Here is a 72,089-nt window from a genome sequence, read left to right on the forward strand (position 1 = left end):
AACAGACGAAATTTTAAAATTGGATACACTTTCATATTTGCACTTGATTTAGATTTCTTATGTTTTAATTCAGTTTCATCGGCTAGATTCGCTAGAAGTTCCTTTCTACCTTATGTTTTTACTTTAATTATCTCTCAGATGATATAGTAATTCATCAACCCCCCTCCCCCCTCTTGATTTTTCTTTGCAGGTATTCTCCTACCGCACCTCCTGGTGTATAATTATCACCCCGAGCAATCCAAGCATATAAATTTGGCCTAGGACAATAACTATATTAATTTTTATTTTTGGTTGAAGCAGTGGGAGGCTTCAAAGTCCCTCTCAGAGTCCAATGCATCCTAAAAGTTAGTCTAATCGCTACTGAATCTCTTTATAATACCACCAAAACTTGATCCCTTCACAATACTTGATATATAAACATGAGCAACAACCGACATTAAATCTTAACAGGGTATCAGAACCATATTCATGGCCCCTCAATCTTATCAGTTTAGACCTATCAAACTTAACTGTAAAATTACAGATATCTTGTTTGAATGATCAATGACTAATTGGTAAAAATAGAATTCACAAAATCAGTGCACTCTATGTGTGTTATAATGATAACATTATCAGTAATACATACCTTCCACATATGAAGTAGTTCCATTTGCAAGAAGCTTATTCCTCTAAACCCATCTTTACTGTAGCCTATTGTGTTGGTCAGGCAAAAATTGATCAACTTTTAGTTCCTTATATCTACAAAGAAAAGAAAAAAACTTAATGTCAAATAAGAGAAGAACGAAAAGAACATTTTCCATCTATTGCAATAGATGTAAAGTCTATTGCAATAGATATAGAGTCTATTGCAATAGATGTGGAGTTTGTTGCAACAAATGTGGAGCCTATTGTAATAGACGTAGAGTTTGTTGCAACAGATGTAAAGTCTATTGTAACAGATATGAAGTCTATTGGAATACATCAAACTAGCCTTGCTAGAGGTTTGATTTGTTCTAAAAGTTGCTCCGTCTATTGCAACATCAACAACAGCATAAACTAAAAAAAAACAACAATCAATAATAATAAAATAATATTATTTATTCCAATACCATCAACAACCATATCAATAACAAAAAAGCAACATCCTTCATTCCAACACCATCAACAACACCACACCACAAGTTTCAACAACACCAATCCAACCAACAACATCAATAATAGCATCAACAACAAAGAAACAAATAAAATACATAAAAAAATGATATTGCCAATAAAACTTTTAAAGTTCTCCCAAAAGATGACTTTTTTTGCATATTGTAATAAAAACAACAGTTTGTTCATTCAAGACTTAAAAATTCCTTCAAAGTTTATAAATGAATATGATATGGATAAATGGTAATTAAATAAAAATAAATATAAATAACTTGCAAAGAAGAAAATGAGAATAAAAGAGCAATAGTGAACCATACCTGCAATATCAAAAGTAGAGGGATTAAAACAACAATTTCAGTTGAGAAAAGATATGGATCGGTTTAGATCTGAAAGGATCTTTATGAGAAAGAGAAGAGAAAAAAAGGATACGGCTATGATAACCTTAGAGAGGAGAGAAAGAAAAAGATGAAAGATGAATAAATTTAGGGCTGGAGGAGAGATAATTCTAGACATGGGTTTAAATATTTATTAATATTCATTAATATTCAGTAATATTCATTAATAACTTGAGAGGCACGAGGAAGATGGGTAACATTGAAAAGACAATATAAGACTACTCAATAAGATTCTTGAGTTATCCAAGAAATGCCTTTAGTAGTTCTATTTTATTTATCTTTCTTATTTCGGACAAAAGATTACTTTAGAATTAAAAGAAAAAAAAAAGATTTTCAAATAGATATGTTATCTGTTGCAACAGATATCAATTTCTATTTGAAAATTCCAACAGCTTAGTCATCTGTCACAAAAGATGCAAATGTCTATTTGATAATTAAATCAGATATGTCATATGTTTTTACAATAGATATCAATATCTTTTTGAAAATTTCCAGCAGCTCATTCATCTGTCACAAAAGATACAAATATCTACTTGATAATTAAATCAGATAAGTCATCTGTTGCAACAAATATAAATATCTGTTTGAAAATTTTCAACAACTCAGTCGTCTGTTGAAATAGATTTCTTTGCAATTGATTTAGATAGAACTAGGGATAAGTACATAGGATGAAGTACAACTTCAATTGAGTCTTTGCAATTGCATGATGTTGATATTGCGTTCCTCCCGACCCGAGTCGTTGATCGATCACTCTGAGTTGAAATATTTTGTATCAACTTATAATTGAGATAATACCTAAATTGATATAGATAGTACTAAGGATGAGTAAATAGGGTGAATTACAACTTCAATTGAGTCTTTGCAATTATATGATATTGGTATTGCGTTCTTCTCAACCCGAGTCGTCAATCGATCACTCTGAGTTGAAATATTTTGTATCAACTTATTATTAAGATAATACCAAATTAATTTAGATAGAACTAGGGATTATTACATAGAGTGAAGTACAACTTCAATTGAGTCTTTGCGGTTACACGATATTGGTATTGTGTTCCTTCCGACCTGATTTGTCGATCGATCACTCTGAGTTGAAATGTTTTGTATCTTTTAAAATTTTAAAAAATAATTAAGATCAATTCAGACCAAATTAACATTTTTAAAACTTTTCATTCTTTTTTAAAATACAAATCATCCATTTGGGGAAAAATGTTTCATAATTTTAAATCTCGATTTTCTTGCACTTTTCTCTCTCTCAACAATACAGATAATAACTACTCAACAAATTGCTCAACCCTTCACAACAGATCAATTTTTGACCATATAGGTGTTATTTTTGACTCCATTCCTGCTTGTATTCATCGTTTTCTCTGTCTTCGTAGGTAACAGAGTTCGATAAGAGTTCTATATTTGTTATTTTTTCTAAGAATTAGGGCTTTTTAGTTAATGATGGAAAAAATACTTTTAGTTGTATTATCTTCGAGAATGGGTTAATAATTTTGAGTTTTGATACTAAAAATGTAGGAAGAACCTGAGAAAATCCTTGTTTTTATGCAGTATTTCGTTGACTATCGTGATATTTTTGAATGGTGTTTGTGGTGTTGTTGGTGGATATTATTGGTGGTGTCGGTATTGGTGACTTTGGTGGTGGTGGTGGTGGTTTTGGCGGCCTTGGTGTAGGTATTAGTGGCATTGGTAGTGGTATTGCTGGTGGTCTTGGTGGTTCATCTGTTGCAACAGGTGAAACATCTGTTGGTAGATATTAAATAGGTGTCCAAATAAATTCCCCATCTGATGGGTTATCCGTTGAAGTATTTATTTGTAATGTGGCATATAATAATTTATTAAAACTCATCTTAGCTTTTTCTAAAAAATTATGCAGACATCAAATATACAGACATCAAATTTAATATATATTTTTTGTTTTTCTATTGTTTGTAGTTAAAAGATGTCTCCCAAAAGAAAAAAAAAACTGAAAGTGGATCAACTTCTGACCACCCAACAAAAAAGGCTAGAGTACAAATGTATTCGGAGAAACTTCTTAAACAATCTTAGTAGGGAAAAATGAGGTTGAGAAAAGTTATTAAAATGAATGTGGAGAAGGGTATATAGAGTCTGGTGAGGAAAATAAAAGTGAGGAAGAAGAAGAAGATAAACAAGATGATAATGCCTCTATAATGGGGCATGAAATAGACCAAAATCCCAGTATGAGGATGTCAGTACTATTAGTATTGACAGGTTTCAAATTGTGAAGCTGATAGATGACCCTGCAAAAGTAAGTGGTGATCTTGTACTTAAATGTTAGTTGGGGAAATATTTTGATGAATTTAGGAATATTATAAAGAATGAAAAGACAGACAGACCTTTTAAGTAGAGCTATTTTGGACACTTTCTTCGACTGCCTGTGGATCATTCTGTCTATTTTCAAATGAGCAGGGTATATGGTTTTCTCAAGCGCAGGATCAAGTACGTGAGGGATGATAAAGATTTGAAGGAGGTCAAGAAAAGATGGATGAAATCTGGATCAACTACTTTGGCATGCTAGTTTATTTTGGCTTGAAAAAGTTTGCCATAGTGACGGGCTTGAGATGCAATCATCCAGAAAAACCTCTCATTAAGGAAACACCCACCAAAAGGTCCAAGGAAAGCAGGATAAACGAACCACCACCATTAAAAATATGAAAGGCATTGTCTAAGCAACCACCCACCAAAATGAACAACTAAAAGGAAAAAATAGATGGGTTGTTGGATATTGCTGGACGTAGCGATAAAGTGGCAAATTTGACAGAAGATCTCAAGGATAAAACTATGCCAAAGCAGTACAGGGAGAAATTATGCTTAGTTTGATTTGCTCATGCCGTTATATTGGTAAGAGACTTCAACAAAGTCATAGAAGATGATTTGTTGAAGCTTGCTGATGATTTTGAGAAATTCAACAATTATCCATGGGGATATGAAAGTTACTACTTAACTATCAAATATTCACTGACAAAGCTATCCCCAAAGACGACCACATTATATGTATTTCCTTGGGCTTTCATTGTAAATTAAATCATATTTTTTTACTCATTCATTAATTTATATTGAATAATTATTATGACTTTTTTTGCTTGCTTCTTGTTTACATATTTTAGGCTTGGGCATTTGAAGTCATTCCTCTCCAAATCAGGTCAAGGATTACCCGAATGAGGTTTCCTATCCAAGAATCATTAGGTGTTGGTTGTAAAGAGCAACACAAGAATTAAGGAGGATGATCTCTTTAACCCTCTGAAATATGCAGTACGTCTTCTTTCGAGTAAAATAATTTGACTCAAAGAAAGATATTGAAATAGATGTGCCATCTGTTGTGATAGATGGGTCGTCTGTTGCAATAGATTACCAGTCTACAACAACTGGTGCAACAAATGGGTAATCTATTGTGACTGACGATCCATATTTTGCAACAGATTAACCATATGTTGCTCTATTTCATTGAGCCCAACTCAACAGATTACCCATCTACTTCAAATTATGCAATAAATGAGTAATCTAATGCAATACATTATTAATCTATTATGACATAAAGATCAGCTATTGTGACAAATAGATCATCTATTTCATAAGTTGATTGTGTTAACATGTAGCCCAACTAACTGCAAATTATTATTATATGATTTAAATGTATCTGTCTTTTTATAGGTTGTGCATCCCTGGATCATGCCTACTGTGCAGGAGTTGGGGATGACTTTTTTTATTACTTTAGGTCTTTTTGATACAATAGCAGACCCAACGATGGAGTTAATAAAGAAGGAATTTAGCTAGAGCAACAAACATAAGATGAGCAGTTAAGCAAGGTCAGCCTAATGTTGAAGCTCTTTATGACCAACCTACTGCAATAGATCTGGATGCTTCTTCTAGGGCTGTTGCTGGTGGATTTGTTGATATTGGTGGCAGCCATCCTGATGCTGATGCTGATTCCAGTCGTGATGATGAGCATGTTAATGCTCAATAAAAAATAAAAATATTTGAAATAACCCTTTACATAGGTCCCTATCGCCTATACACCGATCCCTCCCACCCCTAAAGTGGTCTTTCTCACCCCTCTTCACCCTCATGTTCTTGCAATATGTGTATGGACAAAGAGGATAGACTTTTCAAAAAACTAAAAGTTATCTCTAAAGCTACCGAGGAGTTAAAATCCAAGAGGGTATGATACCATCCAAAAAGGTGAGGGAGCCATACACTCCTATAATGGTGGTTAGGAAGAAGAAAAGAAAAATTAGCCAAATACTCTTCAGTTTGAAAATAAAAGAGATTGCAACTCCCCCCTCTCTAAAAATTATTGAAGTTTTGGGATCACTGAAGAAGGTGGACATATACATAACACTTGGCGATGAAGAGATGATAGAACTGTGAAATGCCTAGTATCCTAAGAAGAAGGAACCTGTAAAAGAATACACCATGCATACGTATGACTACAAAGACTTCAGAAGTATGACAACTATGCATAAGTGGTATGTGGATAGGGTATTTTTACTTTTCCTAACCTAGCCTTCTAGTCATCTACGCAACAGATATGTTATCTGTTGCAACAGCTGGGTATTCTGGTACAACTGGTAGTTATTCTATTACAACAGATTCAATATTTATTGCATAAGTTATGGTAGCTTAGTAATCTATGAATTGATATAGAGAACCTTCTGCAACAGATGGACTATCCGTTCCATTTTTCCACTACGTTTTTTTTCTTCATAAATGCTAACCTATTTAAAAATTATTGTCTTATATCACAGTATGTTGATGAAAATCTCTGCCTCATGAGAGGCAGACAATTAGCGTACTCGGATGCTTATGATATTACTGATAGGATAATGAACTTCAGCTTCTACAATAATTTTAAGAATAGGTATAATAGGGTCAAGGATCTAGATAAAACTCCCGGTTGTTCAGGATTTGATTGGTTAGATTCTACATACAAATGGGAGGAAGATATGATTAACTATGTTAGAGGGAAGAGGCCATATCTATACGGCAAGAGTAGGACCAAGACAAAGAGAATTCTTATAGTCATGAACGTGCAAGTCAAATATTTTCTCATTGTTGAGATACTTCTCGAGGAGGGAAATATTAAGGTTTATGACTGCAACTTACCTATCTGCAACATCATTTTTTTTATCCACGTGCAACCACTGTTGGTGTTGCTCTCCAGCTTTGCTGAGGCAGAGTAAGCTGATAGATCATTTGCCAGCGAAAGCCTTGATGAAGAAAGCATAGGATTTTAAAGTTTGAAACAAGGGCATGTAACTTTAAAAAATAAAACCAGTGTCGTGTGCAGGCCATACTCACTTGTATACATCGAATGTTTGCTGACCAACACAAAAATATCTGATCCGTGCAAAGCCGTTGTGGCAAAGATGCAAGAGGTCTGGGCTTATGGGGTACTAACTAAATGCTTGGAGCCTGTGTATAAAGAAGAAGATGTACAAAGACAAATACCATAACAATTATTTATGTTTGACAAATGTTGATTTTTTTATAATGCAACAAATTGTCTATCTGTTCTAATAAATAGTATATCTATTGTGTCATATTGATTATCTGTTGCAATAGGTTGGTCATCTGTTATAATAGGTTGATCATCTGTTGCATTATGCAGCTGCCTCTCAGTGTCTGTCGCAACAGATATACAATCTGTTGTAATATAAGTCTATCTGTTGCATCTGATTGGTAATATGTTAGAAAAAATTTAAAGAGTAGGAAGATCTATTTGATAATTTCCAACAAATGACCTATATATTGCAACATTTGTCTAAATCTATTTGATAATTCCAAAAAATATATCGTCTGTTGTAACATATGTATTATATCTATTGCGATATTTGAATCTAGTAGCCCATTTCAATTAATAAGTTCAAAACTAAGGATTAAATTATATTCACAGAAAACATTTAATAAATTGAAACCTTCAGAAATTACATGAAATAACTCAACAAATAAATAAAATATAAAAAAATTATTATGGGTATAAATGATCAACTCTACAAATAAATCAACAATTTAACCTTTGGTGCCAACAATTATCAAGGAGAGGTTATTACTTTGACAGACTCAAGCTATAAGGATCTACTCAATATGGACAAGTTGTTCTTCATCCGATGCTATGGAATTTGGCTTTGGTCGTCATGGATATTTAATGTCTCATGCGTATGGTTTCTGAGCTTTCGCTTCTCTGTATTTCAATAAAATAACAGCATATCTTTTGCGTAGTAATCCAACATCACATTATTTGGTACTTGTAATTTATCGCTCAAATACTTGGCATAAGCGATAATAAAAAGACCTCAATCCCTGCATTTTAAAAAATAGATAATCCATATCTTACAGTTCGTGTAAGTATTATGAAATTTATGAAATGAAACTAAATAATAATACTTACAGGCTACCATATGAGTTGTTGAGCAATTCCTTTAACATATTCTGCATCAAATGGGTTACCCATTTTATCTCGGTATGCTTCAATCATCGACCAGTCAGTACAAACCTTTTGGTCCAAAAAGTCACTCATATCAAGATAAGTAGGCAATATTTTGGTCAGTTTTTATATCTCCGACGATGGTGCAGAACGTCTTCTTCCCGACATCGAGTCATTAACTCGGATGCGCCTCTGTTTTAGAACGACAACAACCAATAACCAATGGAATTCATCACCGCAATTGATTGAGATGTACACTTCGTCGACCAAATGCCAAGGTAAGCCAACTGAAATGCTAAAATCTTTGATGATGTTGATTAAGCATTCCTCAGTTCGAAAAACTTCCGGCTATTGTTGACAAAACCTATCATAGGCCTTATTGATGTAAACTTTGTACAAATAATTATCTGTCGTGTATTTGTATTGTTCTTGTGTTTGCAACTTGGCCTTCTTTCAGAGGTAGTAAAAAATGACATCGATGTGTTGCACATATTATCAAATATTTCAGATTACGTGATAATAAAATTAATACACAGATGTAATTAAATAAATATTAATTAATAGTAATATATATGAGATTTAAACCTTATCATTCCAGCAAGTTTGGGGCTATGACATCAAATAGAATCAATACTTCATTTCGAGATATGTAGCAACAAAGTCAAACATATTAAAATCAAGACTCGATTCGTTCACTTTTTAGTATTCGTCATTTTGTTTTCTACATGATTTATATGTGTTAATGTCATATTTTTACAACAAGAATTGTATAGATCAGTATCTTTAAAAGCTGATTTATGTACCTACCAAAGTGATGCTTTAACAGCTAATCGATAATCCATTCCAATTATTCATTGATCAACTTTGTTAGCTTTTTTAGAGCCTCAGCCAGATATTGAACCCTTTAAATGGGTAATTCTTTTGTTCTTCCGAACTGACAAGCTCCACTTTTTCTTCTTCTTTGGAAACAATTAATGGATTATCAACTATTATATTATGTTGTTCAGTAGTAGCTTCTACTGTGACATCCACCTAGAAAGCCATAATTGTCAATGCTAATCACAGATATACAATAGATTATCTATTTGTTGCTTTAGATGGATCATATATCCTATCCTATCTATCCTATCCATCCTATCTATCCATACATCCATCCATCCATCTATCCATCCATCCATCCATCCATCCATCCATCCATTCATCCATCCATCCATCGATCCATCCATCCATCTATCTATCTATATAAAGGAGACTCTTAGCTCATTCTATGTGACATATCTTAGAAGCCTCCAATGCTATTTATCTTTTTTTGTGATTTTTTTAAACTTTTTTCTTCATTTTTTCATTAATCAATCAATTTGTTTAATAATCAAAATGAATGGATTAATTACTACTCCTTCATTTATTTTTATTCTTTAATATAAAAAGTTAATATTTCTTTATTTCCATTACTCTCGTGACCTCTGATGATCATAACTCCTAAATTATATTAATAATCATATTTATGATATCTTTGATATTCCATATTGTTGTCTTATAAATAGAAGTATTATAAGTCTTCTTTCCTCCATCATCAAAATTAAGAATATTTCATTCACTATATATTTTTTGAACTTTCATATATTCTTTTAAAAAAATTCATTTGTATACCTTCTAAAATGTCCTCCTTATTCTATTCTTTTGGGCATGCTATTTCTTCTTCTTCTTTTTCTTCTACATGTATTGTTTCTTTGACATCTTAATTGATTTGCTAAACTCATACATGAGATTACATTAAATTTATTGTTATTGTTATTTTATATTGTTTGTAACTTTCAAGTAAGAACATGTATGGTTTAAATCAACTTTTTTATAATTTTTTCATAATATATTAATTTTTCTGATGTATTATTTTTTTACAGGAATAAGAAGAAGAAGATTAAATAATGCATGAATGAAGTAAAGATGAAATGATGACTATATGAAAATTTGATGAGAAGGACAAAGGAATCACTTGACATGAATGTGTTTTGTTGAAATTATATATATTCTTTTTGCTTTTTCTAAATAGTTTAAATTACTATACAATTTTTTCACTTTTATTTGTCGTTATACTAAAATAGATATAAAGAAGAAATAAAGATAAGATGACGTGACATCTTAATTTTTTTATTTTGTTTTACATAATCTATTAAATAAATAGATTATTAAAAGTCTCATAAAATAAAGTCTCATACATGAGATTATATTAAATTTGTTTTTTATTATTATTCTATATTATTTGTAACTTTTAAGCAAGAACATGTATGATTTAAATCTATTTTTTTTAATAGTTTTTTCATAATTTATTAATTTTTGTAATGTATTTTTTTTTTTACAGGAATAAGAAGAAGAACATTAACTAGTGAACGAATGAAGTAAATATAAAATGATGACTGTGTGATGATTTGAGGAGAAGAACAGAGGAATCACTTGATATGAATGTCTTTTTTTTGAAGTTATTTATATTCTTTTTGCTTTCTCTAAATAGTTTAAGTTACTGCATAATTTGTTCATTTTTATTTGTCGTTATACCAAAAATAGATATAAAGAAGAAATATAGATAAAATGATGTGACACCTTAATTTTGTATTTTATTTTACATAATCGATTAAATAAATAGATTATCAAAAGTCTCATAAAATAAAATCAAAATTTTAATTAAAATAGATCTTTTGCAATAGAACCCAATTCACCATTTGATTGAGACAACTAAAATAAGAGAAATTAATATAACATGATCTTAATGATAATTAATTTCTATTTATATATTATGTATTTGTAATTGTAATATTAATTTCAATGAGGAAAATGAGAAAAAAAATGTAAGGCAATAAAGAATAAATAATTATAAAAGTTGATTAGAGTAGTAAAGAGTCATTAGCTTGTAGTTGTCTTTCTCATCGAGATAAATATTTTCTAAAGCTCAAAATTCACATTGTTTGCATCTAGGATCTCTTCGTTACGATGTGGTATGAAAAACAGTTATTGTGGAACATGTTTTTCACTTCAATATTTTAATTTAATCTTTGTAAATTTATAAATAGTCCGATAAGTTGTAGTTTTTAGTTGTTTGCTTGGGTAAAGTCAGGTAAGTTGTAGTGTTTAATTCTTTGTTTTGGCTTTAAATCTATTATATGTGTTATTTTTAGATAGTGTTTTGCTTTTATTTACTGAGATTCTTTTAATTTTTTACTTTCACTGCTTAGTAATTGATGTTAACAAAAAGGTGATCTATGACTTTCACTCCTCACTAATTCATGTCAAGAAATAGGTGATTTATTCTGAAAACATGATGTTGGACATTCAATTACTTTATCTACCTATATTTGATGAACATTTGCTATTCGCATGTATTGATTCTTCTGTTTCAAAGGTGATTTAATGTATATTAATCACGTAATGAATTATTTCAATTTCTATGACTATAATGTTATTTTACGGGTACACAAGAATCTGTATATGAAACCAACAACTTCAACACAAGTTCAAGTATAAAACAAGAACACTTATGAAGTTATGTAACACCCTTAACACAAGATCATAAAAACCTTTCAAAGAAGTGTGTTTTTTCAGAAAATTAGATGAAACAGGAAAAGGCCAAGTCCCCCAACTTTATGGAATGTCCTTAAAAAAATAATTCCCCTCAAGTACCCGAGGTTATAAAATTTTCGTCCAAGATAAAATGGCTTAATAATCCGACTGTAGTGGTACCTCAAACGACCAGATTCTCTTCGAAGTCACTCAATAGTTAGATGATCACACAGAGTACTTTAGAAGATAAGAAATATTGTCAAGTATAGAAAAATTTATACAAAAACTGTGGAAAAATACAGGTTTATATAGCCATTAAGTGCCCTTTCCGAAATGTGGTAATAGTTCATCGGGAAGGTGGCAATGGTTCACTGAAAAAATGTATCCTTTATGAACAATCATGTCTATCCATTTTAAAAAGTGTTTTTTTTTTTAACAACCGCATCCATTCAAGCAGTCATACCTTTTTTTGAAAAAGTGTGTTTTTTACTCGAAGAGTTGTGTCCCTTTCAAGCAACTTTTCATTTTTCATTCACACCAATTGAACCCAACAATCCTCCATATTAATGGGGAATGGATACTCTTTGTAAAAATTTACAAACAAGTATGTGATCATCAAGCAAATATTGATTGTATCTGGATAAGTGGGTTTTCCTTTGAAATTTCCATAGTGAACATGCATTAGATGCACTCGGTCAATCGGTAGATTTAATATCCTTAAACCTTTGAGATTTAATGTACACCTAGACAACACATGTCATACAACCAGCCTTTTACCATTTATGGTTCTCACGATTTTATTCGTTTCAGCCATGAACACGTATCGATCTAATAAGAACTTAGAGAATAGGCCTTTACTAACATTCTCCTTAAAGCGGCTTTCACTTCACCTCACATAGGTGATTTCTAAACATTCAATCCTATAGATTAAACTATTTGGTCAAATCTACCAAATTTAGATAATCATTAAAAGACTTCACACCATAAGTCTTATCCTTATTTACTAAATATTGTCTACATCATGAGAATGGGTTGGGTATATTAACAATGTTGAACCTGTCTGACACAACTTTTTTTGATCTCCTTGAACCTAGCTCTTGGGTTCTCTAGTCTTCTAGGTAGAGTTACCTTCCTGCTGACTTGTCCTAAGCTGTAAACCCATTTTCTTGGATGTCCTCTCAAATCCTTCTCTAGTTAGGCCTTTTGTAAGTGGATCTGACACATTATTCTTTGACTTCACATAGTCAAAAGTGATAATTCCACTAGAGAATATTTCTCTAACGATATTATGTCTCTATCTTATATGATGAGATTTACCATTGTACATTATGTTCCCATCCCTACCTATTGTCGCTGGACTATCACAATGTATACATACTGGTGTCAATGGTTTGGACCAATAAGGAATATCTTCCAAGAAATTTCAGAGCTATTTTGCTTCTTCACCGGCTATATCTAATGCGATAAATTTTGATTCCATTGTAGAGTGAGCAATACATGTCTGTTTGGATGATTTCCAAGAGACTGCTCCTCCACCTATAGTAAATACATATCCACTCGTGGATTTTACTTTATTCGACCTGGTGATCCAATTTTCATCATTATATTCTTCAAGTACTATGGGATATTTATTATAATACTAAGCATAGTCTTGAGTGTATTTAAGATACCCCAAAACTCTTTTAATTGCCATCTAATGAGTTTTATTGAGATTACTCGTGTACCGACTTAACTTACAATAACACATGCTATGTCTGGTCGTGTACAGTTTATGAATACATTAAACATCCCAACACTCTTATGTATTCCAACTGTGAATCACTTTCACCCTCATTCTTTTGAAGAGCAAAGATCACGTCCAATAAAGTCTTGGCAATACCAAATTTCAAATACTTGAATTTGTCAAGTACCTTTTCGATGTAATGAGACTGTGACAATGCCAACCCTTGTGGAGTTCTATGGATTCTTATTCCTAAGATCATATCTATAATTTCAAGGTCTTTCATATCAAACTTGCTCTCGAGCATTTATTTTGTAGAATTTATGTCAGAAATGTCTCTACTGATGATCAACTATCATCCACACACAGACAAACAATGACTTGGTGATTTGAAGTGTCTTTAATGTAAACACATTTATCATATTCATTTATCTTGAACCCATTTGCCTACATGGGTTGGTCAAAATTCGTATGCTATTGTTTAGGTGCTTGTTTTAGTCCATAAAGTAACTTAGCAAGTTTACATACCTTATTTTTTTTTCTGGAATCACAAAACTCTCAGTTTGTTCCATGTAAATTTCTTCCTCTAATTCTTCAATTAGTTGATGGATTTCAAGATCATATACCACCACCAAGGCAATTAACATCTAAATTGATGTCATCCTTATTACAGGTGAGTATGTATCAAAGTAATCAATGCCTTCTTTCTTTTTGAAGATTTTTACTATAAGTATTGCTTTGTATTTGTCAATAGTACCATCCACTTTTATTTTCCTTTTGAAGATCCATTTAGAACCTAAAGGTTTATTTCTCAGAGGAAGATCAACCAATTCCCATGTATGGTTTCTTAACATTGAATCAAGCTCACTATTGTTAGCCTCTTTCCAAAAGGATGAGTCTAATGACGACATCACTTTTTTAAATGCTTGAGGCTTATTTTCTAAGAGAAATGTTACAAAATTTGATCCAAACGAAGTTGACATTCTTTAACGTGTAATACGTCTTGGATTCTCATCGTTATGTACATCTTCAGTTGGTTCATTTCGAGGTCGTTTAGACCCCCCACTAGACTGTTCATGTCTAATTTTATATGGATAAATGTGTTCTTTAGTATTCAAAGAATTAGCATTATCTAATTCAATTACCGTATTTTCATTGATATCCAGATGTTCAAATTTATGAACCAAAAATCGACATGCTTTGCTACTTTTAGCATATCTTATAAACACGCAGTCCACCATCTTAGGTTCTATCTTTATCCTCTTAGGCATAGGAACTTGGACCTTCGCTAGACACCACCACATTTTAAAATATTTCAAGTTGGGTTTTCTTTCTTTCCATTTTTCATATAGAATTGATTGTGTCTTACTATGGGGCACTCTATTGAGTATTCGGTTAGCTGTAAGGATGGCTTTCCCACACAAGTTTTGCGGTAAACCTAAGCTTATAAGTAAGGCATTCATCATTTACTTCAAGGTTTAGTTTTTTCTTTCCGCAATTCCATTAGATTGAGATGAATACGGGGCCATAGTTTGATGAACAATTTCATTCTCTACACATATCTCCGCAAAGGGAGATTCATATTCTCCACCCCTATCACTTCTTATAGCTTTGATTTTTTTTCTAACTAATTTTCAACTTCTGTTTTATATTAACTAAACACATCTATTGCTTCATCTTTACTGTTTAGAAAATAGACATAACAATATATAGTGCAATCGTAAAAAAAAATTATAAAATACTTTTTTCCACCACGAGATGGTGTTGACTTCATATCACAAATATCAATGTGTATTAAGTCTAAGGGATTGAAATTCCTTTCAACATACTTATACGGATGCTTAGCATACTTTGATTCCACACACATTTGACATTTTGATTTATTGCACACAAAGTTTGGCAAAACTTCTAAGTTAATTAGTTTTAGCAATGTTTTATAATTGACATGTCCTAATTGTTCATGCCAAAAATCATTAGACTCAAGAAAGTAAGAAGAAACTAAACTTTTATTGATTTCAACATTCATTACATTCATTTTGAACAGGCCCTCAGTGAGGTAGCCCTTTCCTACGTACACTTCTCCTTTACTAAGTACAATTTTTTCAAAAATAAATACACATTTGAATATGTTTTTCTCTAAAAGTAATATAAAAATCAAGTTCTTTCGTAACTCCGGTACATACAGGACATTGTTCAAAGTCAACACTTTGCCTGATGTCATTTTTAGGCAGACTTTTCTAGTTTCTTTTACTTTTGCAGTAGCAGAGTTTTCCATGAAAATCTTTTCTTCGCCTTGAGCCGAAGCGAACGTAGAAAACAACTCCTTATTTGTACAAACATGGCAGGTGGTACCAAAATTTATCCACCATTCTCGAGGATTTTCCACCAAGTTGCATTCAGACAGTATGGCAGACAGATTGTCCATTTCTTTTTTGGATTCAACCATATTTTCTTGGTCCTTCTTTTTGCCTTTCTTTGAGCACGACAATCCATTGACTTGTGGGCAATCTTGACACAGTTAAAACATTTTTCCTTGAATTTATTCTTAGGTTGATTGCTTTCCTGTCTAGCTTTCTTCCTCGTTTTGGAATTGTTGTGGTTGTCTTCTACAATGTTTGCTCCATTCATTGCAGAATTTTCTCTCAACCTTCTTTCCGTGGCTTTGTTGTCTTTTTCAATGCACAATCTCACTATAAGATCTTTGACTGTCATCTCCTTTCGCTTATGTTTCAAGTAGTTCTTGAAGTCCTTCCACATAGGTGGTAACTTCTCTATTATTTCCGTGACTTGAAACATCTCATTCACGAAAAAACCTATAATAAATTTTATGTTATCATTAAGAACATTTTTTACATGTTCAACTAAAGTATTTACCAAAATTATACCTTCCGCAAGGAGATCATGGATGATAACTTGCAGTTCTTGCACTTGGGATACAACAGACTTGCTGTCAATCATTTTATACTCTAGGAATTTTGTTACGAAGAACTTTTTGGTTCTAGCATCCTTAGTCTTGTATTTTCTTTCTAGCGCACCCCACAACTCTTTTTCCATCTTCGTTCCACTATACACGTTGTATAGATCATCTTGGAGGCCACTTAGAATGTAATTCCTGCATAGGAAATCAAAGTGTTTCCAAGCCTCTTTAACGAGAAATCGTTCCTGGTTAGAAGTTTCCTCGGGCGCCTCTGGAGCTTCTTCAAATGTGAATCTTTGAAGATATAAAGTTGTAAGATAGAAGAACATCTTCTGCTGCCACCTTTTGAAATCAACACCAGTGAATTTTTTGGGTTTCTCTACTGGTGCCATTCCTTGCGGAGCACTCGTACGACTCATTGTGACAACCCTTGTTTCTTCCACAATTGTTGCAGCATCATTCACATGACTATCAGTAGTCATTTTTCTGTCACAACAAGACACTAAATTTTTAGTATATCAAAATACTGCTCTTTAAACACCACTTGTTTCTAATTTAACGATGAAGTTTTTATGACTTCCAATCGTCAACTAAATGATCTCTAACTTATGATGAAGATTTTATTTTTTCAAATCACTTGTTAAGTTCAAACGGAGTAGAAAGTTTAAAGCTTTAATCTCCAGAAACCCAACAATACAGATTATGAAAAAATAATTTAGTGAATAGAAAATTTCACCAAACGAGCAAAAAATATTTTTTTCCAAAATTATTTCCTTAAGATTGTTGCTTTTGGGTACACAAAAATATGTATTTTGGTAAAACAACCTCAACACCGTTTTTATCAAGTATAAAATAAGAACACTTATGAAGTTATGTAACAGCCTCAACACAAGATCAAAAAGACCTTTCAAAGAAGTGTGTTTTTTCAAAAAATTAGATGAAACAGAAAAAGGTCAAGTCCCCGACTTCATGGAGTGTCCTTATGAAAATAATTTCCCTTAAATACCCGAGGTTGCAGAATTTTCCTCCCAGGATAAAATGGCTTAACAATCTAACTGTAGTGGTACCTTAAACGACCGAATTCTCTTCGAACTCACTCACAGTTAGATGATCATGAGGAGTATTTTAGAAGACAAGAAATATTTTCAAGTGTAGAAAAGTTCATACAATACCTGTGAAAAAATGCAGGTTTATATAGCCATTAAGTGTCCCTTTCGAAAGGTGGCAATAGTTCACTGGAAAGGTGTATCCTTTCTAAACAGTCATGTCTATCTGAACAATCATTCTATCCATTCGAAAGAGTGTGTCTTTTCCGAATAGCCACAAACATCAAAACAGTCATACCTTTTTTCGAAATAGTGTGTCTTTTACTTGAAGAATTGTGTCTCTTCCAAGCAACTTTTTATTTTCCATCCACACCAACTGAACTCGACATATAACAAGTCAATAAGAAACTTAATCCATGTGTGTAATATTTTTGCCAGGTTAGTCATGTACATTTTTAAAAAATTGAATGAAATTCTTTTGAAAGCGATATCTGAACATAGCGAAAGTCATATACAATAAAAGAATAATTAATATTTGATATATGATTACATTAAGAAACAATTAGGGTTACGGTTGGGGAATATAAAAACAAAGTTGATTAAAATAAAGACATATTTATTATGAAAGTTTTAATATTATTTAGTCATAATTTAATTTTCTTTAATAACCATGCGAAGTACGGACATATTCACTAGTTACTTAGTAAAGTTATCATGTTTATCTTTTAATTTTCTGATGGTATAAAAAATCTTATACACTCACAAAACTTAAACTCATATGGTAAATGGGCAAAACATATTGAAAACATATTAAAGATGTCAAAAAAATTTATAATTAAGCTCCAAAATTGAAATTTATGGTGTTTACCCGTAATTAAAAAACCTTCGGCACAGTAAGTTATGCTGTTATGCATGCTAACAAACATTCAAAGGAAGGTCGAAACTAATGAACTTTTGATTGTTTACTTATACTTTTTTATTTTATTTAAAGACACATGCAAAAGTTTGAGTATATAACATAACAAATCTATGTTTGAATATTTTACTGAGAAGATTTATGACGAAAAGTTAGATTAAAAATATACACATGCAAAAGTTTTGAGTATATAACGTGACAAATCTTTTTTTGACTATTTTATTGAGACGATTAATGACGAAAAGTCAGATTAAAATTGTCTGCTATTAGCTCAAATTTTGGAAAATGAATATATAAAATAAAATCCATATTTGCATGCACTCATCCAATAATGCACTCTGTTGCATATAGACAATAGTACCGTGCCAAGTTTCATTCTCCTAGGAAGGAAATTCAGAATAGAAAAAAAAAACACTTGAAGAAAACAATGAGATTTAGCATCTATTATAATAAGTAAAAGAATAATTATAGCTTTACAAGTATTGTAGTGCAAATTTTTATAAAAAGGATTCCGACAAACCCCTTGTGTCCTCCAAGTACTGCGTCCCTGGTTACAATAATTGCTCTTTAATTTGGTACACTTAGCTTTGACATGGACATTTAAAGAAAAATATTTCAAAAAATTCCTTTTACATTTGGCTGCATATACTTACTTTCATTGTTCTATTTTTTTATAACAATTCTTTTAATCTATTTATCACTAATATATAAAAAATAATAATAAATGAATTCAACAAAATCAAAATAAGATAAATAAGAGTAATATCATAAATGGAGCCAAAACTAGAGGGACCTCTCCTAAATTATCCTTAAAAAAAAAATCATTTTACAGATAATTTGGCAAAAACAAGCATTTCCTCTTGTTTGTCAATACGGATGCAAAAATTATACAAAAACTAAGGAAATTTGTGAAAACAGATTGAAGAGCCTCGTAATTGAAGTAATACAAAAAATCTTACACACTCTTAACTTTTATCATACTTTGAAAATGCTCCACTAGTATAGCTGCATAGGATAGTCTCTAAAAGTTACAATCGCCTCGTCTTATTATTCTCTAAAGGGTCTCAACTTTCTCTTGACCGAAGCTATCATTGGTATTCACCGACTTAACAATCTTACTAGGGGATCTTATCAAAGGTCGTAGGGATCTCATCCCTAACGCGACCTAGAAGTGGAACAAATTCTCTTAGCCTTATGCTTGAGAGTGGAACTTGTGAAGTCAAAGAATTCAACCTTTTGAGATTTGTCAATTATTGTTTAACTAAAAAAATTTTAAAACTAAAAAAAAAAAAAATTATCATACATGACATTTTTTTTTTATTAATTTGGATTGTTAAAAGAATTATTTTAAAAACCGGTGTTGATGAGAGAAATGCTAAACTTTTATAATAATGTCAAACGAAATGGAATAACAGATGGAAGAAATGGTTCGATTAGTTTTAAAAGGACAAAATAATGGTGGGTTGATTGGTGCTATACATGCTTTGCAAGCCCCAGGTCCCAAACCACCTAACCCTACCCCTCATTTGTGTTGCACTCATTGACATGGCCAACTGTACATATAGCACCAAATTGTACATTGAAAAAGAGAACTCGAGCAAGATCCAAAAGTAATAGTAGTAGTACATACGTTTTCTGGGATTTAACTTATATAGAGAAACAGTAAATTAAGAAGTTTATAACTCAAATGTTCACTCAACTTATGACTTTTTTCTCAGAAAATTACTTAACTTTATTTCTTATTCCAAAAGTCACTCAATTAAGGATTCTTCTATCAGAATGTCACTCAACTTTGACTTTTACTTCAAAAATCACTTAACTATGCGTGTTTTACCTATAAAGTCACTCCATCTATTTAATTTATTTTTTCATTAAAATTTGCTAACATGAAATTTTATTTAAAGTTAAAATTCTAAAAAATAAAATCATTTAAACCATATAATGACATATTCTCATGTTTACCTTATATTTAATCCTCTGAAATTTTTTAAAATATCCTAAATTGTTTATATCAATTCACTTATAATGTTAATATTACTTTTTAAGTTTTTGAGAATAATATTTATTTAATTAATTAGATTTACTTAACTTTCAACGTGATACTTATTTATTGAATTGATTTTTCAAGCATAATATAATTTTGTATCACCACTTGTATGATATACACATGCATCAAATAAATATAGTGAATTAAATCCTAATGAGTTGATAAAAGGGATGTTACAAATTTTATATTTTATAGATTCTAAACTAAAATGATATGATATAAAACATTAGAAAATATTATTAAACATTAATAACATTATAATATATACACTGCAATGAGATAAAATTAGCAGCAATAATTGTACAATTAAATGATTGTGATTTTAGGATAAATTATATAGTAATCATTGGACAAGAAAAATTAAAAAAAAAAAAAACTCGTAAACCCAAAATTCTAAGAAATAAAAAATAAATTTATTTAAATCATTTAAATGAATTTTGGATATGGATGGATCATTAAATTGATTATCTAAATGAAAATATTTTTTATTTCTTAAAATTTTTGTTTGAAATGAAAATTACATGTTAGCAAATTTTAATTAAAAAAATCAATTAAATGGTTTGAGTGATTTTTTAAGTAAGACATTCATAGTTGAGTGACTTTTGGAGTAACAACTAAAATTGAATGACTATCTGAGAAAAAAATTCATAGTTGAGAGACTTTTGAAGTAAGAATTAAAATTGAGTGACTTTCTGAGAGAAAAATCATAAGTTGAGTGACTCAAAAGTGACCATTTGAGTTATTAACTCCTAAATTAAGTGGGTATTTGACTATAGTATTTGAGACTTAAATTCAAAACTTTGATTTGAATTCAATATTTGCTTATAAAATGTAAACAAAACTTTTATTTCAATTCTAATCATGATTTGAAATACTAAATTCTCTAATATGTTGGATTTCAAATTCCAAGTTATGATTTCAAACTTTTTTTAAATGTAAAACTTAATTTATAACAAAAAAGATTCATCGTTTTAAATTTTGTAAAAAATGACTCATATTCACGAGTCGACGTGAATAGATTATTTATACCATATTAAAAGATTATATTAAAGAAAATTAGATAATTTTTTGACATCATTTATTTGGATCAATAAATCCTTATAAAATTATGTGGATTCACGAGTCGACGTCAATAGCAAGCAATCGTAGATACTTATTTATTAAAAGAACATGGAAATATGAGATTATTAATGTGAGTCTTAGGGTATCTGATATCACGTTTAAGAATTACGGTTTGCTCACTTTCTAAGATTGTATAAAAGTTGGAATTTTAAAAAAAATAGGTTTTACAATTTATCTAAGATTTTCATGTTTATAAAAAAAAATATATAATTTAAGAAATTCAAGTTACATATTCATACAATATTTCAACTTGAGATAAGCTTAATTTCAAACCATGTCTAAATAGACACTGAGATTTTACTTATTAATATATTTTAATCTATTGAAGCAGGTAATTGTCTATTTCACGTTTAATGAACAATTGATTATTTATAGTTATCTAGATGCCATGATAGTATATAAATTCTTTTACGCTATCAATGTTGTAACTCACCTTTTAAACAAAGTAATCTCAAACCTCTGCTCCATAGCGTATGGCAAATCAAAAGAAGCAAGGAAGAGGTCCATGAAAATTGAAATGAAGGATAATGGTTCTAGTAAGTTGGGGGCAATTGAAATTGGAATTGGAGAGTATCCCCTACCTGCTTCCTTTTTTGATATCTCTTTCTTACTTTGTATGACCACTTGCCATGTGATCAAATGCTAAAAGGCATAGCAACTCTACCAAAATATCATTTTCACATCTTATCACTCTTTCATTATTAACGTGCTGTCCCTTTTTTCTCCTATCTTTGGCCATTGCCCATTATATGCCAATCTTATAAGGTCTTGCTGGTTAGCTAACAATATTAATGAATTAGATGGACTAGGGAGGTCTAAGTTGCGCAGACTCTTCACTTCAAATGTCACATTCATGTCAGATTCTCTAAAATACACTATTTTGGAAGAATCAGCTCGCACGCGTTAACATTTTTAAAGAGTTCGAACAACATAGCTAGAGGTTATCTATTGCCCAAATTGACACTTTTACTAGGTAGCCAGCACGTTTAAGGAGCAACCAAATTAAACTTTAACCTTCACATATCCTTCCAATTAATGTGCATCCAAATTAAGTGTGGATCGGATCTGTCTTTAAACAAGTACATTCCATGACTAAATTAGCATTCACTTTCCAAGCATAAACCTCCAATTTTACCTTTTTTTGTTAAACTTCAACTCAAGATAGTTCCTTTTTTACAAATTCCAATCAAATCATGTCAAAAATCATGAATTTCTAATGATCATTTTGTGCCAAGCATTAACATAGCACGATTTGTTCTTCCTAATTACATTTTGGAAGTTTTTAAGGATACAAGGATTATCTTAAATCTGTTTAATTATTACAGCTATGCTTAATAAGTGGACACGAAATTTTGAGAGATTATTAAAATTATCTATTTCTTTAGTGGATTCAAAAGAAATTAAAAAGATTATCTATGGATGTAGAAAAGCAGCTGTTTTAGTCTAAACTAGTAAACTGATCCACGCTTCGCGCGATTATGTAAAAAGATAAAATATTAATAATATTATTAAATATAATTTATATAATTTAATTTGAAGAAATGTTTTGTAGACTTCTGTTAGGACACCATAATAGTCACATATTATGTATTTATATTTGATTAGAATTATATCGTTTATCTCTTAGAGAGTTTGTGTTCAACTATACTTTGTATAGCATCTTGTATATATTGAGGCAAAACCCCTCTCTGAAGATAATAGAGTGAAAACCTTTTCATGGTATCAAAGCCTTGCGAAGACTCACGTCACACAGTGGCACTTCCCTCAATTATCAGTATCACCTCGCAAACCCCTTCCCAGAATTTTTCGTCGCTCGCAACCAACATTAATCAGTCTCATCTTCTCAAATTAGACCGTCATAACTATATTTCATGGAAATCAAAAATTCTCCTAGTTCTAAGGGGTAACGAACTCGAGGGATATGTGGATGGTACGCACAAGTGCCCTCCAAAGTTCAGTCCAGATAGCTCTTCTGAAGCAACCTCAACTGAGGTGGTTATCAACCCAGCATACAGTTTATGGATCAAACAAGACCAAATTTTATTGAGTTGGATTCTCTCAACCCTCACCGAAGGAATTTTATCTCAAATAGTCGGTTTTACAACATCTCAGGCTTTTTGGCAAGCACTTGAGATGATGTTTTCATCACAATCTAAGGCTAGGATAATGCAACTAAGGTTGCAATTACAAACCACAAAGAAAGGCAACTCATCCATGGTAGAATATCTTCAAAACATGAAGACTTGTGCCGATAATCTTGCGGTTGAGGCACAACCGATCACTGATGATGATCTTGTCTTATATATTCTTGGAGGAATTGGACAAGAATATAATCTGTGGTTGTCTCGGTCACTACTAGGGCTGAGTTAATTTCATTAGTTGATCTTCATGGCTTGCTTTTAAGTCAAGAGTATCGTTTAGAGCAGATGACAAGTACAGAACAAGGATTAAGCCAAGCCAACTTGTCTACCAGACAATCCAACAATACTAAGAATGATAACTCCTTTAAGAAGCCTACTAATGTCAATAATAATCAAGCTTATGGTGGCAGATCTGGACGAGGACAAGCCCGAGGTCGCAACGCAACTCATCCAACCAAAATCAATGTCAATTTTGCCATAAATTTGGTCACTCCGCCTTGGTTTGCTACCATCGTTTTGACCATGCCTATCAAGCTCCTTCCAAATAACACATGGCTGCTCTCATTGCACAATCTTCTACGATTGGAGACTCAAATTGGTATTCAGATTTTGGGGATACTCATCATTTAACTAACGATATGCAGAATATGGTCGTACGAAGAGAATATATGGGAAACGATCAAATTTATATCAGTAATGGCATAGGTTTGAAAATTTCTCACTTTGGTAATGCTATCTTACCTAAAGTTAGTCGACCTTTACATTTATCTAATGTATTATTGGTGCCCAAAATTACCAAGAATTTGCTTAGTATAGCAAAGTTCATTTTTGATAATGATGTTATATTTGAGTTTCACCCTCATTTTTGTCTTGTGAAGGATTGGTCAACGGGGAAAGTACTACTGTGCGGGACTCTTGAGCATGGCCTTTATCATCTCCTTGCAACTTAGTTACTCGGCCAGCCTTCTTCCTCACCAATCACAGGCTTTCCATGTCACCAAGTCATCGTTTGATCTATGGAAGAGTCATTTAGGTCACTCATCTCTATGAGCAGTCAATAGTGTTATTAGGAGTCTTTCTTTGCCAGTCAAATTGAGTCCTCAGTCTAATGTTTGTTCTTTTTTCCAATATGGCAAGAGTCACAAATTGCCATTTTCTAATTATAGTTTTAGTGCTAGGTTTCCCCTTAATTTGATCCATAGTGATGTATGGGGTCCTGTTCCATTCCTTTATTGACGATTTTAGCAAATTTACATGGCTCTTTCCTATGATTTCCAAAAATGAAGTTTGTACAATATTTTTACGGTTTAAAACTCAAGTCAAGAAGTTCTTTGAGCGCCATATAAAAGTGGTACAATCTGATTAGGGTGGAGCATATAGGAAATTATCCAACTTTTTTGCTCGAAAGGGGATTGTTCATCACTTATCTTGTCCTCATATCCATGAGCAAAATGGTACTGCCGAAAGAAAACATCGTCATATTATTGAAATAGGTTTAACACTTCTCGCACACACATCCCTTTCTCTCACCTTTTGGGATCATGCTTTTGCTACTGCCGTTTACACTATAAATTATATCCCAATACCCTCGCTCAATAACGTTTCACCTTATGAGAATTTGTTCAAACAAATTCCTGATTACCATTTTATGAAAACTTTTGGCTGTACGTGTTTCCCATTTCTTTATCCCTATAATTCTTACAAACTAGCCTTCCAATTCTTAAAATGTATTTTCTTGAGGTATAGTGGAAATCATAAAGGATATCAGTGTTTACATCTCCCTAGTATATCTCTCTCGGCATATGGTTTTTGATGAGTTACAATTCCCTTTTGCTAGTTTATCTTCGACTTTAAATAGAGCACCGACCTCTAACTCTACTGTCATGACCTTGTTGCCCGTCATTGTTCCTTGTGATTCCTCTTCTCCTATCACTTCTGCCAATAATAGTTCTATAGCAGCTGCTGCCTCGCCAATTCCATCATTAAACTTGTCAAATCCTTTTTCGCCAAGTCCATCGTCAAGCTCATCGGTGTTTTTTTCGATTCTATCCAATTTTTCTCCATCTTCCATCCCTAATATTAACCTTACTGTTGATCTTCTTGTACCTATTGATACTCCTATCGTTGCTCATAATTGTAATATCCCATATGTTAGACTAGAATAAAAGTCTGTCATTCCTATGCTTAGACGTTTCAAAAGCCTCAAACCCTATGTAAATTTAGTGTGTTAATCAATTATGTAGTGTGGGGATCTATTTGAGAATGAATTTAGATCATAGAGGTTCCCTAACTCAAGTTCAAGTTGAAAGCTTTCCTATCGTTCAAGTTTTAGTAAATGTCAAAACTTGGGTCAAATTAAATCAGCTATAAATCCTTGTATATATTTAATTAGAGGTCTTACTATATATCAAATAAAATAAATTTGAATTATCTTTCCAACGATACCAATTTCGCTAAAATTTGACATCCAAGCAAGAAGTTATGACTTTACAAAGTGGAGTACATTGCCTGACATAAGGTGTGCGATAAGGAGTACGACGCACACCCTAATATGTACGACGCACACCCAAAGGTGTGCGATAAAGTGTGAGCCGCACATGTGGGTGTCCAGGTGACTTAAAAGTCCATTTTTGGGGAAAAAATGGTCCTTTTTCCACCCCTATATAATGCCTAAACATGAAATTAAGCCCTTATTTCACCAAAACATATTCTATCTCTCAAAATCCTCTCAAGAACACAAGCTAGGGTTTTCATAGAAGATTCAAGCTCAAGCAATTCTCTCCATCAATCTTCATGAAATTGAGAAATAAGGTATGTGTAGTGTTCATCCACGGATCCCTTTCATCCGTGGAGCTCAAGAATCAACTTTTAAATAGTAAATTATGATTTTCATGATGTGTTATGATTATATTCATGTTGATGATTATGCTTTGAGTTTCAAGGTTGTATTTTTATGTGTTTCCATGAAACATGTGACTATGATAGTTGAAACCCATGAATTTTGGATGGAGTAAGAATACTATGTTGATAAGTATACCTATGCCCAAAATTATGCATGTAAGGTGTTTGCTAAAGTGCCTAGAATGATAAAAATCATGTATTATAACTTAGGGGTGAACTATATGATAAATTCATGCTAGTCTATTATGTTCAAAGAGCTCACTTGTCATTGTTGTGCAATATATGTGTTAATGGAATGTACATGATGATTAGGAAATAGATTTATAGTGTTTCTATATGTCTTCCATGCTATGAACAAGATCATGATTTTGAAGTATCACATGAGTTATCCCCAAATTATTACAATATGAACTAAATGTTACATGTTTGCCATTCCCCTATGGTTAAATAGTTTCCATGCCATTGTTATGAATAGTATATGTTGTCGGAATGCCCATGATATTAGAATATGATATTTATGACTTGATTATAAGCATTCCTATTTATGTTAGATATTATGATGACCATGTACTTCATGAAATCCCTCACTCATGTATTATGGATTGTTATTGATGGTCATGTACTCAAGAAAGTCAAGTTGTGTCAGTTTCCCTCTATCGAGTCCTGGGGGTACTTATACCCAAAAAATATAGCTGTGTACCTAGAGCCATGTCATGTTATCATGATACTTAGTCAAGCCAAGATCTACAGAATTCAATCAGTCATGTGACTCAGGAAAACTCAGAAATCTCAGCAATCACAGTAGTTTAGTAATCTCAGTAGTTCAAAAATCTCAACACTCAGTTAATCTCAGATAATCTCAAAAATCTCAGTACCTAGTAACTTCAGAAATCCCTGTAATTCAGTACTCTCAGAAATCTCATGAACTCAGTACTCAGTAAGATCAGTAATCTCATGAACTCAGTTAGCTATTAGATATCAGTATTATTCCGTCAGCTACAGAACTCAGTAAACTCAAAATCAGCTCATTTCAGTTAATCAGTACAGTCAGTTATTTATTTTTAGTCTCTTCAGATGGGAGTAGAAGTTAACATCCAGTGAACCCAAGGATGGGAACTCACCTGCTAGTTTAGGGTGCGGTTTTTAGAAATAATCCTTGTGTTCCAGAACTATGTAGCCAGCGTAGGTTGAGATATTTACCTTTCAGTTTAGGGTTTATGAGGTGGCTTAACTTGTCTGTTTAGGGTTCCCACCATTCTTATTTTGAGTACCTGCCAGTATAGGATTCTCACAGTTGTCCTTACTAGTGGCGCGGTATTGACACCCCTTCAGTCGGGGCAGAGATTGGATCCCAACTTAGCTATATGCGTTATTGGGGTATGTCGGTTAAACAACTACCTCCCATAGTTTTAGTTACAGATTTCAGGACTGTCAGCTACAGTCACCCAGTCTCAGTAAAGAACTCAGATAGTTCTTTAGATTTTAGTATATCAGGACTGTCAGATACAATCAACTCAGATACAGTATGGGACTCAGATAGTTCCATTAGATTCAAGACTGTTAGATACAGTCATCCATGTTATCGTCATTTAGTAGCAGGGTTGTCAGATATAGTAACTCATGTTATCAGTTACATCAGTAGTCAAAACTCATGTTATCAGCTATATTAGCTATCAGAACTCATCTGTCAGTTATATTAAATATCAGTAAACTTATGCTACCAGTATTCACTTTCATGACTGTCAGATACGGTCAAGAATATTAGTTCTTCATATTCATGGCTGTCAGATATAGTCAATCAGATTTATTCTTTATAATTAGATTGCCAGATACCGTCAATCAGGCTAGTTTTTCAAATCAAAACTGTTAGAAATAGTTATTCATGTATCAGCAATATAGTTTAAATCCTTCAGTATTTAGCAATACAGTTTCAGTTCCTCACTTATTAGTGATTCACATATCGATATTAGTAAACTCAGTCTTTCAGTATCTCAGTATTAGTAAATTCATGTTGTCATTATTCAGAATCAGTAGTCAGTATCTCTACGAGTTCAGTTACAGTTACGTATGCATGTATGTATTCTGACATTCATATCAATCAGCATTATTCATGTATGTAAAACGTTTGTATTTAGCCTACCTTACTTGCATAATCAGTACATTCAGACGTATTGACGCATTTGCACTATGGTGTTTCTTTTATTCTACACCATAGGTTCAGAGACGCGAGTTCCAGATCAACAGTAGCATTCCAGTGTTTAGAGTTGTAGTGAGTCCTTCTCATTCGAGGATGATAGGATTATTACTTCATTTATCATTTCAGTTTATTTCAGTTCTTAGATGGAGTTAGTTGGAGACATGTTCCATCAACTCCTTATTTAGACAGTTTAGAGGCTTTCAGACTACAACATGTCAGACAGATATTTCAGCTTTGTTTTGTATTGATATACCATTTTCAGACATTATTTTTATCGGACGTTTTGTATTATTTAGATTTCAACCTTATGGCCATTCAGTACATGTTTCCGTGTCTTTATGTTATATTATGCAGTATACAGGTACAGATATCAGTCATGGGTTAGCTTGTGGTCTTTCGAGGTCATGAGCACCGTGTAGCATTTTGGTTCAGAAAAATTGAGGTATTACAATTATTCTCAACCACCGACTTCTCGAACCACATCCTTTGTACCTCATCATATGGTCACCAGTATTAAAACCAAATCATAACTTCCCCAAGCTCATATTTCCACAAAATATCCTTTGCCTCCATCTACCCTTCCACCTAAACCTACCTATTTTACCCAAGCCAACAAGGATCCAAAATGGCGAAAGGCTATGTAAGAAGAGTACAATGCCCTCTTGCAAAATGGTACTTGGTCCCTTGTTCCATCCTTCATGGCAAAGAATATTGTGGGATGCAAATGGATTTTTAAGTTAAAACTCAATCCTAGTGGCTCCATTGAGCGTTACAAGGCTCGTTTAGTGGAAAAGGGATTTAGCCAAGAGACCAGAATTGACTATCATGAAACATTCATTCCCGTGGTAAATCCTATAATGATTTGAGTGGGTTTTTCTCTATCTCTTTCCAAAGGGTGGTCTTTACGGCAGCTCGACATCAAAAATGCATTTCTTCACGTGTAATTACATGAAGAGGTATACACGTCTCAAAACCCTGGATTTACTGATCTAAGATATCCCAACCATGTGTGCAAGCTTCACAAATCCTTTTATGGCCTGAAATAAGCACCTCAGGCATGGTTTGAGAAGCTTAGCTCGAAATTGCTTGAACTCAATTTTCTACCTTCTAAATCTGATACGTCTCTGTTTATACGCAATTTTGACAACCATATTACTATTATATTGGTGTATGTAGATGATATTATTGTTACAGAAAGCTCTAATGAGTTCATTGCAAGCCTTATTCTTCAATTATCTAATGCCTTTGTTGTAAAAGATCTTGGTAAGCTACACTACTTTTTTGGTGTTGAGGTCCATTATCAGCCCACTGGATTGACCCTTACTCAATCATAATACATACGAAAACTCTTTGCTCGTGCCAATATGAATGGTGCAAAGCCAATTGGTATACCTATGGCCATAAGACTTTAATTGTCTCAACATGGGAGTTCACTATTTTCGGATCCATCATTATATCGCAGCTTGATAGGAGCTCTTCAATATATAACCATCACGCATCTAGATGTGTGATTCACTGTGAACAAATTATGTCAATTCATGCACAATCCTATAGAGTCTTATTTGACTGCTATGAAATGCTTGTTGTGCTATTTAAAGGCAACCATAAACCTTAGCTTCCAAGCCTTCACAGATACGGACTGGGTTGGTTGCCCAGATGATCGGCGGTCTACCAATGGTTATTGTCTATTTCTTGGACCCAATTTAGTGTCATGGAGCTCAAAAAAGCAACGAATGGTTGCACGATCTAGTACAAAAGCTGAATATAGAGCCTTAGCTACGGCTACTGCCAAAGTTACCGGGATACAACATCTTCTTCAAGAATTATGTGTATATCTTCCCCAAGCTCCCATTCTATGGTGTGATAATCTATCCGCTACCTACCTCACTGCCAATCCTATTTTTCATGCGCGAACTGATACAAGTGCGATCACGTAGATGAACTTATGAGGATGTGTATTGAATTCGTCCATGTGTGTATGCAATAGAAGTGGAATTAAGGGCTTAAAACATATCAAAACAACTACTAATTCACACTAGAGGGGCACCTAATCTCTAAGGGGCATTTTGGACTTTTTGCCTTCTATTTGTAATACACTATATAAGAAACATTTTAAGGTTACTTTACTTATTTTTTTGATATTGAAGATTGTATAAAACACTTGAAAAATAAAAGTTCTCTCTACCATAGAGACTTGGCTGAAACTAGGAAACAACTTAGGTGTGGAATCACTTTTGTTGTTTGTTTGCTTGGATCGTTGGGTGCTAGACGGATTGAGGTCCTCTCTTGTGTCCACCACATAGTGTAGGTGTTTCTACTATCTTTATCAAGGGTCTTTGTGCTTGAATACACTTAGGTTCTTGGTCTTTGTAGTAGTGTATATCATACTCTCTATCATTTTCTTTGTTGTAATCTTGTAGCCATGTGGTGTATTGTTTCTCTTGTAACCCGTGTGCTGTTCTTGTTCTTCATCTTTATGTTGTTAACTTAATTTTTTGTGGGCTATTTTTAGGTGTTAAACACCACAATACATTGTGTTTTTGTTGAATCCGAGAGTGGTCATCAAAAGGGTCCCCGGTTCTTTCAACTTGTGGACTGATTTTGGTGTTGTTTGTGTGTTCCTTGTTGATCTTGTATCATTTGGTATCAAACCAAGGTTTGATTTTGTTCCCAAAAAATCAATCTTGGGATTGTTATCTTGAAAATCCAAAAAAAAAGTGGAAAAGAAGAAAAAAAGAAAAAAGTTATTGTTCACATTATTAGGATTTTTCAAAAAAACTTGATTTTTGTGTGTTGCTAGTGTTAGATACTTGTTCCCTAACACTAGTAGAGTCTAGAAATTGAAAATCCCAACAAAAAAAAGTGTCAAAATCAAAAATCCCCCCCAAAAAAATACTAAACCCATTTTTGACCCTAGGTCAAATTTTGAGTTTTTGATTTTGTATTTTTCTTGTGTTTTTAGTGTTAGATTTATGTTCTATATCACTATAGGAGTATAGGGTTTGAATTTGAGTTAAATTGGAGGTAATTTGAGTCATCCACTATTGTTGAGCTTTAGTTTGAATAAACTTGAAGGGTTATTTTCGGTACAACCACAATGGAACCCGAGGCTTCAAATGATCAAATAATGGACAATAATGCCATCAATCTCATTTTGGCTCGCCTTGAAACTATGTACCGAGATGTGGATTGGTTGAATGTGGGTCTTGAGAAATTAGATAAGGATAAGGCATCAATGAGTGGGAGATTAGAACGTGTGGAAAGTCAAAGGAGTCGACCTTCCACCCCTCAAAATATTTCCCCAACCATTATTCCCAAGGCCCTGCACCAAATGAACAAGTCACTGAGCCAACCGCCAAATATTTCCCAAAATTGTGAGTATGATAGAGCAACCCTCCCTTCACTTCACCAAGTCCAACATGACGGATTTGGAACCCAAATGCCACCAAACCCAAACCCTCCACTTATCCAAAGACCTCACTTTCCAATCCAAACTCTATTGAACCAAAGGCCTCCTTCAAATCCGAATCCACTTAATCCAAATCCACCAAATCATTTTGAGGGTTATGGTAGGGAGGAAAACATGGGGGTTATGGGGGTTATGGTGATGCTTACTTGAGGGAAGAAGAGGAGAGGGGTAGGTAAGGTGATTTAGGTTGAGAAGTGAGGGGTGGTAACCAAACCCCAGAGCTTAGCCTTAATTCCATCAAAATTAGTCTTCCAATCTTCAAAGGTGATAGTGATCCCGATGCATGTCTTGCTTGAGAGTCATCTTGTGATAGGATATTCCAAGTGAATGATCTAATCGAAGATAAAAAGAGTTGTTAATGAGATTGTGGAAGAAGAAGCCTAGAGTAAGGAGGGTGAAGAAAAGAAGCCGAGAGTTAGGATTGTGGGTTTGCCCACAAAGACCCTTTGTTCCTTGCTTTTTCTTATGTGCAGGTTAAAGAACATTTAAGAAGCTTGATGACCTTATGAAACCCTTGGTTGAACATCCTAACCTTGGGAGGAACATTGAAAAGATGATTCAAAGAGGAGAGCTTGTAGGTGATGATTGCTTGAATTTGTGGACAAATTCCTCTCAAGATGGAGAGGATGATACAAGTACGATAACGTAGATGAACTTATGAGGATGTGTATTGAATTCGTCCATGTATGTGTGCAAGAGAAGTAGAATTACGGGCTTAAAACATATCAAAACAGCCACTAATTCACACTAGAGGGGCACCTAATCTCTAAGGGGCATTTTGGACTTTTTGCCTTCTATTTGTAATACACTATATAAGAAACATTTTAGGGTTACTTAATTTTTTGATATTGAAGATTGTATAACACTCTTGAAAAACACAAGTTCTCTCTACCATAGAGACTTGGCTGAAACTAGGAAATAACTTAGGTGTGGAATCATTGTTGTTATTTGTTTGCTTGGATCATTGGATGCTAGATGGATTGAGGTCCTCTCATGTGTACACCACATAGTGTAGTTGTTTATACTATCTTTATCAAGGGTCTTTGTTCTTGAGTACACTTAGGTTCTTGGTCTTTGTAGTAGTATATGTCACACTCTCTATCATTTCGTTTATTGTAATCTTGTAGCCGTATTGTGATTGTTTCTCTTGTAACTCTTGATGTTTTTAACATAGTTTATTGTGGGCTGTTTTTAGGTATTAAATACCACAATACATTGTGTTTTTATTGAATCCAAGAGTGATCATCAAAAGGGTCCATGGTTTTTTCAACTTGTGGACTGATTTTGGTGTTGTTTGTGTGTTCCTTGTCGATCTTGTATCATGAACCAAACATATTGAATTAGATTTTCATTTTGTTTGAGAGAAAGTGGCCTCAAAGGACTTGAACATTCACTACATCAGTTCGTTGGATTAGTTAGCTGACATCTTCACTAAGAGCCTTCCTTCCCATCGGTTTTATCTCCTGCGTTCCAAGCTTGCAGTTGCCAGCCACTGCTCATCTTATGGGGGCATGTTAGGACACCATAATACTCACATATTATGTATTTATATTTGATTAGAATTGTATAGTTTATCTCTTAGAGAGTTTGTGTTCAACTATACTTTGAATAGCATCTTGTATATAATGAGGCAAAACCCCTCTCTGAAGATAATAGAGTGAAAACCTTTTCAACTTCTAACATATGTATAATTGATTTTGTAGAGGTAAATGTTTGGCCAGTAATTATCAAACTTTTAATAAATTCAAAAAGTTACAATTTTAAACCAAAAGAAGCTATAAACTTATGACAAACAAAAACTCATATAAAAACAAAATAAAGAAAAATCATAGGGAGAACATATGAAAAAATAAATAATGTGACTCATTTTTACAACCTCAACCACCATAAAAAAATAGAAGAAAAAAATATGTGAAATTAATGAACAATCTTTCGAGTTTTTGTCGATATCCACTCCCATAATACCGAACACCACATAATAGTCTTCATCTAATTTTTCGACTGATCATGAATATAATAAATATAAAAAATGTAACAACTTTAAAAAAATAATGCGACGATTTCTAAAAAGTCTTACAATGTCTCTATTTAAGGGCTAACAATTAACAATATATAACAAAAGAGATTCGAAAAACAATACTTAACCGCATGCCTACATCTATATAACAGATATTCTGTGTTAGTGTTTGGGTATATTCAAATTTCTTTGTTTGTCTATATATTTTTTATATGCTAAAATTAAATTCTGAATTTTAGTATTAGTTTGTAATGCTTGATTTTTCAAATCTGAATATTTTATTTTCTATAATTGTATTCAATTTTTTCTATTTGATTCTATCTTTTTTAATTTCCAAAAACAAAAATATACATATTTTTAATTTTATCAATTATATACATTTTGAATATAAAAAAATAAATAATGCAACATCACTCTTACGAATTTAATCATTAAAAATTCACATAAAAAATATATGAATCGATGTTCAATCTTTATAACTCTTGTCGATATTCACTATCACAAGTTGATCACCACTAAATAGCCTTCACATTATACCTCAAGTCAAATTTTAACATGGATGTAATAAGCTTTGAAAATATTATAACTCCAAAAGGTAATGCGATTAGTGTTTACAATGTCTTCCAAAATTTTTATTTATAAACTATACTATGAAACAATAAATAATGTCATGAATGTGACTATTAATTATTTTAGGGATTATGATAATAAAAATTTTTGGTGACTTTTTAGATTCTTAACATTTAATATTTAATATAATTAAGAGAAATAAATGAGTGATTTTTAATTTATTTTAATCTAGAATATAAATGAGAAAAAATAAAGAAAATCCCATAAAGAGAATAAAGATAAACTTACTTCTTGACCAAAGAAAAATGTCATATCTTTTCTTTTATTCCTAGCTTTATTATTATCAGTAGATTGTATATTTAAAAAAACTAAAAAAATTATATAACGAAATATCTATAAATTTTTATTTTAGCAATAAAATATTCAATTGAAGAGTATTTCATGTTTTCCTTTGATACAGAGTGTAAATTTATGTTATAAAGTCTTGTTTTTGGAGAATACATATCTTATTTTTGGAGAAATAATTAATTAAAAATTCTAAAATAAACAACAACAAGTATATATACTCATATATATATATTTCTTAATCATTCAAACTTCTACTTTTTGAATGGGTTCAATTTTTTATCACAATCTTTTTAATTGGCTGACATAGTTTAATGTTAGGTTATAGATGAATTTTTTTTTAAGAAAACATTTCAGTTGGTTGATATTTTAAGAAAACATACTCAATTGAGGCATTTAATGGGTTGTATGGGTGATTAAGCAGATAAGAGATTGATATTTTAAGAAAACATACTCAATTGAGGCGTTTAATTATGAAAGTTAAAATTTAGATAAGAAAATATAATGAAAAATCAAGAGGATTAAAATTAAATAAATATGAGCTTTAGTGATATACCAAATAATTTAAATTAGAGAGAATTGAACAAAAAGAAGAAAAGTGTTGTATTACTTCTAAGTGCTTTATATGTTCCATTGCTTTCAAAAATAACCTTAAAGTTCTTGATGTCAAATAATAAACCTTCATTTAGAATTTTCTTCAATCTGTACACCAGATTTTTTCTTATTTCAACATGCATTAAATCGATCTAGCCAAATAAAAACCTTAGTGACTATTCAAAGACATAATAAAAAATTTACAATTAATTAAAATGAGGCCAAAGTACCTTCTAGTATAAAAATCACATCCAAAGTAATAAACTCAACTCGCTATTTCTCTCGGTACTAACAGATTCTCACATTCTAAAAACTCCCTCACAAGTCAATCGTTTCTACTACAATTAGTAAATCAAGAAAGGATTAAAAAAGCATCTGTTGCATAGGTAAAAAGAAATTGCAGAAAAATATAATATTCAGAAAGGACCAAAAAGAAAAATCAAAAACAAATAAACAAAAAAAAACATGTGACCTTTAAAATGCACGTTGCACATTTGGTCTAGTGAGAAAATTCAAACAAAAAGTAGTAAGCAGAAACACAAAGCTTAAGCAAATATTAACCTAAAAGGCCATATTGTTGCTTAAACTTGATTTGTACAACTTTATCTTTATATATGCAAAGGAAGGTGGAAATGAACATTGCAGTAATATTGAAGAAATTTCAGATTATGCACTATCTCATTCCAATAGAGTATTATATATCCACCATAAGAGACCTTCCACATTACTAACTCCTCTAACTCTTCCTCATTCTTAAAATTATTATATAATTAATAGAGTTAAATAGAGTGTCTTTTGAATTTTTTTTAAACACATAAATATTTAAATGGAGAAAAAACTTAATTAATGTCGAAAAAACCACAAAAAAATAAATAGAATTAGAAGCCTCTAATGCATACCACATAGGATGGACTAACATTCTCATTTACACACACACACACACACATATATATATATATATTGATTTTTTGGATTGTCTTTATTCAATTTTTTTTTTGGTTTCCCAAGGTATCCCTACAGCTGGCAGCCGTGAGACTAATCCTCCGTTCTTCGGTCAGTGTATTTTACGGTAGGAAACTGGCCGCAGAGTTTGCTCCATGTCTTTATTCAATTTTGATGTGCCAAATTTGCAAAGCACTAGGAGAATGTGAAGCAAACTATATATGCCTTGTGGCCTGTCAAAAGCAATTTTGTAGTCTGACAGAGCAGTAACCACTAACCAATGAAGCCAACATATATATGTGCAGTCTTAATTCAATTTATGCTCTATCATGCATCTTCCTAATGATGTTTCTTGCTCCAAAAAGAAAAAAACTAATCTGAAAATTAGTACTACAATTATTACTTGATGATCATCTTTTCTTTCTCTTATTTTATTTAAAAATTCTTTTGGGAGAGAAACTAGAAAGTATGCTAATTAAAAATAATAGTGTATGAAGCAAAATATATTGACGAGTGAAGGTAGGGACAAAGCATTTCGATTACGATTTGATAGTAGTACCGATAACTTTGGCAAGGGCTTCTATTTATATTTGCTATTTTAGCTATCATTTACTATGGTTCTTCAGTCATCAAACAAGAAGTAAATTACAAAGTTAAACAACACAAGAAATTTTACAGTGAAAAATTTTGTGCTCGAAGGAATGAAAAAACACGACTTATCCATATTGTATGATTTTTCTCATACTCAACTAAAATTCGAGAAAATTTTAGGTTATAACTCTATAATCAAAGGGACTAACTCTAGTACCTTATGCTCCTACCATCAATCAGATTATATGACAAATCATTTTCAAGACTACACTCCTCTTTGTCTACAAATTAAGTAAACTCTCAAACTTGAGTACTTTGATAGCCAATTACAAAGTTTTTATCAAAAAAATTGGAACAATTGAAGACCAACAAAACACTAAACAATTACTAAGAACTTAACAATTTCAATTCGTCTTCGAGAACATGCTCTTTAGTTGTTTAGCTTGAATCCTTAAAAGCACCTTCTTGTTATGAATATTAATTGTCTTAGATAATCTTTTGTAATTTTGTGCAATAGCTTGAGAAACAATAACATCCATATGGTGCTTTATCTAGGAGTAGTAACGGATGTCTCTTGACTTTTTCCTCCAAATTCCATCAAAATTTGGTTAGGTGATTCAATCTTGTATGGAATTAGATTTCTTAATTATTTCAACCTTTACATGATTTCTCCTATTTCCAAAACTCTTTCCTTTATGCAAATGCATCAATATTTCTTGTTGATCATAATTCTTTTGCCAGTTGAAGAATCTTTATTAATCACCAGATCAAACGTTAGTTGGCCTGGGAAATCATTCCATAGATTTAACTTCATCTAAGGAAAAAACAAGAAAATTACATCTCACAGTTGATGCAACACATTTTTTGTTGGGTTCAATTAGTGTAAATGGAAGATGGAGGGACACAACCCTTTAAGGAAAAGACACATTGTTTTGAAAAAGGAGTGACTATTCGGATAGTTGTGTCTGTTCAGAAAAAAGATACAATGTTTAAAATGAACAGACATGACTCTTCCAAAGGATACAAATTTTTGGATGAACCATTGCCACTTTTAAGAAGGGGCACTTATTTCTATATAAACTTGTATTTTTTTCACAGGTTAAGTATGAAAATTTTCTACATAATAAAAGTATTTTCTTACTTCTAAAAACTCTGTGTGATCATCTCCCGTTGAGTGAGTTTGAAGAAAACCAGAAAGTTTGAGGTACCGTTACATTTTAGTTGTGAAGCCATTTTATTCTGGGAGGAAAATTCTGCAACCTCGGATACTTGAGGGGAATTATTTCCTTAAGGACGTGAATTTGGAGGACTTGGCTTTTTTCTGCTTCATTTATTTTTCTTTAAGAAACTGAAAACATACTTCTTTGAAAGATCATTTTGATCTTGTGTTGAAGGTGTTGGACAACTTCATAAGTGTTCTTGATTTATTCTTGAACTTGTATTAAAGTAGTGTTGCGAAAATATAGATTTTTGTGTACCCTTAAAACAACAATCTTAAGGAAATAATTTACTATTCTGTATTGTTTCTTTTGCTGTTTTTTCAGTAACTAGTTGAACTTCATATTGATAGTTCTTCAAATTTTTGAACTTGTGTTTGAAGTTCTTGAAACTTCATTTTTATAGTTCATAAGTTGGTTGAACTTGTGTTGAAGTTCTTAACATTATTTTCCAGAAAATAGTTTGAACTTTATTTTGTTGATGTTCATAAGTTGGGTTGAACTTATTGTTAAAAGTTCAAAGTGGTAAATACAGAGTTAAAACTTCATTTGATTGTTCATATGTTAATTTGAACATGTGTTTGAAGTTATTATTGAAAAATACAGATTTTATCAAAATTGAGAAAAATAACAACATTAAGGAAAGTATAAAAATATTTATTTTTGTGCTTGTTTTGTGAAAGAAAAAAAATTATCGACATTTATAAATCAAGTATTTGGTTAATCTGTATTGGGTTTGATTTTGTGGAGTCCAAAATCTTTTGATTTCTATTTCCTCGATTAGAAGAATATAAAAAATTCATCGAGAAATTAGTATGAGAATTTAGTTCGAAGAATATAAAAACTTCATCGATTCGTTAAGATCTCTGTATTGGTTTCTAGAGTTTAACATCTTGAAATTTCACTCTATTTGAATTTGATTATGATTTGAAGTCATAAAAACTTCGTCAAGTTTCATAGTTCATTCGGTTGATGATTTGAAGATATAAAAACTTCATCATTGACTAGAAACAAGTTGGCTAAAAATTAAATTTTTTATCATTGGTATTTTGAAATACTAAGGAGTATGTCAAAGACTGATAAAAAAATTACGAATGAAAATGAACAATAAATTGATTTGATTATGAATGGTGTTGTCCCAATGACTACCAATGTTGCGTCATTAAGTCGCTCAGGTATTGTTCTAGTAATGAAAACGACAGAGAAATAGAAAAATCTTTTGGTGTGAACTTCAAAGAATTGCAGCAAATGATGTCATTTTGACTGGCCAAACTTGTAATGCAAATGTTCACAAGTATAGATCCTCATATTCTTACTACTACTTCTAATAATAATAATAATAATTGGAAATCAATTGTCTAATTTGAAAGAACTTATGAGTCATTTCTAAGATAAACAATGATAATGAGTTGAATGAAAAATCATCAATGATGGTTGCAAAATCATGTTAAGGATGATTCTCCAAAATATCAAATGTCAAGAAGATGAAGAAGTCTTCTGGACAAGAAAAGAGATTAGATAAATATGTTGTAAATAACTAAAAAAGATTAAAAATTTATGTGATATGATCACTGAAAGCAATCTAGCTAGATATCCAAATGAATGGTGGTTTAATTTAGGAGCCACTAGACATGTTTGAGCGGACAAAGAAGCTTTTGCTACTTATGATTTCATTGGTTCCAAAAAAGTGATCTTCATGGAAAATAATAAAACAACAAAGGTTGAAGGAAGTGGGAAGATGTTCCTAAAAGTGACTTCCGGAAAGATCTTCTCTCAACGATGTTCTCCATGTTCCTAATATTAGAAAAAACTTAGTGTCGACAACACTTCTCATTAAAAATAGGTTTAAATGTGTATTTGTTTTGGAGAAAGTTGTAACAAGCAAGAATAAAACATATGTAGGAAAGGGCTACCTTAGTGAGGGCCTTTTCAAACTTTATATAATGGTTGTTGATATGAAGAAAGTTGAGGTTTCTTTTTACTTGCTAGAGTCAAACGATTTGTGGCATAGTCATTTAGGATATGTCAACTACAAAACCTTGTAAAAAACTGACTAACTTAAAAGTTTTACCAAATTTTGAGTTCAATAAATCAAAATATCAAATGTGTGTGGAATAAAAGTATGCTAAGCATCCATATAAGTCCATTGAAAGGAATTCAAATCCCTTAGACTTAATCCACATAGACATTTATGATATGAAGTCAACACCATCTCGTGGTGAAAAAAAGTATTTTATAACTTTTATTGATGATTTAACCAAATACTGTTATGTTTATTTGCTAAATATTAAGGATGAAGCAATATATACATTTAGGCAATATAAAATAAAAGTTAAAAATCGGTTAGAGATAAAGATCAAAACGATAAGAAGTGATAGAGGCAAAAAATATGAATCTCCCTTTGCGCAAATATGTGTAGAGAATGGAATTTTCCATCAAACTACGACCCTGTATTCACCTCAGTCTAATGGTATTGCAGAAAGGAAAAACTAAACCTTGAAGGAAATGATAAATGCCTTAATAATAAGTTCAGATTTACCGCAAAATTTATGGGGGAAAGCTATTCTAACAGTTAACCGAATACTCAATAGAGTTCTCCATAGTAAGACACAATCAATTTCATATGAAAAATTGAAAGGAAAGAAACTCAACTTAAAATATTTCAAAGTGTGGGGTTGTCGAACGAAGGTCCAAGTTCCTATGCTTAAAAGGGTAAAGATAGGACCTAAGACAGTGGACTGTGTGTTCATAGGATATGCTAAAAGTAGTAAAGCATGTTGATTTTTTGGTTAATAAATCTGAACATCAAGATATCAATGAAAATATTATAATTGAGTCAGATAATAATAAATTCTTTGAACATTTTTATTCATATAAAACTAGACATAAATAGTCTAGTGGGGGGTCTAAACGACCTCGGGATGAACTAAGTGAGGATGTACATAATGATGAGAATCCAAGATGTAGCACACATAAAAGAAGCGATGACGACTTCAGATTTATCCTTTTGGAAAGAGACAGTCAATAATGAGATTAATTCAATCTTAAGTAACCATACATGGGAATTGGTTGATCTTCCTCCAGGAAATAAACCTTTAGGTTCTAAATGGATCTTTAAAAGAAAAATGAAGGCGGATGGTACTATTGACAAATACAAGGCAAGACTTGTAGTAAAAGCCTTCAAACAGAAAGAAGACCTTGATTACTTTGATACATACTCAGCAATAACAAGGATAACGTCAATTCGAATGTTAGTTGCCTTGGCGGCAGTATATGGTCTTGAAATCCATCAAATAGATGTGAAAACAATATTTCTAAATAGAGAATTAGAGGAAGAAATCTACATGGAATGGCGTAAGAATTTTGTGGTTCCAGGAAAAAGAAAATAAGGTGTGTAAACTTGTTAAGTCACTTTATGAACTTAAACAAGCACCTAAACAGTGGCAGACGAAGTTTGACCAAACCATGTTGGCAAACAGGTTCAAGATAAATGAATGTGATAAATGTGTACATTAAAGACACTCCAAATCACCAAGTCATTATTTGTTTATATGTGGATGATATGTTGATCATCAGTAGAGACATTTTTGACATAAATTCTACAAAACGAATGCTCGAAAGCAAGTTTGATATGAAAGACCTTAGAGTTACAGATGTGATTTTAGGAATAAGAATCCATAGAACTCTACAAGGTTTCGCATTGTCACAGCCTCATTACATTGAAAAGGTACTTGATAAATTTAAGTATTTGAAATTTGGTATTGCCAAGACTCTATTGAACGTGAGCTTTGCACTTCAAAAGAATGAAGGTGTAAGTGACTATAGTTGGAGTACGCAAGGATTTTGGGATTTTTAATGTATATCATGAATTGTACATGACTAGACCTAGTATGTGATATTAGTAAGTTGAGTCAGTATACGTGTGATCCTAATAAAACTCATTGAATGGCAATGAAAATAGTTTTGGGGTATCTTAAATACACTCAAGGCTATGCTTTGCATTATAATAAATATCCCGTGGTACTTGAAGGATATAGTGATGCAAATTGGATCACCGAATAAAATAAAGTAAAATCCACGAGTGGATATGTATTTACTATCGATGGAGGAGCAATTTATTGGAAATTATCCAAACAGACATGTATTGCTCGCTCTATAGTGGAATCAGAATTTATCACATTAGATAATGATAACGAAGAAGCAAAATACCTCCAGAATTTCTTAGAAAGTCCTTATTGGCCCAAACTAGTGGCACCAGTATGTATACACTGCGATAGCCAAGCGACAATAGGTAGGGAAGGGAACATGATGTACAATAGTAAATCTCATCACATAAGACGGAGACGTAATACCGTTACAAAACTTTTCTCTAGTGAAATCATCACTGTTGACTATGTAAAGTCAAAGGATAATATGTCAGATCCACTTACAAAAGGCCTATCTAGAGAAGGAGTTTAAAGGACATCTAAGGGAATAGTTTTATGACCTAGGACAAGTCAGCATGACGATAAATCTGTCTAGCAGACTGGAGATCCCAAGATCTAGGTTCAAGGAGATCAAACAAAGTTGTGTCTGATAGGTTCAACATTGTCAATATACCCAACCTATTCTCATGATGTAGACAATGTTTAGTCAAAAAAGATAAGACTTATAGTATGAAGTCTTTTAATGATTATCTAAATTTGGCAGATTTGATGAAATATTTTAATATACATGATTGAACATTTAGAAATTACCTATGCAAGGAAGAAGTTGAAGCTACTTCAAGGAGAATGTTAGTAAAGGCCTATTCTCTAAGCTCTCATGAGACTGGAACGTGTTCATGGATGAAATGAGCAGAACCGTGAGAACCATAAATAGTAAAAGGATGGTTGTGTGACATGTGTTGTCTAGGTGTACATTAAAGCTCGATGCTTTAAAAATATCAAATCTATCGATTTACCGAGTGCATCCGATGCATATTCACTATGGAAAGTTCAAAGAGAAACCATTTATCCAGATGCAATCAGTCATTGCTTGATGATCACATACTTGTCCGTAAAGTTTTACAAGGAATAGTCATTCCCCATTCATGTGAGAGATTGTTGGGTTCAATTGGTGTGAATGGAAAATGGAGGGACACAACCCTTTGAGGAAAAGACACATTATTTTGGAAAAAGAGTGACTGTTCAGATAGTTGTGTCTTCTTAGAAAAAAGACACAATGTTTTGAATAAACAGATATGACTCTTCCAAACGATATACCTTTACGGATGTACCATTACAATCTTTTGGAAGGGGCACTTTATGGCTATATAAACCTACATTTTTTTCATAGGTTAAGTATGAAAAATTTCTTCCTAAGAAAAATATTCTCTTGCTTCTAAAAACTTTTTGTGGTCATCTCCCGTTAAGTGAGTTTGAAGAAAACCAGAAATTTTGAGGTACCACTACATTTTAGTTATGAAGCCATTTTATCCTAGGAGAAAAATTCTGCAACCATGGGTACTTAAGGGGAATTATTTCCTTAAGGACACTTCGTGAATTCGGAGGACTTGGTTTTTTTCTGTTTCATCTATTTTCTTTAAGAAACTGAAAACATACTTCTTTGAAAGATCATTTTAATCTTGTGTTGAAGGTGTTGGACAACTTCATAAGTGTTCTTGATTTATTCTTGAACTTGTGTTAAAATAGTATTGCGGAAATACAAATTTTGTGTACTAAAAAAACAACATTTTCTCCATGAATCAAAATCGTCAAAAAAATCCTTATTACATTTGGAATCTACTTCATATCACTGAACAACAACAATCATCTCCAATCATCTGTGCAGGACCCTATTCTTTCTCTTCATGCATAGAACTTCTACAACTCAGTTTCTTCAACAGACATGCTAAGGGATGATTCTCTAGTAGTCGTTTGTCAATTGTTAGTACATTTTAATATTTTAAATATATTAAAGTGCATTATATCAAATGACAAAGTGTTCTTTTGATGGTTGCACTTCTCCAATGCACATTAGTGGAATATTATTAAGAGTAAAAGTGTGTATTTACTTTTTGTAACTCTTATAACTACTAACACTTTATTTCACTCATTATTTTATGGAGAATGTGACATTTAGTTCTTGTAACACTACTATTAGTCTACCTCATTACTCTTGTTACATTTGTAACCTATAGACCATTCATGTACCATATTACTGCATCATATTCTTTCTATTCAATACAAGGAGATAAATTGCTCACCTATAAATAGTGGTGTTTCTTCCTTTGTTGTGGTGTAAGAAGAAAAAATATGAGTTGAAGTATATGGCGAGAGATAAGAAAAAAATGATAAGTGAAAGAGAGAGTCGACACATACAAAATATTCTAAGTCTTCTACTATATTCACCACATAAAAAAGAGTAATTATAGTAGTGAAAGAGAGAGTTAAGAAAAAGAAAATATTCCAAGTCTTTAACTATATTCACTATATAAAATATAGTTTTATATGTTGAAGGAAGGTGTTCTTTTAGTGAAGCTTTGGACTCTTCAACTAATCCAGAGTTGCTTAAGTTATACATCATTAATGAGCAATTGTATCCTGTAGGTAGTGGCATAGACAGGAATTCTATTAAGGAGGTTCAAAAAATAACTAAGTACATTAACAAGATCTCAAAAATAAGTGGGTCGGATCAAATATTGTAATACAATGAACTTCCTAGCTTAAATTCGACTCAAAAATATCAAAGATTAGCTTCTAAAGTGAATGATAATTATTTCATGTAGAATTTTTCAGATTTAGACCTCCAATTGTGTGGAAAATTTAACAAGATTTTCAATGGTATAAGATTCGCCCAAATCCGATAACTGGTAAGAAGTTATGGCTATTTTAAGTTCCAGTCGCAAAATATCGTCATTTCAGTCACTAGCGCATCACGTTGAGGGTTTAAATGATGCTTGTCAATTTCCAGTGGCCCTCCACAATAGTGGTGCATCGTGGAGAGGGCCAATTACCCATTTGTCAATTTGCAGAGGTCCAAGGCGATAATGGCGCATCGCGCTATATGCCAAAATGGCATTCCAAAGGGGCACCATGATGGGTCCGCGTCATAGATTTTTCCCAGTTTTCATTTGTCTATTTACAATGAGCCACTGCGATAGTGGCGCATCGCGGTGGCAACCCATTTCAGAAAAATATGCATTTTTCAGTCCGTTTAATTATTAAAAAAAGATACTTTGGTCATTCTCCCTGCCCCTAATCCATCCTAAACAATGAATTAAACCCCTTCAAATCACTTTACATCCACTTTTCATCAAATCTCTCTTAAGAAAGACCCTCATGCATTAAACTTTCACCCCAAAAAATCCAAATTCCTCCAAAGAAATTCAAGATTGAGGATTCCCAACACAAGGGCTCTAAGAATTTATCATCAAAGCATCAATAGGAATCTAAGATTCAAGTTTTTCATCAAAGATCACCAATTAAAGTATGTGGGGTTTTTCAACAAGGATAATCCTTCCATCCTTGTGCCTAAAACTTATTTTTACTACAAATTTATTGAATTTTATAAGATTTCCCTTAAAATTCAAGTTAGGGTTTACACCTATTATTGTTATTTACAAGCTTATGATATTTCCAACGATTTAGAAATTGAACTCCATGATTATGTTCATATTTTCATGCATATTGCTGAAATTTCCAGATTTTAAGTTGATTTATGAATGTTTACATTACCAAGCATGAATATTATGATGTTTTAACATGAACATGGATTGCTTTTCCAAGATTGATTTTATGATTTTAAGAAAGATGATGCTTTAAAGCATCTTATGAGCAAATTATTTATAGTTTTTCAGTAAACCTTTGATCTTTCGATCACTGGTTTAGCTTTGGAATCCACTTTACAAATTATTACAGTTTACAGAACTCAGATTAGTTTTATTTATAAATTTACTCATATAAATGCATAATTGATTTTCCATTTGAACCCTTATGCTAGTTTTAAAAGTGGATTTCCAATGGTTTGAGCATACAAATTTAAGAGGGAGTAGTATTTAGAACTTAGCAGAAAGTATGGGATTAGTGTGCCCTATCTTTCATAGAACTACGTAGCCAACGTAGGTACAGATTATCAGATTTTCACATTTCTATATAGGTGATAGTTTTAGCTTATGATCGATCACATGGATTAGGTTATACTCCCTGACAAGAGTATGACACCTCTCCCCAACGTGAGATTTTTTCTGTATGAGGATAAGACGTTGGACTCCATGTAGCTCACATGGTTTATGTCGGTTAATAGAGCCTCCCTAACAGTAAAGATTTTCAGAATATTTCTAAAAGTATTTTCCCTACAGTTAAAAGTATATTTCCTAAAGATTTGAAAGAATTCCCTTGCAGAATAAGTTTTCAGATTTCACTTAGCCTATATGATTTTAGACTAAGAACAGAATACAGATTTCAGAAATAAGTGTTGTGACTCACAAGAATTGTATTGTATGCTTTACTATTCATAATTTATGATCTTTAGGTTTCATATTTACTCAAGCCTATGTGATTCATTTACATTTAGCATGCATGATTTTATAAACTGTGGTGACATTGTTTACTTATTGCATTCACCCCCATATACTCAGTACATCCTCAAAGTATGATCCATATATACGTCTATGTGCTACATTGTCTCATAATGTAGATTTAGGTGCTCAGCCGCAGTAGGGCGAGTGATTTTAGAGTATCTCATCTAAACTAAACTGAAAAAATAAACTGGGATCCCAATTTTAGGCCTTGGCGTGACATGCCACAATCGCGCCAAGCCACTGGAAAATGACGAATGGAAAATTGGGGGTCTCCGCGATGTGGAGCTATCGCATTATCCCACTGAATTTTTAAAATTGGGACCTGGAACTTAGACGCGATGCACCATCATCGCGGTGCCCTACAGAAATGCCATTTTGGCCTATGGCGCGACACACCACCATCACGTTAGGCCTCTAGAAATTGACCAACAGGAAATTGGCCCTCTCCGCGATGTGCCAATATCACGGAGGGCTACTGAAAAATGACAGTTAAGATTTTACACTGCTTCGCGATGCGCTGAGGATCCAAATGATGGTGTTTCACAACTGAAACTTAAAATAGCCATAACTTCTTACTCGGTTATCAGATTTAAGCGAATCTTATATCGTTGAAAAGCTTATGTAATTTCTCACACAATGAAAACTCAAAATCTAGAATATTCTATCTGAAAAATATTAATCATTTTAAAAGGCATCCCTTATATTCTAGGAATGAGATTAAGCTAGAAAAAGTTTAAGGTATTACAATATCTCCCCCTTGGGAACATTCGTCCTTGAATGTGGCTAGTGAAGTCGAAATGTTGAAAACTGAGGCCAGAACTGGCATATACAACTAAAAGCATGACTCAATTGATTTTAAATGCATGAACTATCGAATGACTGGCTATATAAAACTGAAATTTAAACTGAAAAGAGATGATCTAAGAAAACTTGTTACCTTAAACTAAATCTGAATCTGCAGTGAAAAGATGAGGGTACTTGGTCTGCATATCTACTTCTGCTTCCCAAGTGGCTTGGTAAATGGATTGATTTCTCCAAAGAACCTTGACTAGGGGGATTTCTTTGTTCCTTAGTCTACGAGTCTAATGGTCAAGGATCTCAACAGGAATTTCTTCATAAGAGAGGCTATCATGAACCTTTGTACTTTCTAAGGGTACTACAACCACTGGATCACCAATACACTTCTTCAACAAAGACACATGAAACACAGGATATACGGATGATAAATCTGTAGGCAACTGAAGCTTATATGCCACCTTCCTAACACGGTTCAAAATTCGAAAGGGACCTATATAACGGGGACTAAGTTTCCCTTTCTTGCCAAATCTATTTACCCCTTCATGGGTAAAACCTTTAAATAGACTAAATTATCAATTTCAAACTCTAGATCTCTTCTTCTTAAATCCACATATGACTTCTGACGACTCTGAGCTATTTTCAACCTTTCTTGAATTAACTACACTTTCTCCATAGCTTATAACACCATCTCTGGCCCTAACAATGCAGCCTCACCTACTTCAAACAATCCGATAGGTGATCTATATCTCCTCTCATAAAGTGCCCCTAATGGGGCCATCTGAATGCTAACATGATAACTGTTGATCAATGGCAAATACTCATCCTAACTACCCCTAAAATCAAGTACACACGCTCTCAATATATCTTCTAGAGTCTGAATGGTCCTCTCTGCTTTACTGTCGGTCTAAGGATGAAAAGCAAAACTAAGATGAACTTGGGTACCGAGACCCTTCTAAAAAGCTTTCCAAAATTGAGATGTGAACTGAGTACCCCTATCTGAGATAATGGACAAGGGCACTCCATGCAATCTGACTAACTCTCGAATATACAATTTAGCATAATCCTCAGCTGTATAGGACATATAAACTGGCAAGAAATGCTCTGACTTAGTCAATCTATCCACAATAACCCAAATTGAATCATGACGACGACGTGAATAGGGTAACCTTATTACAAAGTCTATATTCACCTCTTCCTACTTCCAAGTAGGAATACTGAACTCTTGTAAAACACCACCTGGGCCTTTGCTGCTCTACCTTAACCTGTTGACAAGTTGCACACTTCGCTACAAACCCTGCCATATCCCTCTTTATACCGCTCCACTAATAGATTTCTCACAAATCTTAGTAGATTTTAGTAGCACCAGGATGAATGGAATAACGCGGACCATGCGCCATATCCATAATCCACTGTCTCAACTCATCTATACATGGTACACACAGTCTACTCTGGTATCTCAGCACACTATCTCCCCCTTGGGAGAAAACCTTTACTTTTTGGTCTTTAACCGACTCCTTCAACTTTACCAAGATGGGATCCTGATATTGTCTCTCCTTCACCTCAGAAACTAAGGGAGATTCTGCACTACTTTGCACCCAAACGCTACCCTCAGTCGAATCAACCAATCTAACACCCAACATAGCCAAACGATGCACTTCCTGAGCTAACTCTTTATTATCATTCTCCACATGAGCAACAGCCTATAGACAATCTACTAAGGGTATCTACTACTATGTTGACATTGCCCAGATGATACAACACACTTATGTCAAATTTTTTTAGTAGTTCTAACCATCTTCTTTGATGGAGATTTAACTTCTTTTGTGTAAACACATATTGTAAGCTTTTTTGGTTCGTGAACACAACAAAATGCACACCATAAAGGTAGTGTCTCCATATTTTCAAAGCAAACACCACAACAGCTAATTCAAGATCATGGGTTGGGTAATTCTTTTCATGAGGCTTAAGCTGTCTAGAGACATAGGCTATGACCTTACCTCTCTGCATCAGAACACAACCCAAACCAATTCTAGAGGCATTACAATACACAACAAAACCATATGTACCATCAGGTAATGCTAACACTGGGGCTAAAGTGAGTCGAGTCTTCAACTCCTGAAAATTCTTCTCATAGGAATCTGACCACAGGAACTTAACTTTCTTTAGAGTCAATCAAGTCATAGGAGACGCAATGGATGAAAAACCTTTAAGAAAAAATCTGTAACAGCCAGCTAAACCTAAGAAACTCTTAATGTCTGATAGAGAGATAGGTCTAGGCCAATTTCTTACGACTTCTCTCTTTTGGCGATCAACTCTAATACCCTCAGTGGAAACAACATGATCGAAGAAAGCAACTGACCTTAGCCAAAATTTACATTTGCTAAATTTGGTGAACAACTGGTGATCTCTAAGAGTTTACAACATAATTCAAAGGTGGTCTACATGATCATCCTCACTACCAGAGTAGACAAGAATATCATCGATAAAGACTATGACAAATATGTCTAGATACTATTTAAAAATTCAGTTCATCAAGTCTATGAAAGTTATTGGGGCATTGGTTATCTCGAAGGACATGATAGAAACTCAAAATGATCATAGCGGGTCCTGAAAGCTGTCTTCGGAATGTCATATTCCCTTACTTTGAGTTAATGATAGCCGGATCTAAGGTATATCTTTGAGAAATAACTTGCACCTTGGAGTTGGTCAAATAAGTCGTCAATTCTAGGAAGAGGATATTTGTTCTTGATTGTGACTTTATTCAACTGATGATAGTTAACACACATACGCAAAGAACCATTTTTCTTTCACACGAACAGGATGGGAGCTCCCCAAGGAGAAATACTAGGTCTTATGAAGCCTTTGTCTAGGAGATATTTGAGCTGCTCTTTCAACTCTTTAAGTTCGGCAGGAGCCATACGATATGGAGGAATAGAAATAGGCTGTGTATCAGGAAGAAGATCAATTTTGAATTTTATTTCCCTATCGGAAGGTACCCCTGGCAAATCTTTAGGAAACACATCAGGAAATTCATTAACTATACTGACTGACTGAACTGTTGGAGTCTCAAACTTAATATATTTGACTTGAACTAGATGATAGATACACCTTTTAGAGATCAGCTTTCTTGCTTTGAGATAGGATATGAAATGACTCTTGGGAGACACTGAATTACCTGACCACTCAAAGGCCGGCTCCTCGAGAAACTAAAAATTCACCACTCGTGTGCGACAATCTATGGATTGCATAACAATAGAGTCAATCCAAACCAAGAATATGGTCAAAGTCGACCATGTCTAATTCTATCAAATCTGCTAACATTATTTTATGAAGGACAGTAATGGGATACTTTCTATAAATCCTTTTGGCAATAACTGATTCCCCTACTAGTGTAGAAACCAAGAAAGGCAAAGGGTTTTTTTCAGAACTTATCTCAAAATTCACAGCAACCAACGAGTTCACATAAGAGAAACTCGACCCAGGTTCTAACAATACATACACATCAAAATGAAAAACATGAAGCATATCAGTAATAATATTTGACGAATCTTCCTACTCCTGGCAGGATGGTAGAGCATAGAATCGATTCTGGCATTGTCCGCCATGGTACTAGTTGACGCGCCTTGAGGAAGTGCTGGGCGAGTTGCAGGGGCTGGTGCACTGGTAGCCCCTGTCTGAGGGCGAATATCTCTGTTTCCCTTCTTAGAATACGGGCACTCTCTAATTCTATGTTCCAAATTGCCACAACCAAAACAACCTTCTGCTCAGCCAAGCACTCACCGGGATGGGTTCTACCATACTTAGTACATAGAGGATAATTGGGCTTACCACTCACACTATTCTGGGATCTAGATATAAAATACTTACCCTACTGCTTCTGCCTCTCTCTAAGAGAGGGAGCATTAGCTGAAGAAGGTGTTGGCAATGGCGAACGACTCTAAAATTGTGAGCGATTTCCCCCAGCACACTTTGACTGACCATACTCAAACTTCCCAGTTCTAGCCTTCTTATTCCCTCCCTATCTTTCCCTCAAATTTTCTACCTCAATCTGTTGGGAATGAGTCATCAATCTAACAAGATTCATAGCATCGATAACTAGGGGTGTACAGACCAAACCGTCAAGTCAAACTAAACCAACGAACCAAATCAAACCAAGAAAAAAACGACTTATGGTTTGGTTTGATTGGTGTGGCGTTAGAAAAAAAATCAACCATCCTTGATTTGGTTTGGTGTTGACCCAAAAAAGTCAAACCGAACCTGAATCAAACTGACATAATAAATATATATATATATATATATATATATTAGTTTAACCGCACGTGTCTCGCACGTGTAACCTTTGATTATTTAAAATTAGACGTTTTTGTCTATTGCGAAAGCTTATATAAATATTTATATATAACTTTATTATAAAAAGTTAAATAGTAATATACTTAAATAGATTGGATTATAAATTTTTACAAAGATATCTAATTATAATAACATTGCTTGCTTACAAATCTTATGCCAAAAAAAGACTAAAATTGGACACAATAGTAAAATTAAAACCTTATCAATTACATGCACAAAAGATATAAAAGAAATATTCCTAGAGAAAAAAATGCAATATTATCGAAGGTAAAATTAATTGAGAGAACAATACCTTAAAAATTTGTGATGAAGAATGTTGAATAATGGCCTTTTATATATAAGCGTCCAGATACTCCACCATACATAAATATCAGTCGAATTTTCGTGTTCGTATCTCAAATCTATATAGTTAGATTTTTTAAGTAGATATTTGAATTATATTTAGTCGAATTCCTACATCTACATTTGTATGTGGATCCAATTATCAAATTTTTAAATTTAGATTATGAAGATCAAATATCCACATGTGATTATAAGTAATCAAGACATTCACATATAAACTAAAATCAATTCAATCAAACCCAACCTTCGATAGAGAAGGGTACTATGCATAATGTGATATTGGTGAAAATGACTATACTACAAACAACTTTTTTGCTTCGATTTTGTTTTGTTCTTTGAAATTTCATAGCCGTCTTTTTTATGTTATTCTCATAAATTAGTATTACGATTTTCTTTAACATAAATAACAATTAATATGTCTCACTTACAAATAATATGGATTTCTATAGTGGTTGAATTGTACATAAAAGTTACTATATTACAAAAAACATGACTTATAAATTAAAAAGAATTTAACCTCCTATCCTAATTCGTGACCTTGATATGTTTTTTTTAAAAGAAAAATGGGATTGGAGCCCTTTTAATATCACGATAATCAAAATTATGTCACGATTATGCAAAGAAAGTAAAAGAAAAAAGAGCAATAAACCTTTGATTTTTTACAATTTCATTCGGCGGCAACATACTTATCCAATTTTTCGATCAGAAACTTTCAACTAAAAGAGAAACACAAGAAATTATCAAAAGAGAGAAACAATTTGAATTGTTGATTATTATTCTTCATATATAATCTTTAAAGGTATGATTTAAAAGAAATAAATAAAGGCAAAAGGGATGATGTCAATAATAGTAAGAAAACAATTGAATCAAAACTAAAATAAAAAGAAAAAGTACAATATAAGAATTTGTTTCATATAAATTTTGATCCAAAATATTACTTAAATAGAATTATAAAGAATATTTTTTATATTAGACAAAATTCTATTTTTAGAAGTACTAAATATTATCTAGATTAAATAATCAAAATCAACAAATATATGTTATTAAATCCTAAAACTCGGGCATAGGAACAATAAATTAAATTTATTCTATTTATCAAGTTTTCCTTTGATAAATCATATAGTTAAATATAAATTTTTCCGCCTCCTTTTTTTACGTGCACAATGATTTCTTCCTTTATTTAACTTTGACTTGTCCTACAATTTTATTCATAATATTCTACTTATTCTTCTTTATAATTTTAAATGATGAAGTACTAGATGTTTTTAGTTTATCAGGATTCTTTATATACATATTTTAGGAGTTATTAAATTCTTTTCATATATTTTAGGAGTCTTTAATCTAATTAACTAATAAATTGAAGAAAATAGTAAAAAGACGTTTTAATCTATTGCAGAGGCTTCTAATGAAGATAAAAAAGTTCAAACATCATTTTAAGGCCCTTCACACTTTTAATACAGTATAGATATAATATTCAAACTTTTTTATACATAAAATATTAATTATAATCTAATTTTTAAATATTTTTCAACTAGTTTTAGTAATTTTCAATAATTTGAAGGTAGATGTATATCTAGATTTAGATTTGGGACTTTAAGTTGTAATATTTGTTCATTAATTGCTAATTAAATGATCCAAAACCCAATATAAACTTAAAACCTAAACTTTTCACTCTTCATCTAACTTTTTAGTTTCAAGAGAGTTTTTCTCTCATCAGTTTTTCATAATTATGGTTTTTCATTAGCACATGAGTGATAACATATTTGATTTAGTCTTCGATCACAATATAATTGTAAAAACTAAATATTATTAAAAAAAATCAAAAAATTTGAAAAACCTGAAAAACTTGACTAAAACCTAAACTGAAAAAACCAATTTTATGTTGGTTTGATTTGGTTTATAGTTTTAATAAACTGACATGATTTTTTTTTTAATAAAAACCGAACCAACCCGACCTATGTACACCCCTACCGATAAGTATGGCAGTCCTACACTCCTTGACTACCAATACTGACACTCCAGTGATGAACTTACTCATACTAGATCTGGTGTCAGCTATCAACTCAGGAGGATACTTCGATAACTGGTTGAACATAAGGCAATACTCCTTCACAGTCATTGACCCCTGCCTCAAGTTCATGAACTCCTCAACCTTGGCTTTCCGCAACTCATGTGGAAAGAACCTATCTAGAAAAGCATCTTGGAATACCTGCCAACTCATGGGAGCTGCATTTTCACGCCTACCTTTTTTCCATATGACAACCTAATCATAAGCAACATCTTTCAACTTATATGAAACCAATTCTATACTCTCCTCCTCAAAGACATACATAACTTGTGTGATTTTTTTCACCTCGTCAAGATACAATTGGGGGTCCTCACCTACTTTTGACCCAAAGAATTCGGGCAGATTCATCCTCATAAAGTCATGGAGCCTGGCTGTGACTAAATCACCCCCTTGTTAATGCGGAACTGTAGCCTGGTTATTAGCTTGAAAATTAGCGGTCACAGCTTGGGATAATGCCTGAAAGACAACCCAAAATTCGGCATACAACACATTCTCATTTAGGGGATCAACAATCTGGGGTGGCTGGTTATCATTTCTATGGGCATTTTCTCTACGAGGAGGTATATTCTGTCATGAAAGAGATCAAGTTAATAGCAGAAAGAGATAGCTGTAAACACGATATTATGAAAGAAAGAGAGAGTTTTCCTAAACGCTCCATAGCCTCTTGCTCATAGATATGGCGTGCTTCATACTGATGATCAAGACTCTATGTAACACGGCTTGTCTGAATCCCTAGGACTCTTTAAACCTTAGGCTCTGATACCAAGTTTGTAACGCCCTGAAATCTCATCCCGAGAGGTCACACGGTGCTCAGGGCTATGAGTAGCCCCAAGCTAACCCTTTTAGCCAGCTACTAAATCTGGAGCTTACTTTAGGATAAATTAATCAAGAAATGCTACTATATCATGCCAAATCTAAACTGAAATAACCGAAAACATTATCCGAACAACAAGTGCTGAAAGTCTGAAACTTCAACTAATAGTCTGACAAACCTTTACTTAATAAGGAACTAGAGAGTTATTGGGATAAACCCCCAACTGAATCACACAAAACTGAAAACAATAACTCAATTACTATGAAACCTGGAAATCTGAAGAAGTAGGCCCTTGAATCATAAGGACTCACCAACTGTGCGGGTGTAGATAGAGATGCTCAAACTACTCACGCTGCTGATACTGAGCACCTGAACCTACATTATAAGACAATGCAACATATAGACATACATGTGGATCAGTACTTTGAGGATGTACTGAGTATATGGGGGTGTAATGCATAAGTAAGACATCATTATAATTAGAAAGTAAATGCATGCTAGTTGTATATGACTCACATAAGCTTGATTATCAAAAATATCAAAATATAACATCATGTATAACAGATCATACTTGAAAATCTAGTGTGTCATAACACTTAGTCATATAAAAGCTTTTCTATCATTCTTTTCTTTTGAAACTTAGAAGCTTTGGGTGCTTTGAAAATCTTGGAAATTTGGGACTTAGGGACTTTGGGCTTGGGATTTTCTTCTAACTGACAAAAACCATATGAGCTGACATGGAGTCCAACGTCTTACCTATGTTGGGGATTGCTATTCTACCCTTACCATCGAAATAGAACCTTAACTTAAGTGATCACTATCTTAGCCCACTATAGGCGTTTAGAACCAACGGTGGATGTAGTTCTGGGGCATGAAACCTTGGAATCATACCCAACTTGGTGCTAAATACTACTCCCATACTTATTGCTCAAAACGTTTTAGGAAAATCCACCTTAAAATAGCACAAGGGTCTATAATGAAAATCAGTTATGCCTCTCTTTACTTTGAATCATGAACTAGATGAATAATGTGGATTCCCTATTTTATCTTAGGACCAAAAGGTCAAATATTACTTAAAATCACTTTCTTGAATACTAAGACTGAAACTTATGGCTTACAACCCATACTTGGAAATTATGTCAAATCACCGTAAACTTTATGCTCACAATAATAGCATTGAAATACTTTAACAATCTCAAAAATTTGTCCTTGGATTTAAAGCATGTATATATTTAATTAAATGATCACAATTTCATAATGAATCTTAGTTCTTAGAAATTATCTTGGAAACACTTAAAAATAGCAATTCACAATAGGGATATGCAATTCATGGTATAAATCCTCAATTCAAAGCATAAATAGGTGGAATAAACATGCACTTTAAGGCTTAAATCACTTACAAGTTCATAAACTTAAAACAAGACACTTTGGGTATAAACCCCAACTTGCAAATCATAAAATCTTTAATAAAATTCAAGTTTTTTGGCACAAGAACGAAAGATTTATTCTTGTTCAAACCCCACATACCTTAGATGACGAACTAGATGCACAAGCTTGCTTTTCGAGACTCTATTCGCCCTCTTGAATGAAGATTCTTGAAGCTCTTGGTCTAGGGATCTTAAATCTTGAATCAATTTGGAGAAAGGATGATGGAATCTTAAGTTTCTTGGAGATGAATGTTGAAGCCTAGGGTTTTGGATGAGAGTAATTTTGATGAAACTTAGCATATAATGCTTCTAAAAGTCTTTAATCTCGTGTTTAAATGGATTGGGGTTTGTGAAAAAGTCCAAAATACCCCACTTTAACTTCTAAACAAAACTGAAAAATGAACTGGGGTCCCAATTTTTTGCCGTGGCACGACACACCACAATCGCGTTAAGCCACTGAAAAATGATGAATGGAAAATTGAGGGTCTCCGCAACACAGATCTATCGTGTTGTTCCACTAGATTTTAACAACTGGGGCCTGGAACTTTAACGCGACGCATCACCATCGTTGTGCCCTACAGAAATATTATTTTGGCCTATAGCGTGACGCGCCACTATCGCATTGGGCCTCTGGAAATTGTCCAATGGGAAATTGGTCCTCTTCGCAATGCACCAATATCACAGAGGGCCACTGGAAAATGAAAATTTGGATTTTACACTGCTCCGCAATGCACTAAGGATCCAAATGATGGTGTTTTACGATTGATACTTAAAATAGCCAGAACTTCTTACTCGGTTATCGGATTTAAGTGAATCTTATATGATTGGAAAGATTATTTAATTTCCCACACAATGAAAAGTCTAAATCTAGAAAATTCTATATGAAACAAATATTATTCATTTTGGAAGACATCCCTTATATTTTAGGAACAAGATTAAGCTAGAAAAAGTTTGGGGTATTACAGGTGTCTCCCAATAGGGAAATAGAATTTGGTAGTGACCTTCTCCTAGATACTTACCCTATTTATATCTCTCCATATTGCATGTCTCCCATAGAGCTTAAGGAGTTGAAAGATCAACTCAAAGATTTTTTAGATAAAGGTTTCATAAGGCCTAGTGTTTCTTCATGGGGTGCTCCCGTCCTACTCGTACGAAAGAAAAATGGTTCTTTGCGAATGTGCATTGACTATCATCAGTTAAATAAGGTCACAGTCAAGAACAAATACCCTCTTCCTAGAATTGATGACTTGTTTAACCAACTCCAAGGTGCAAGTTATTTCTCAAGGATAAACCTTAGATCTGGCTATCATCAGCTTAAAGTAAGGGAGTATGATATTCCAAAGATAGCTTTAGAACCCGTTATGGTCATTTTAAGTTTCTAGTTATGTACTTCGGGCTAACCAATGCTTCAGTAGCTTTTATGGACCTTATGAACCAAGTGTTCAAACAGTATCTAGACATGTTTGTCATAGTATTCATATATTATATCCTTGTATACTCCCGTAGTAAGGATAACCATGTAGATCATCTTAGAATTATCTTGCAAACTCTTAGAGATCATCAATTATTTGTCAAATTCAACAAGTGTGAATTCTGGCTAAGATCAGTATCCTTTCTCGGTCATATTAGTTTCACCGATAGCATTAAATTTGATCCCCAAAAGACAAAAGCCATAAGAAATTAGCCTAGACCTATATCTCCATCAGACATTAGAAGTTTCTTAGGTCTAGCTGGTTATTACAGACGTTTTGGTGAGGGTTTCTCGACTATTGCATCCCCTATGTCTAGATTGACCCAAAAGAAAGTTAAGTTCTAGTGGTCAAATTCCAGCAAGAAGAGTTTTCAGGAGTTGAAGACTCAACTCACTACAGCCCTGTCTTAGCGTTACTTGATGGTACAAATGGTTTTGTGGTGTATTGTGATGCCTATAGAGTTGGTTTTGGTTTTGTGTTGATGTAGAGAGGTAAGTTCATAGCCTATGCCTTTAGACAGCTTAAGCCTCATGAAAAAAATTACCCAACCCATGGTCTTGAATTAGCTGCGGTGGTGTTTGCGTTGAGAATCTGGAGACACTATCTGTATGGTGTACATATTGATGTGTTCAAGGACCACAAAAGTGTGAAGTATGTGTTTACCCAGAGGGAGTTGAATCTTCGTCAGATGAGATGGTTAGAATTGTTGAACGATTATGACATAAGCGTGTTGTATCATTCGGGCAAGGCCAATGTAGTGATGGACACCCTTAGTAGATTATCTATGGGAGATGATGTAGATCACTCATAGGTTGGTTTGAAGAGGGTGAGGCCACTTTTCTTGAGCCTGATGCAGTGATTGAAGCTATGGAGAGGTTAAGTTGATTAGAGAAAGATTGAAAACAGCCCAAAGTCATCAAAAATCATATGCAAATGTGATAAGAAGGGACCACAAGTTTGAGGTTGGTGATATAGTGTATCTGAAGATTTCACCCTTGAAAGGGGTGAAGGGATTTGGCAAGAAAGGGAAGCTTAGTCCCCGGTATATTGGCCTTTACAGAATTCTAAGTCACATTAGGAAAGTAGCTTATAAGCTTGAGTTATCCGCAGACTTGTCAGTCGTTCATCCTATATTTCAAGTCTCTATGCTTAAGAAGTTCATCGTGACTCCACTATTTTAGTTCCTTTAAAAAGCTCAGATATCCAGAATAGCCTTTCATACAAAGAGACTCTAGTTAAGATTTTAGATCATCAGATCAGTAGAATAAGGAACAAAAAAGTTTTCTCGGTCAAATTTATTTGGCAAAATCAGTCAGTTGAGGGCGCTACTTGGGAAGCAAAAGTAGATATGCGAGCCAAGTACCCTCACCTTTTCTCCTTAAACTTAGATTTAGCTGAAGGTGATACTCTTCCTTAATCCAGTTCTATTCTAATCTCAGATTCATCTATATAGCTATTTTCATGTGAACTCATGCACTTATAGATCAATTCAATAAGCTCATTATGTTGAGAATCAATCATTCAGTTAATTTAGTTGTGCATGATAACTTATAGCTCCATATTTCCTCAATATTCTCAACTTAACCAGCCACATTTGAGGACGAATATTCCCAAGGGGGAGATGTTATAATACCCTAAACTTTCCTAGCTTAAATTCATCTAAAAATATTAAGGGTTAGCTTCTAAAGTTAATGATAATTATTTCATGTGGAATTTTTCAGATTTAGACCTCCAATTGTGTGGGAATTTAATAAGCTTTCCAACGGTATAAGATTCGCCCAAATTTGATAACAGGGTAAGAAGTTATGGCTATTTTAAGTTTCAGTCGCAAAACACCGTCATTTCGGTCACTAGCGTGTCGCGTAGAGGGTTTAAATGACGATTGTCAAATTCTAATGGTCCTCCATAATATTGGAGCATCGTGGAGAGGGCCAATTTCCTATTTGTTAATTTCCAAAGGTCCAACATGATAACGGCGTATCACGCCATGTGCTAAAATTGCATTCCAAAGGGGCACCGCGATGGCTGCGCGTTGCGGAGTCTACCCAGTTTCCATTTGTCCATTTTCAATGAGCCACGGCAATAGTGGCGCATCGCGATGGCCTCCCTGTTTGGAAAAATATGCATTTTCCAATCTGTTTAATTATTAAAAAGGGGCACTTTAGTCATTCTCCCAGTCCCTAATCCGTCTTAAATAATAAATTAAACCCCTTCAAAGCACTTTACATCCACTTTTCATCAAATCTCTCTCAAGCAAAACCCTAGTTCATCAAACTTTCTCCCCAAGAAATCTAAATTCCTCCATTTATTTCTCTAAAAACTTCAAGATTGAGGATTCCCAACACAAGGACTCTAAGAATTTATCATCAAAGCATCAATAGGAACCTAAGATTCAAGTTTTTCATCAAAGATCACCAATTAAAGTATGTGGGGTTTTTCAACAAGGATAATCCTTCCAACCTTGTGCCTAAAACTTATTTTTACTACAAATTTATTGAATTTTATAAGATTTCCCTTAAAATTCAAGTTAGGGTTTACACCTATTATTGTTATTTACAAGCTTATGATATTTCCAACGATTTAGAAGTTGAACTCCATGATTATGTTCATATTTTCATGCATATTGCTGAAATTTACAGTTTTTAAGTTGATTTATGAATGTTTACATTACCAAGCATGAATATTATGATGTTTTGACATGAGATTGAAACATGGATTACTTTTCCAAGATTGATTTTATGATTTTAAGAAAGATGATGCTTTAAAGCATCTTATGAGCAGATTATTTATAGTTTTTCAGTAAAGCTTTGATCTTTCGATCACTGGTTTAGCTTTGGAATCCACTTTATAAATTATTACAGTTTACAGAACTCAGATTAGCTTTATTTATAAATATACTCATATAAATGCATAATTGGTTTTCCATTTGAACCCTTATGCTAGTTTTAAAAGTGGATTTCCAATGGTTTGAGCATACAAATTTAAGAGGGAGTAGTATTTAGCACCAAGCAGAAAGTATGGGATTAGCATGCCCTATCTTCCACAGAACTATGTAGCCAACGTATATAGAGATTATCAAATTTTCCCATTTTTATATGGATGACAGTTTTAGCTTGTGATCGATCACATTGATTAGGTTATACTCCCTGTCAAGAGTATGGTACCTTTCTCCAATGTAAGGTTTCTTTTTTAGGAGGATAAGATGTTGGACTCCATGTAGCTCATATGGTTTATGTCGGTTAAGATAACCTTCCTAGCAGTAAAGATTTTCATAATAGTTCTAAATGTATTTAACCTACAGTTAAGAGTATATTCCCTAAAGATTTGATAGATTTCCCTTGCAGAATAAGTTTTCACATTTTACTTAGCCTAAAAGATTTGAGAATAAGAACAGAATACAGATTTCAGAACTAAGTGTTGTGACTCACAAGAATTGTATTGTATGCTTTACTATTCATGATTATGATCTTCAGGTTTCAGATTTACTCAAGCCTATGTGAGTCATTTACATTTAGCATGCATGATTTTATAAACTGTGATGACATTGTTTACTTATTGCATTCACTCCCATATACTCAGTATATCCTCAAAGTACTGATCCACATATACGTCTAAGTGCTACATTGTCTCATAATGTAGGTTTAGATGCTCAGCGGCAGCACTGCGAGTGATTTTCGAGCATCTCATCAACATCTTTGCAGTTGGTGAATCCTCATAGTTTGGGGACTTAGCTATTCATGTTTTCAGTTTATTAATAGATGTTTTTGTATTCATTTCAGACAGTTTGAGTCTGCTGGGGCTTGTCCCAATGACTCTCTAGATTTAGTCAGTAGAGGCTTGTCGGACTACTAGATTCAGTTCTAAATTTCAGTTACAGTATTCAAATTTTTAGTATTTACTTTATCAAACTTTTGATATTAGTATGATTTAGATGTACCCAGATAATTCAGATAGTTTCTATTATGATTTTTCATTCATACCTTCCTAAATTTGAGATTCAGATTTAGAAAAGGCAGCCAGGGTTAGCTCAAAACTACTTGTAGTTCGGAATACCGTATGGCGTCCCGGGAATCAAATTTCGAGGCGTTACAAATATAAATTTGTCGGATTTGATTTGAGCGAGCTAACAAAGTTCAATTCTACCTCAACATGAACAACAAAATGAAAAAGTTAAACTTCTTTATTTTGATTGTGCGTTCAGACATATAATCTTTAAATTTTTTAAAAATAATTTACATATTTAGAAACTACATAAAAGTACAATAAGTTACCAGAATTAGACTTTACGTTTAATTTGTTTATACATTAATATGACAAAATTGATACTAATTTTTTCTTGATTTTAAGGAGAAAAGATGTAAAGTATTTTAAATCAGTCAAAATAGATAAACAACAAATAAAATTATGTAGTATGATTTTATGAAAAAATAGAAAAAAAAAGTCAATTATCAAATTAGTAACCATGAAAGTGAGAGAAGAGAAAACAAAGGTGATATAACAAGTGAGAGCGAAAGAGAAAACAAAAGGGGACATAACATAAGAGAGCAAGAAAGTAACTAGGGATTTAATCCAAAAGCTAATATAAAAGATTGAAAAAAATGATGTTATTCAGACTAGAACCCACACGGATTAAGATATTTTGTACCCCTTCACCATTGAACCAAGCTTTAGCCTTGTTTCAAGGGGGTTCAATACTTAACATATATACCGTAAATCAAAATTTTGATCCTACATATATAGTATAATTTTCCGACGAAGGGGGTTTGGATGAACCAGATGAATTGAATGTAGATCCGCCCATGCCTGGAGGGGACAAGTCAAGAGATATACTACTGGATCGATGTAGATTATGCAGCAGTTTGCTTGAATCTCCTTAAAGAGAGCGAGATATTCGCGCCTCAACCAAGAAGAAGATGATCCTATTTTCTTCATTTTTTATTCATATTATTTCAATTGTAACAATTATTGTAATTTGTGGTATATTACACCAACAATTTTAAGGAGATTCATATTTTGTTATAGTTTGAAAAATCACGGATATCAAGATGAGAGATCTCAAAAGATGGAAGATAAGAGATATCCAAGTAAAGTATCTTTCTACTCCTAAACTCAAGCGAAGAAAGGTAAAAAAATTTCTATTTGTTGCCGAGGAAAGGTGAAAAGTTACCTACTATTTTTCATAAATAAAATGATACTTTTTATGAAAGTTTAGTTTTTGAAGTCTCAAAATAGTGGGGGCTAATGAAATGAGAAAAAATCACCATGAAAAATATGATTTTTACATTTTTGAGAATTTAAAAAAAGAAGTTACAAGTGCATATAGTAGTTTTGGAATAAATCACATGTTATTATTTGTATATATATTGATGTCTTTGTCTCTATCATTTATTTTATCAAATAAATGATAAATTGAATAGCCAATTTGACATTAAATATTTGGGTGAGATAAATTTCATTATTGGAATGAAAAATACCTAAATCATGTGATGAATTTTTCTTTGACATGTCATATTATGGTGAAAAAGAAAAATTATGACATGCATTTTGTTGATTGTATGTGTCATGCAACTCTTTTTGATTCAAATATGTGAAAATTGTGTAAAAATAGGGGAGTTTAATAGCCTAATAAAATATGAGATACGTAGCTAGTTGCACTTGAATGAAATTGTGTAATAGTACTTAAACAGGCTATACAAGTAAAACGTGTATATTTACTTGAAAAAAAAGAGTTGTGGCTTAAAATAAATCTTGCTATACTTAAAAGTGTTTGTGATACAAAATAAAAAAAATAATTGGTACTATTTATTGAAATAAAAAGGCAAATTATTATTTGCTAACTCTATCTCGTGGAGGTTGAACTACTTATTTTAAGTTCAACTAATGAAAAAGTGATTAATCAATCACTTTATTTTGAGAAATTAATATCTCTAATTTTGAGTTACTGTGATAGCATCAATATTATTGATAAAATTTAAATTTGTTATTACAACATTAAATTCAGATCCGTGATAATAAAATAATATTTGTAGACATATAATGTTATCCCTCTCAAAAGCTAACTTTACCAATTTACCTCATCTTATCATACACCTTCTTTTAATTGATAATTTTCCATAAAATGACAAAAATAATCAACTTTCAACAATTCCATAACAAAACATAACAACCTCTCCTAGTAAAATCTTCAACCTCACCCTTACATTTCCCTCCACCTACATACTCCCTGCCCCTCTCCCTTCTGGTACTTTTCCCCTTTCCCATAACTAACACAGTGAACACATACAGAGAAGATATACACACAGCCATACTCACAATTCATAGAGTATATACACACTACATATATCACGCAGAGAAGAGAGACCTTACAATAAAACACTCATACCTCACACACATATATATATCTCACTGCAACAATGGAGGGAGAGGGATTCATACATTAATACATAGATAGTAACACACACACTCACATAGGAGTGAAAATTGGTGAGAAATACATAGGGGAGAATGGATTCACGCACAAACACCAATCAGGGTATACACACACAGAAAATAAGGTGAGTGATTAGAGAAAAACCAATGAAAAATTAGGGTAGAGAAAGGAGAAAACGTGAAAAGAGAACCAAAAGAGGGAGAGCAAAATAGAGAGAGGAAGAAAGAGGGGAAAATCAAAGCAAATAGAAAGATACGTGGGAGAGAAGAAAACAGAGAGAGAGATTGATGAGGAAGAGAGAAAACAGGTGGTGGCTGATGGTTTTCGGTGAGTTTTCGTTGGAACTCCATCAGAATCTCTATCAGATATCTGTGCTCATTATTGCTCTGATGAAAGCTGCTAGATAACAACCCAAAATTAACCCAACCAGTACCAGATCTGGTGAAAATTTCCAGGTAAAGAACGGTGTAGTAAATGAGTGTACAAATTCTGGTACGAGTCTCTCATTATTTCTCAATGTTGGTTTGAGTTGGCAAAAAATAGAGCAAAAAAGATATATCAAGGTTGGTTTTGTTTGTTGTTAAGGTTTTCCATCTGTGGATTTCGATTTTAGACTTCATTAACTCACTAATATAGATGAAAATTATTTCTTCGGAGGTCTATCTCTCAATTTTACTCTTTTTACTATCTCAAACGTGGTTGATGTTATTATTTGGTGGTGTGTTTTGAGTATATTTAATCAATGCTGATTGTCGTTGCCTTGATTTTGATCATAAAATTAAGTAATTTCATGATTGGAAATAAGTTGGGATGGGAGTTGAAAATTGATGAAGTAAATATTGATTTTCTTTGCTTTCTGATTATGGTTTAATTTGAAATGAATGTTAATTTTGACAAACCCGATAGTATCATGTTTTAGGTTGAGTAGGGATAGGCAAATCTTAAGCCAGGTAGATAAAATTAGGAATTGTAGATTGTTGAATGTTTGAATATGTGTGTGGATGATTTTCTATTTTTATCGCACAGATTGAAAATATACTTATTTTATCGGGGATGCTTTGAGTCACATTGTACTTATTCACCGGGGAATGCCCAAAAATATTATGTATGTAAAGGAGGTTCATGATCAAGGCCCGAGGCATCGAGTAAAGTATAGTTTAGGATTAGTATAGATTAGTTTAAGTTTTTTATTTCAACATTTCTTTTTTATTTAGTTTGTCTTAATTAGACTGGACATTATTTTTTTGAATTTTGGTTGTTTGTTTTCTTGTTTATGTGTTTTGTGTGGTTTATGCATTTCATAGTGTCGTACTAGCTGATATACTCCATGAAGCGATCGTGGTCGAACCATGGAATCGAGGAGTGCCTAACACGTTTCCCTCGGTCAACAGAAGTCCCTAACCGAAATCTCTATTTGTGGTTCAGTTTTAAAAAGTCAAAAATAATTTTGAAAAAAGCATTTCCAAAGGTGACTTGGCACACCAGATTTATGTTAAGTAGCAACTCTGAGTTTAAATGTAAAAGAATTCTTTTCGAAAAACTTTATATTTTGTCATTTAATAATAAAAACCCTTTCAAACTTAAAATCAATCTTTTTCGGTTTAAAAGGGATAATATTGTGATATTATATTTAATAAGTAGTACACTAATATTGACTATGCCAAATTATGTGATTATCTTACAGATGAACCAAGTAAAGCCTTGGCAAAATAAAGGGTCTGAAACACATCTATGGGGAGGAATGAAGCCTATAAAAATACATAGTCAGATATGAGGAAACCCAACCTGGAGACTAGAGATCCTATAACGAGGTTCAATAAGAAGTATGAATCATATAAGGACTTGGTGTAGGATGCACTATTGTTTAATCCTTCCTATGATGTGAGTGCATTGTTCGTGTAATGATTTTTGAAGAATGAGTCAAAGAACTCTTAATGAAATGTTGTATCTCGTATGAGTGGGGTGTCAATATTACAGGACCAGTAATATTTTATTTCCCTTAAGCAGTCATAGTTCAAGTTTGAGACCACTACTGACTTTGGAATAAAGGTTAATGTTATACTAAGTGAAGGGTCAATGTAGAGCACACCTTCATTATGTATAGTAGTCTCTCTTTAACTAAACTGGTAAAGAACTCTCTTATTTGAATATTAAAATGAGTGGGGGATTGTTAGTGCATTTTAATAATTTAATTATATTAAAGTGCATTATATCAAATGACAAAGAAAATATTTTAAGTCTTTAACTATATTTACTATACAAAAGAGAGTTTTATATGTTGAAAGAATGTGTTCTTATGGTGGAGCTTTGGACTCTTCAACTAATCTGGAATTGTTTAAGGTATATATTGCTAATGGGCTATTGTATTCTGGAGGGGAAAAGTCAAGAGATTTACTTCTGGATCGCTGTAGGTTATGCCTCATTGGGCTTGAATCTCCTTAAAGAGAGCAGAGATATACTGCTCGATCGATGTAGATTATGCCACAGTGGGCTTGAATCTGCGCCTCAGCCAAGAAGAAGATGATTTTATTTTCTTCATCTATTGTTCATTTTATTTCAACTGTAATAATTATTATAATTTGTAGTATATTACACCAACATCAATCATAACCACTAATAATTCCTTATTGAGACTTGCTTAGAATCTGATTCTTGTGTAATGTTTGTCACATTTACACTCAACGAAATTTCACCCGGTGTCTATCCAAATTTTAGCTCTTGACTTTTCATTGTATAATAGTGGTCACAGTATACATAAAGCAAGTTGCAAATTATTCAAGAAAAAGCGAAGTTAGAATAAATGTAAAATACTTCATTGATCTTATACTCTCCATCTTAACTACTTATCACAATTTTCATTTTTAAAGTGTCAAATAATAGGAACTTTAGACAATATTTAATTTTTTTAATCATATTGACATGAGGAAAATAATAACTTACAACACATTCGACAGTTTCTGAATATCTAAAATTTTAATTTTAAAATATCGAATTAATCTAATCTAACTTAGCTTTGACAACTATCATAGAATTGAGGGAGCAATATCTATTCTTAATGATTTGTGGATTGTTTAGTTGAAGAAAATTAAAGAATATCATTATTCGATTATGTTAAGCTTGAAAAAATTCAAAGAAAATGATGAAGTGGTCTATTGATTTTGAAGGTTTACGTTGAATCTATCAATTGAAAATTGTTGGAAATGGTATATTCTAAGTTTTTTCGACTTGATTTGATTGAAGCAAAAATCTATTTGGAAAACTTTTATGCAACAAGTTATAGCAACCTATTAGGACTTTGTAGCCAATTTTTGTTGATTATCTGAATTGGGTGAATCTAAAAAATAGACTCAAATTGGAGTGGTTTTCAAATTTTAGCCCTAAATAAAAAAAACTGCCATAAAATAGCTTTTATCTATTAACTAATATTTTTTGGACGAAATTTCCCTTCTTCAATGGAGTAAATTACATAAATGATCCTCATAATGGATAATAACTCCATGTTTATATCTTTCAACTCTTATTTTTTTTCCTTGTTTTAAATTTTGCTTGATATTTATTTTTTAAGTACTCTTTTTTATTTTAAATTTTTTTCAACCCTTACTTTTTTTCTTTTTTCCTCTCAACTTCTTTTTTTCTTTTTTCTTTTATATTATTTTGATTTTTTATTTTTCTATCCTCTTTTTTTTTTTTGTTCTTTTTGGTTTTTCTCAACTCTTACTTTTTTTCTTTACACCTCTCAATGTCTACTTTAATAAAAAAAGGTTTGTTATTTTTCATTGATTTTTATTTTTCTTTTCTTTTTTTCTTATTAAATTTTTTTCAACCTTTATTTTTATTTAATCTTTTTTAAAAATTTTATCAACCTTTATTTTTTTTCTCTCTCTCAACTTTTTCATTTCTTTGATTTTTATTTTTTAAATACTTTCTTTATTTTCCGCAAATTTTATTATTTTTGTTCTTTTCTTTGATTTCTTCCATTCAAGTTATATCTCATGAGCAAGAGTTGACACTATCACATTATAAAGGCAAGACTTATGACTTTCGAACAACAAGCTATGTTTTATGGGCAAGAGTTACACTACTACATGTAGAGACAAGACTTATGATTTTCAAACAACTAGTTATATAATGGGAAAAAGTTGACAATACCACATTATATTTTGATTTATGATATGTTTTATAACTCTTACCTTGGAGGTAAGACTTAGCTCAGGGACTTTCAACTAATAAATTATACCCCACGGAGAAGAGTTGACTGTACCACGTTATGTTTTCATTTATGAGATATTCTATAACTATTGCCTTAGAGGCAAGACTTCGATGAAAGACTTTCAAACTACAAATTATGCCCCACGGGTAAGAGTTGACTCTACCACGTTGTATTTTCATTTATGAGATATTCTACAACTATTATCTTATAGACAAGACTTAGCCCAATGACTTTCAAACAACAAATTATGCCCCACGGATAAGAGTTGACTCAACCACGTTATGTTTTTATTTATGAGATGTTCTACAACTATTGCCTTAGAGGCAAGACTTAGCTCAAGGACTTTCAAATAACAAATTATGCCCACGGGCAAGAGTTGACTCTACCACGTATATTTTTATCTATGAGATGTTCTATAACTATTGCCTTAGAGACAAGATTTAGCTCAAAGACTTTCAAACAACAAATTATGCCCCATGGGCAAGATTTGACTCTACCACATTATGTTTTCATTTATGAGATGTTCTACAACTATTGCCTTAGAGTCAAGACTTAGCTCAAGGACTTTCAAACAATGAATAATTACCCACGGGCAAGAGTTAACTCTAACAAGTTATGGTTTCATTTATGATATGTTCTACAGCTATTGCCTTAGAGGCAAGACTTAATTAGCTCAAGGACTTTCAAACTACAAATTATTCCCCACAGCAAGAGTTGACTCTACCACATTATGTTTTCATTTATGAGATGTTCTACAACTATTGCCATAGAGGCAAGACTTAGCTCAAAGACTTTCAAACTACAAATTATGCCACATGGGGAAGAGTTGACACTACAACGTTATATTTTCATTTATGAAATATTTTACAACTATTGCCTTAGACGCAAGACTTAACTAGCTCAAGGACTTTCAAACTACAAATTATGCCCCACGGGCAAGAGTTGACACTACCACGTTAAATTTTCATTTATGAGATGTTCTACAACTATTGCCTTAGAGGCAAGACTTAGCTCAGGGACTTTCAAACTATAAATTATGCCACACGGGCAAGAGTTGACACTACCACATTATGTTTTCATTTATGAGATGTTCTATAACTCTTGCCTTAGAGGCAAGACTTAGCTCAAAGACTTTCAAACTACAAATTATGTCCCACAAGCAAGAGTTGACACTACGATGTTATGCCTTCATTTATGGGATGTTCTACAACTATTTCCTTAGAGGCAAGACCTAGCTCAAGGAATTTCAAACTACAAATTATACCCTATGAGCAAGAGTTGACACTACCACGTTATGTCTTCATTTCTAAGATATTCTACAACTCTTTCTTTAGAGGCAAGACTTAGCTCTAAGACTTTCAAACTATAAATTATGCCCTACGGGCAAGTGTTGATTCTATCACGTTATGTTTTCATTTATGAGATGTTCTACAACTATTACCTTAAAGGCAAGACTTAGCTCAAGGACTTTCAAATGACAAATTATGCCTCAGGGGCAAGAGTTGACACTACCATGTTATGTCTTTATTTATGAGATGTTCTACAACTCTTGCCTTAGAGGCAAGACTTAGTTCAAAGACTTTCAAACTACAAATTATCTCTCACGGGAAAGAGTTGACACTATCACGTTATGTCTTTATTTATGAAATGTTCTACAATTATTGCCTTAGAGGCAAGACTTAGCTCAAGGACTTTCAAATAATAAATTATGCGCCACGGGAAGAGTTGACACTACCACGTTATGTTTTTATTTATGAGATATTCTACAACTCTTGCCTTAGAGACACAACTTATCTCAAAAAATTTCAAAGAACTTTGTAACAACAATTCATGCCCTTAAATTTGCTTTGATGCTAAAAAAAAAAATCCCTTTGCGGATTATCCAATTTTTTATTTATTAGCAAAATATAATAGAAGTTGAAAAAAAAAGAAAAAAAGTGATCAAAAAAAAAGAAAAAAAAAAAAAAATTGAGAAAAAAAAGAAAAGAAAAAATAAAGATTAAGAAAAAAGAAAAAATATTAAAAAAATGAGAAAAATAAAAATTAGAGGAAAAAATAAAAACAAAAATAAAAATTGAGAAAAATGATGAAAAAAAAAGATAACTGAAAAAAGAAAAAAATGATCAAATAAAATAGATAAATAAAAAAAAGATTGACGAAAAGAGTCAAAAAAAAAATAAAGATTAAGAAAAAGAAAAGAATTTAAAAAATTGAGAAAATAAAAAATGAGAGGAAAAAATAATAATAAAGTTTGAGAAAAATGAGGGGAAAAAAGAGAACTGATAAAAATAAAAAATAAAAGAAAAATAAAGGTAAAAGACAAATGAATTAAAAAAGGATAAAAAAAAAAGTAGATAATACTTGAGAAAAAGGAAAAAAAGAGAAAAAAATAAAGGTTGAGACAAATGAATTAAAACATGAAAATAAAATTAAAGAAAAAATAAAAAGTGGAAATAATATAAAATAGAATAAAAATAAAAAAAAATAAAAAAGTGAATATAATAAAAATAGAATAATAAAATTAAAGAAAAAAATAAAAAATAAAATTTTAAAGACAAATTAGTATGAAAAGTTTAAAATATATTTGAGGTATAGAGGGGCAAAATGGTACTTGTAATATATTTAAAAAGTAAGGAAAGTTATTCTTTAAATACATATCTTATTGGGTCAAATATCTAAAGCCACCCATATTTGGGTCTATGACATACAATTTCCAGATCAGAATTTATGGCTAAAACGTGGTGATTCGTCAGGATTTGTTTGGAAATCTTGGCGATTATAATGAGAGATAACTTTTGCCCGTTAATTTGAAATCATGGCGATTCATTGGGACTATCCTATTAAAATCTGATCCTAAATCTATTCTTTCGGAATGTTTTTAATGGAATTAAATATGTAGAAGGAATTACACCAAATGACCTTGTTAAACTAATGGCAAAATGACCTTTTGGACCCTTGTGCTATGTTGATTTTGTAATTTGGATACTTCTACTTACATGTTTGTCATCTGGACCCCTGAACCCACTAAAAACAATATTTTAAATCCTTTTTTGGTAGTGTAACACACTCTCCCCACGTTAACTGTCACATCAGCTGCCAGTCTGCCTCATCTGCCACGTCATTTAAAAAAATAAAAAAAATTTAAAAAATATTACATTAAATTCCAAGTCATTTTTAAAATGCAAAATAACAAATTAAATATTAAAATTAATTTAATTAAACAAGAAAAATTTATAATTGTAGAAAAATTTGAATAATCATGTTTTTATTTTTGCTCACAAATTAAACATCAAATTCATTCCAAATAATTAAAATTCTTCTCCAACTATTTTAAATTTTTAACTATAAATTCATATAT

General features: G+C 32.5%; 1 protein-coding gene and 1 non-coding gene across 2 annotated transcripts; one reads left to right on the forward strand and one right to left on the reverse strand.

The window, feature by feature from the left end:
* Nucleotides 1-15,400: 15,400 nt before the first annotated feature.
* Nucleotides 15,401-16,758, reverse strand: LOC124895887. Its single transcript, XM_047406361.1, has 2 exons — nucleotides 16,132-16,758; nucleotides 15,401-16,059 (listed from the first exon to the last, which is right to left on the reverse strand). Exons 1-2 carry the CDS (start codon nucleotides 16,643-16,645, stop codon nucleotides 15,605-15,607), a joined length of 969 nt encoding a protein of 322 aa, XP_047262317.1. The 5' UTR covers nucleotides 16,646-16,758; the 3' UTR covers nucleotides 15,401-15,604.
* Nucleotides 16,759-23,572: 6,814 nt separating this feature from the next.
* On the forward strand, nucleotides 23,573-23,706 carry LOC124896438. The gene has a single exon (XR_007052801.1). It is a non-coding gene; the product is annotated as a small nucleolar RNA Z247 (small nucleolar RNA).
* Nucleotides 23,707-72,089: the final 48,383 nt, after the last annotated feature.

Source organism: Capsicum annuum, chromosome 2 (genome assembly GCF_002878395.1).
Source record: "Capsicum annuum cultivar UCD-10X-F1 chromosome 2, UCD10Xv1.1, whole genome shotgun sequence".
Taxonomy (NCBI): Eukaryota; Viridiplantae; Streptophyta; class Magnoliopsida; order Solanales; family Solanaceae; genus Capsicum; species Capsicum annuum.

Bases quoted from the DNA above. Each gene is read 5' to 3' on its own strand.
- LOC124895887 (XM_047406361.1), bottom strand. From the start codon at position 16,645: ATGACTACTGATAGTCATGTGAATGATGCTGCAACAATTGTGGAAGAA. The intron at 16,060-16,131 runs GTATAATTTTGG...AATTTATTATAG, and splicing joins CCATGATCTCCTTGCGGAAG to GTTTTTTCGTGAATGAGATG.